This window comes from Prionailurus viverrinus, chromosome A2 (genome assembly GCF_022837055.1).
Source record: "Prionailurus viverrinus isolate Anna chromosome A2, UM_Priviv_1.0, whole genome shotgun sequence".
Taxonomy (NCBI): Eukaryota; Metazoa; Chordata; class Mammalia; order Carnivora; family Felidae; genus Prionailurus; species Prionailurus viverrinus.
The window spans coordinates 152,179,309-152,251,397 of record NC_062562.1 but is presented as its reverse complement, the minus strand read 5'-3'; positions in this window follow the sequence as shown (position 1 = coordinate 152,251,397).

Sequence of the window (72,089 nt, the reverse complement as noted above, 5' to 3'; positions counted from 1 at the left end):
ATTTATTTTTGAGAGACAGAGACAGAGTGTGAGTGGAGGAGGGGCAGAGAAAGAGGGAGACACAGAATCTGAAGCAGGCTCCAGGCTCTGAGCTGTCAGCACAGAGCCCGACACGGGGCTCGAACCCACAAACCGTGAGATCATGACCTGAGCCGGAGTCGGACGCTTACCCGACCGAGCCACCCAGGCACCTCTGCTTGTCATACTTTTTAAAAATACAGATGCAGGTCAGCTCTGCCATGATGAAAGATCAGCTTGTGGGACGTGCCTGTCACACCTAACTCAGAAAGGAGGTGTGGGTACCTTCTGAACAGCCACGGTAGTGTTTCAATGTACTGTTTCTGAATTGAGACCACCTGGACATCTACCACTTAGGAACACATAAAGGGCAATCATTAAGTCACCAGGGCCACATAAACCTGTGCAGAAAGATCCTTCTGGGCATTTTATGCTGCCAACACCCTCTCAGCAATGGAAAACAGATGAAACATACCCAGGCATTGGAGAAAAGAATGGATTTGCAAGGGAAAGTAATTGTGGCAAAATCCTGTCTTTTCTAACCACCTGCAGAAGCCAACAGTAATTGCACATTCCGTCCCTGGTCTCAAATTCACGGGTGCTGCCACTGTGTAGAAATACTGTATATGGAACCAAGCCTTTAAATAGAGAGTTGGGATAGTGAAGTTGGTCTTGTACATGCGGATTGGATCAGAACATGGACTCCAAACCAGAGTCTGCCACTAGCCACAGGCAAATCTCCTAATCCCCTAAACTTTGGTCCGTCCATACATAGAATGGGTATATTATAAACTTCCTTGACTAGCTTCCAGAGCTGCTATAAGGACTAAAGCAGTGATTCTCAATTTAGGCATGCCTTCGAATCACCTGGAGGGCTTGTTAAAACTGGGCCTCAGTGTTTCTGCCTTAGTAGGTTTCTGTTGGGGAGGCTGAGAATTAGCATTCCTAAGAAATTTCTAGATGCAGTTGATGCTACTGGTCGAAAAACCATGGGCGGGGAACCAACGAATTAAAGGAAAAGAAACAGACCTCCTTCTGCATAAGAGAAACCCTAGCGTCTGTGGTTCAAGCCCCACTTTGCCTTGTCTTCCCAAATTTCAATTATCCTAAAAAAAAAAATCCTGTTTCTTTTCCAGCTAGGCCCCCATCTTGATGAATGTGTGATTCATTTCTGTATCCTCAGAGCCCAGGGTAAGACCACCCTACCTTAGGCATTCAATTAAAAACAAAATCAGTAGAATGAAGTTATACATGTAAAGGTGTTTAGAAACAGTAAAACTATAAATATAAATATATGTATGTATGTATATATGGGATATATATATGGGATATATATATATATATATGTGATATATATATATATATATATGGGATATATATATATACTACATATATGGGATATATATATATACTATATATATGAGATATATATATATATATATATACTACATATATGGGATATATATATGGGATATATGGGATATATATATATACACACACTATATACATGGGATATATATATATATATATATGGGATATATATATATATATATATATGGGTATATATATGGGATATATATCCATATATATATATGGGTATATATATGGATATATATCCCATATATATATATGGATATATATCCATATATATATGGGATATATATATGGGATATATATATAGCATATATAGGATACATCCATCTATATGGGACTTACGTTAATCATGGAATAGATTACTATGTACAAAGATACCCCAAAATAGAGTGAGCCACCCAAGGCTAGCATGACAACTGTGTTCCATGCTCTCATTCAAGAATCCACATGTCTTTCAATGTGTTGCTTCACCGTCTTCTGGGGTGTTGTCCTCATCTACATGGTTAAAAACAGTTTACCACCACGCCCATAAAAACCACGTTTGCAACCATGACTATATTCCAGGCCCGCTGGCAGGGGAAGAGGAAATTCAGGATCAGGGAGGGGCTCCATCCTCTCAAGCATCTATTGGCCTACATTTTGATACAGTACTACGACCAATAGCTGCAGGGGAGGCTGGGAAATGTAGTCTCCAAATGGTCATGTATGTGTCCAGCTAAAATTTAAGGGTTCTAATACTAAAAGATACAAAAGGAAATGCATGCTAGTGTACAAACGGAAGCATCTGCCACGGGAGGTATTTTTTGTCCACCCAAGTATCTAGGTGAACCCTCTTCCCCAGAATTTATACTCCAGAGACCCACCCATCCTGTTCTTGCCTCCAGCTCAAAGGTCAGGATCTCTGACTTGTGCACAGAAGATGAAAAAGGAATTTGAAAGAGAGTAGTTGATATTTAAGTTCACACCTTGAAGTTGCACATATTGCTTTTCATACCCCATTGGCCTGTATTCAGTCAAGCTTGTGGCAAAAAAAAAAAAAAAAAGGCTGAAAATACAGTTTCCAGCTTGGGGGTCATGTCTTCAACGAACTCTTAGGCTTTTGACTAAGTTCTTATAAAGCAATTTGGAGAACACTTACTTCCCTAAGGAAAACTGAATTGCCATTAATTGCTATTCAGATATGTGACATTCATCTTTTTCTCCCCCAGATTGCCTCACTCCTTATAGATTTTCAATGACTGCTGAATTGTTATTTTCTAAACACAAAAATTAATAGCAGTACAAACAACTGGAAGCTAGATGTACAGACCAGATGTACTATGAAACAACTCAGCAATTAGTTTCATATACCCATATGCCATAGTTCTTGAGCATTACATAGATAAAACTAGCTGAGTTAGATTTATGGAACGTGATTAGATTTTAGCGACCAGTATTGTGAACAAAGGCTTTTTTTAAGTTTATTTATTTATTTTAAGGGGGTAGGGGGAGCGTAGAGAGAGAGGGAGAGCGAGAATCCCAAGCAGACTCCACCCTTCAGCACAGAGCCCAACACGGTTCAATCCCACAAACCGTGAGATTGTGACGTGAGGCAAAGTCAACTGTCAGATGCTTAACCGACTGAGCCACCCAGGTGCTCCTGGGAACAAAGCCCTTTATGATATATTGCAAAGTGGGGGGTAAAATCTATTGTAATACCATTAAAGCCTCTTTTTCTAAATCAAATTCAAAAACAGAAGGACCGGAATTTATTGTCCTTCTGATGGTCTGCAACATAAATACACACAAACCCTACTTACCAAGAGGCAGGAGTAGTAATCATTTGCTAAGCATCCACAAAACATATACTAGCTGATTTACATGTGTTATTTCCTATGTCCTCCAACAGCTCCCCAAGGGAGGGACCTTTGTTTTTACTCTTAAAATGACACATTAAAATTCAGAGAGGTTGGGTAACTTATTTTTTTGACACTGAAGTCCCAGGTGTTTGGTAATATCAAGAATTTCTTTGCTGAGTCTTTAAGGAAAGAATGGCTAGTATATAGGTACAGACTGACTTAATCAAATGTTTGGAGCAATGAAGACTTGATGTATAAAATACGTCCTTTTCCCTTATTAAAGTGTATGATGCACAGGCCTGACAACTTAGATTATTTTTGAAAAACGGTTCTGTCACGGTATTATGCTTTCCAGACTGCTTCGAGTTTTGGTTTTTTTTTTTTATAATTCAGGGCATTTACATGAAAACAAGACTTTGTTTCCAAAGAATGTGGCTGTTTATGCACTGCCTGAAGTCACGATTCTCCCTTTGGGTGTGACAATTACTTCCATCATAACCAATTGAGAAATAAAATATAGAAGCAAAATTGTTTCCAAATTAATGGCTTTTAAAAGTTTCCCAGGGAGCTGTCTAAACATTTTTATGTTCCATATCAATCTCCAGCATGAGAAAGCGGCAAAACTGTACTAAAAGGAAAGCAAAGGTAACCGTTGTAGGTAAGTTTCACCATCTGGACGTGCAACAGATTTCTAGATTACAGAAGTTCCAGTTGGGTGCATGCCAATAGATGTAGTAGCTACTGTTATACACAATCACAGGTTTTATCCAACGTGGCAAGCATCCCCATTTGAGATGTCCTTTCGCGTAATGTCATCAGAAGAACCAGAGGCCGGGTCACTCAGCTGACGGGAGATGCAGATTTCGATACACAGCCTTCCCATCAGAGGAGACTAATGTGCACGTTCATGCAGCTTGTGCACCTTTCGCCTTGCAATGCCTTGCAACGTCTTCCACCTTGCAACTGCAGAGGACTGACTGTTCTCTGCCTTTCGTAAAGCCCCTAATGCTCAGAGTGGGTGGTGTTTAAGAGTTCTCAATTGATATCATTTAGAGAACGGAATTGCTCTCGAACCATTTGCACTTGTTATGGTTGAATGCATACGTATGCACGCATTGTGCCCAAGCCCACATGCCAGACATCGCTTTGTCACTCATGACTGGCCCGCCCCCAAAGTCTATGTAGGTGTGCACCTTTAAATTTTGTTGTGGTGGTGGTGGTGGTTGTTGTTGTTGCTGAAAATAATAATCTTATGCATTTTTAATTCAGCGGGGTTGTGAATGTTCATGCTATCAAGGGCCAGGTAGTAACTAAAGAAAACAAACGAATCTGCAGGGTATAATTACAAGGTGGGTGTTGGGCAAAAGAAACTAGAAGGGACCTGGGTCAATCAAGATTCGATGCATGATCGTGGGACTGCAGATAATGCACTTTCCTAGACTCACAGGTCAGAAGACCCTCAGTATGAAGGCACATGGCCTAAAACAGCCAATGTGAGGAGGCACGGAGTTAATGATAATTATTAAATCAATGGAGGTATAGGTGATTAATATTTTATGTTTAATAATTACACTAGCAATTATAATCTTTATGAGTTAGTGATTAGTAGTAACAAGTTAATGAATGACTTATGGTGATAAATGAATTATACAAAAATCGGAACCGAATTCTGAAAAACGACTGGCGTGTATAAAACTATAAAAGAGGGAGTAAACTTCAAGCTCTGAGCCTCAGCTATAAACTATGACTGAGGAAGGATTTTGCATCCTCAGTGCTTGGCACAGCCTCTGACACATAATAAATACCAAATATTCTTGACGAAATACATACTAGCAGGATGAGTATGTGGTCCTTTGGATGACTGATGAGAGAGAGGGTCACTTAGAGTTGAGACACCAGACTAACATGTCATGTTCTTTTTTTTTTTTTGAGCATTAAAAAAAATTGTTTAATGTTTATTTATTTTTGAGAGAGAGAGAGAGTGTGTGTGTGTGTGTGTGTGTGTGTGTGTGACAGAGAGAGAGAGAGAGAGAGGAGGGGAGGGGAGGGGAGGGGAGGGGAGGGGAGGGGAGGGGAGGGAAAGAGACAGAGGGAGACAAAGAATCTGAAGCTCCAGACTCAGAACTGTCAGCACAGAGCCCGACGCCAGGCTCGAACTCACAAACCGTGAGGTCATGACCTGAGCTGAAGTCAGACATGTAACCGACTGAGCCACCCAGGTGCCCCAAAGGCATGTTTTTAATGTGTATTTATTTTTGAGAGAAAGAGCGAGCGAGTCTGGGAGGTGGGTGCAGAGAGAGAGGGGAACAGAGGATATGAAGCAGGCTCCACGCTGACAGCAGAGAGCCCGATGCCAGACTTGAACTCATAAACTGTGAGATCATGACCTGAGCCAAAGCCTGACACTTAACCGAGCCACCCAGCTGCCCCGAACACCTCACATTCTTAAAAGTAGAGGCAGACAGACCAGGGATGACAATGGGAAAGCACTGAAAACAACCCTAAGGTTTTTAACTCCCCCCCTCTAGACGGTAGTGGACACCCAGGGCTAAACATGCTACAATGCACAGGACAGGCCCCCACAACAAAAACAATTATGCAGCCCGAAATATCAGCAGTGCTCAATTTGGGAAATCGTTGCCTCGCCGAATGGATTCCTCCGTTCTTTCTGGCAAAGTACTGCCCATCCTTCAAAGTCCAGCCTAACTGCTGCCTAGAGCGTCACTGAAGGACGCTGAAGAACCTGAAGAAATCTCAGATTCATTTCAGGGAAAATGTAACAACCCAGAGTAGTACGCTGCATGCACAGCGGATGCAATAAGGGCCTGTTAACTAAAATTCCAACACAATACCTCCTCCAGACCTCAAGAGAGTCGTACCTTTTCACTGAGAACTTCTGTTCCCAAAGCGTATTTTACCCATCACTAGCGCTGAACTTCTCACACATCACTGTTGTTTGGAATTGTATTTATGGTTGTGCATCGCTTCGGCTAAGCTGCAACAATAAAAATAGCTCCCACAAATTGAGCATTTACTATTTACAGGACACTTTGCTAAAGGCTTCGGATCATCTCATTTAGCCCGTGCGCAAGAAACTATGAGGCGGCGATCATGATCCCCATTGTACACGTGAGGAAAATGGATTGTAAGACAGAGTTAAGGAATAGATACCAGGCCACATAGCTAGAAAGTAGCAGAGCTAAGATCCAAACCAGACGTCAATCCTGCTGTCTCACGGGTCCCACAAGTACAGAGATAATACATCCTTGGTGGAGAATAACCGTTGTGGTACTTTTGAATCAGAGAAGATACAAAGATTCATGGCCCACCCACAAAGTGAGCAGGGATAAGGGAACCCATCCTATATGCTGGTGCTGACAGTGGATGCCTTGGATATATATTCACGTAGAGTGTCCAGATGGTATAGAAATCATGGGTCAAAATGCAACCACATCAGAATAGGTGAGTTTAAATGCTGTAGTCATTAAATACACGGGTGAAATGAAAGGATAAAGAAACACAAACTATGGCCCAGTGTTCTAGCATGTAATGAAAACCTAACAACAGGCCATCTAGGCCTGAGGTCTAAAGTACGGAGAGATCAGATATGTAGGACTGGAAATCCTGTCCACAGCCTGTGATTCAGGAACAGGCTCGAGGAGAGGGTCTGGCAAGAAAGACGCAAAGCCCTGGACCAGGAGGAGGCAGAGTGCACAGGCTCACCAGAGCAGACCCTATTACGTGAGCCAAAGGTAGGGACAGGAGGGATGGGCAGGCGTGGGGCCTGGGAAACGATGGGAGCCCTAGTGCCAAACTTTGAGTGACATGTCCAGGAGGGATGGTAGTCAGGAATGGCCTGATAATGAAGCCGACTGGATTCAGGTGAGGCCATGCAGTGGGAACCAGGGGCAGGACTGAGCTCTCGCTGTACAAGACAGAAGGATGGCAAGTCTGGAGCCAGGTTGGGCTGATAAGGATCTTGCCTCTCAAGATAAGATCAGTCTTGGGCTCCAAGTCAGAGTTCTCTAAATGTAAATATAATCTTAATGTTTTTTTACTACTTGGGAAACTTTTCTCCAAATCTGAAATGACTTCACAAACAAGGGAAAGTCATCTCTAGCTCTCCCCATGCGGGGCAGAGCACCCCTCTATGAATAGGAAAGACGCTGTCCTTTGTAGTTTTCAACTAGGTTGAGCACTTCCTGAGCACATCACCCAGGGGGTTCACCAGGTCGGTGGCAGGGGCTCAGAGTTGGTCCCACCACCAGAGAGAACCCCAAATTCTCTCCCTGTCTGCCATCTACCCAGAACCATGCAGGACCTCTTAGAACAACATAGTTGGGCCCACTGAATTGAGTGATGGGACGCTGCATTAACCAGAAGGCTAGTTGCCCAAGAAAAAACAAAACCCTCCAGTGGTCCCCACCAAATAATCCCTTCCATAATCTCTCAGCAGCAATCTCCCTCAAAATCTTTTTAAAAATTTTCTTACCGTGAATGAACTCTGAGTGCTTGAAAATACGGAAGAGTATACTCAAATCCCATTCCACGTGCATTAAGGGGCACTTCTCAAGTTAACAGCCTCCCTCTGTCCACGCATTTGTAGCAGCCAAAAAGCTGGCCTCCTCCACAGAGGACTGAATCTGACTACTTTTCAGGTGGCCTGGAAACCCCACTTGTATTTTGACATTGGAAGCAGTTATGGATGCTCCTAACTTTCCAAGTAGAAAGGAGGAAAAAGCTGATTACACATGGCCAGTAGCTAGAATCAGTTAAGCTAAATTAATAGGGTCTATAAATAACTTTGTCCTTCCTTTAAAAAAAAAAAAAAAAGATTGTGAGGTTAGCGAACAATCAGAGGAGAGGAATGGCCTATTTCCGCCTTCAGGTTGTCAGAACCTGAAGAAATCTCAGATTCGTTTTAGGGAAAATGTAACAACCCAGGGTAGTACGCTCCATGCGCAGCGGATGCAATAAAGGCCTGTTAACTAAAATTGCAACACAGCTTTAGCAACACATTTGTCCATCCTTCCTTCCGTAGCCCCTCATTTGCATTCTATTTAGTTTTAATGTGATTTCTTTACCAGTGGATTAGATCTTAGGCTTTGCGTGTTGAAGTCACCGGTTGTTTGTTTTACTTTGAATAATTTGTAAACCCCCAAATAAGGAGGATTTGTCATGGAACTTTTAAAAGAATATAGCATATGTCCTTGACTTTGACACCATAGATTGATTTTAAGAAGCCCTATTATTTTACGTACCAACCAGAAAGAAAAACACTACCAACTAAACAGTGACATAATGCGTTCCTATCAGATTGAATTTTATCATATGGAAACTGAGAAGTTCTCTTAGATGTGTAGCACACAGATTTTTATCATATATTACTGTTGTACATACATATGGATAAAGGACACCTAAAATACATTGGTTAATGCATCTTCTTAAAATGTCTTCACGTTCGGAGTCTGACTCTTGAGATTACTTTTGCACCCCGAGTTGTTAATGTACAGATTTTTCCATAAAGTGCTGCTGATGCAGTATATCTTACAAAGAATCTACAACAAAAAATCCTTTGGTGCTGAACCTTAAGCAATCAAGAAGAACCTACAGCATCTCCTTTCCCTGTAACTATTTGGTTCCTAGGGGTTAAAAGACTGCTCTCCTATTGTCTTTGGAATTCTCTTCCAAGCAGCTGTCACAGTCATTGTGCAATTTTTGTGGGGGGGGGGGGGGGGGGCAGGGGTGAGTGTTTTGCTGTTTTCATACTTCAGGCAATGACAAATAATCAAACTGATGGCCTGGCCATCAGCAATTTTTCAGCACTATCAAAGGCAAAATACAACCTAACACAGGGACATTCAGATTTGCACCTGAGAACCCATCAAATACAGTATATAGTTACTGAACTATCTGAGCTGGAAATTTATTCCCTGAACTGAGAATACTCTCTCTTTTCAATTTTCACTTCAACTGAGAATTGAAACCCAGAGTTTTGCTATCTTGATTTCTTGGCAGACATCTTGAGTTGTTTCTGGGTTCTTCTCAGGAAGCTTCCACCCCCAAATTTTTCACCCTAAATGTGAAGAAGATTCATTCAGTTGGGTGAATCCTGAGCTACAGCGGTGGCTAATTTATAGAATAGGCTATAATGTAATAAGATAGCCCACAGAGTTTGATAAGGTGCAGAAAGGGAAGTAGGTTTCATAGCATGAGTGGATGCCTAGAATAACTATGGATCCTGACCTTTGGCCCGCCCACCCCCTACAGATCAGACACCTGTGCCAAGTGCTCTCTGGCAATGCAGTGAACAACAAACACCATTGTAGTAGGTACAGAGGAAGGAGACGGGACAAATGAGCACACAAAACAAAGTCTACTTCATTTTTTCCTTCAGCCAATCAGACAACAAATATTTACAGAACCTCTGAAAAATGCAAGATGCAAGCATTTTTGCTTCTCCCACTTTTACCCACGTCCATCCTCCATCAAAGACACGGATGGCCGCCCTGTAATCCCTTAACTGTTCTTTCTTCCAGATCTTACTCTCTGATGTTTCAAGGGTAGAAGGCTAATACAATAGCACACGATCAAATATTTCTCCCCATTCCTTACCTCCATTAACAAAACACCTCTAAGGGAAAAATCATTCTATCAGAATGCACAGTGTACTCCTGTTTATTCAGCTCCAGCTTTAAAATTCTGTAAAATCAGGATCCTGAGACTTGTAGTGACATCTCAGGCTTTCCACCAAATTAAATTCGCACGACACCGTGTTTCAGATCCTCCACCACTGGACAAATGCTACTTATATTAATGGGAATTAAGGTTATTCATCCAAACAGCTGAAAATTGCCTTGGTTTAACTCTGAAAGACTTTGATGGGGATCCTTTTATTTACTTATTTCTTCTAGAAATGACCCAGCACTGAAACAAATTAGGCACTTTGTTATTTTTTCCTTTGCCAGCTCAGAAACTAGGTTATTGCTTCCCATACTACCAATCAGAAATACCCACTGATTTTTTTTTTTAAAGAAATGCTTCTTGCTTCCCCTCACTGTAGTTGTATAAATCACTGGTGCTGTGCTGGATATAGGCCACCTCTATAGCCTGCTGAACAAATGATTAGACACAGCATAGGGTATGTTGGTTTCGCTGTGAAGTGAGCCCCCTGCTCCCAGTGCCAGTTAAGAGTGTGATTTGTCCGCTCTGTTTTCCTGATTTCCGGCCACTTGATATTAACTTGTTAAAGCCTGTGTTCATATCATGCATTGTTTCTGGTCCTGGCCAGACTCTCCGGCTCCCTCCCTGGTTGGCCCGCTGCTGGTTGACAAACAAGCACTTCTCAGCCCCCAGTGACCTCTTTGAAGTTGTGTCCATATAACTTCCCGTGAAATCATTTTTTTTTTTTCCTTGAAGTTTTCTTTGTTTTGTCCTCTGATGTTGAAGCAGCCTAAAATAGTTAAATTGGCTCCTGGTCTGTTTATTTATCTTTGAAGCAGTCTTAAAATGCTCTATCTGCCCTTTCAACTCGAACCTTTAAACACCCATGAGCAGTCATGGCTTTTATTTACTCAGGTTATTTATTTTGACCATGTCAGTCGATCTAGAAACTAGAGGGTGAGATCTCCAATGGGCTGAGGAGGCTAAGATTGGAACAGGGACATGGATGGTACCATTAAGAGGCAGTCACTGGATATGCAGTTGGTGATTTACACACTCAGAGCACGTGCCGGCTTGGAGGGGATTTAAATGCCCACTTGCACTGACCTTGGAAAGCTAGGGTTGCACTCTCCGTGAGTGAGTGGAAACCCAAGGCAATTCATTGATGCACAAGTAGTCAATCATTCCAAACCATTTTCATGGCCAAGAGAAAGACAGGATGTAGTTCCCAAGCTGTTTAAAAACTAGCAAAATCAACAAAGACCTGTTCACTTTTGACCAATATCCGCATATACAAAGAAGTCTTAAGGTACATTAATTATGATCCCATCAACCTAGGATCATCTGTTAAATAAGATCATAAAGTTCTTGACAAGCCTTGTTACCCAGCAGCTTTCTGCAGCAATCATCCTGTTCACTTGCTATCAGAGAGATGTCTGGACAAAGGTACTTGAGACCGCATCCTAAGGATTATTTGCCAACTGCTGGGTTCTGTGTGCAAAGGCTTATAGTGAAGAAATTAAATTCCTTTGACAAAAGAGAAGAAATCAAAATGCTCCTAGAGTAAATACACTGAGAACTCCTATCTAAAGCCTGCAAGGCTCACCAAGATCTAATTTTATCCTCTTCTATTACCTATACTTTTTAAAGGTGGGGAGACATTTATTATTTTAGTTTATGGGAAAACTGTAATTCCAATATGAAATCAGTGAAGCCATTTAAAAATCAAAGTTAACGTTAACAAGATGATCTATTTCATCCCCCCAATAGAAGCTAATGAATCATTGTGAATTTATTGTGGTAGAAAGACAGTGGCTGCTGGAAATTATACTGATGAGCAGAAATCCTCACAAGTGGGTACTTTAAAGCAATTATTTTCCATTTTGTTCTAAAAAAGCCTCTGAGTACAACTAAGCTCTGATTACCTGGCATCTGAAAATATACGTTCTCAGAGGGATATTTGCGATGATTATTTCAGTGGAAAGAAAGTAAACAGCTACTGTTTGTGAAAGCTCAGTTGTGAGCCTCTTTAAAGTTTGAAATACGAATTGTGCAAAAGACAGAGCTCTGACTTAACTGACTAGCACAAGCACTGTGTTACTACGTTGCCAGTTGCAAAGAGTCAAACTTCCCCGGTTCCTGAGGACCAAAAAGGACTTCGAACTGCATTCTCTCCAACACAAACCTCTTCAAAGTCAAAAGCCAGTATCATTTTTGCCAACACACGCTCCAGCCTCACGCCTAATATTCCTCCATTTTTTTCTGCTTGGCCCTTTCAGGGTCATGAAGAATGCTGAATCCAACAAGGGCAGATAGTACAGAGCTCAACCATTCAAGTTGATTACTTCAAGAGAGGGAAGCCAAAGGTCATCCAAAGAGGGAATCAGGTGGAGAGAACATTTGATTTGTTTTCCAAGTAGAGAAGGTTGGGGGTTATTATAAAGAGGTCTTGTGCCCCTTTCTGTCTAATTCAAGTTTATTGGTGCATAGTGGAAGTCGAAAGGCCATATTTAAAAAGGAGTGAGGAATGTGGGCCAATCTAAGGTTAAAGGCTGTAAGAAACAAGTGTTTAAATTTGTAAACTCAGCTTATAACTCCAGGGCTGGAGATGGTGAGCACAAGTACAGAGAGATATAATCAACTTTTTCATTGGCCTCGGGCATAATTTTTCCCTGAATGGGGGAAATATTAAAAATATATATATAGTTGATACACTTCAGTAACTGAGATGAAGACAAGAAAAGAGGATGTGTACCAGATTCTACCAGATTTGATTGTACCAAAACCAAAATCATCATTTTCATGACCATTTTCAATTGCCAGGCCCTTTACGGTTGACTAGATTGCCACCCAACTGTGTGGACTGCGATGTCGCCCCACATATGGAGTCACTTGCCCAATTTTCCTACAACTAACAGATTGTGAATCTTGGATTAGCTGCTGAGTGTTTGTCTGTGTTTTGTCCTCAATATGAAAATAATCCATGTTCATTTTGAAGAAAGTAGAAAATATATTCTATTTCAAAATCATGACCCCAATTCCCTGAGAAGTTGTTAAAATGTTACTCATTTCATGATTGTTTAATAGACTGCTGTGCCTACTCAATATCATTGTATTCTGCTTTAAAATGGTACCATAAACATTTTCCATATCCTTAAAACCTGCATGTGAATATCATATTTAATGTCTGTACATTACCCCAAATGTTCTCTTTCTTCCTTTCTTCCAGTCCATAATGGGTGAACATTTAGAAAGTCTTAGTTTACTCACTATTATAAATTATCCCACAAAAACATCAATAATTGAATTTCGGGCCCTAAAGTCATGAACATCTTTAAAACTCTTTACTCATATTTACAAATTACCTTATTTAAAGTTCAAAATACTTTCCACTTTTAGCAGTGTATAGACTCCCTGCTTCATGATACACCCCAACACTAAAACATCTTTGTGGCAGGTGCCTGGGTGGCTCAGTCAGGAAAGTGTTCGACTTTGGCTCAGATCATGATCTCACGGCTCAAGAGTTTGAGCCCCGTGTTGGCCTCTGTGCTGACAGCTCAGAGCCTGGAGCCTGCTTCGGATTCTGTGTCTCCCTCTCTCTCTCTCTGCCCCCCACCCCTGCTCACACTCTGTATGTGTCTCTCTTTCAAAAATAAATAAACATTAAGAAATCTTTTTTAATCTTTGGGTATTTAATTAGTGCGATTCATATCTCATTTTTATTTGTAAGTTTTGGTCACAAAATAAGGCAAATACTTTTCGAATGTTTACTAATTATTTCCACTGTGTCTTCAGTAAAGTAAGCATGCATGGTTTTTGCCCATTTATTTATTGGAGTCTCACGGCTTTTCTCATTGATTTTTAAGACCATGTCTGTCATGCCGAGTGCTGGAACCCCACCAATGTATAGGACAAAATAAAAATTAATTGAATGACTTCCTTATAAATCAATATTATCAGACATTTTCATATTTTTTGGAATGATTTTTCTTTGCCATCTTTTAATCTAATGTGCACAATCTAAACTCTTCAAAATAATTTGAATCTTTGCCTTTTCTTTTGCAAATTATTCCATTTGGTTCAAGTAGAGAAGTTCCTGCCCAATGTAGAGCTCAGATAAATAAACTCATTTTCCTTCCAGGCATTTTTTTTGGCTTAACATTTGCTAGGTAAGAATGATCCAGAATTTATTTTAATATGGGATAAGAGTTGAAGACAACATTTTTTTAAAGCAAATAACCTAAACCTATTACATAACTCTTTCCTTCCCCAAAGATTTTTTTAAGAGATCATTTTCACTTATTTAATTCATTTATGTACTAAAAGATATTGTTTGGTGTTATTCTGTTTCTTTGATCTCTCTGAAGATGCTTATGGTTGTATCACATTAAGTAATATGTTATATAGCTTTAAACTGATTTCATATCCTGCAGCAATAATTTAACTCATTAATAATCTTTTTATATTAATTGATATGAAATTTGTAATTATAAAATATATATTTAAAAAATATATTTTTAAAAATAAAAAGTTAAGAAATCTTACTAGAAAAACATATGCACTATTTAAAAAAAAAAAGATGAAGCTGGAATACACACAATCAACCCCAATTCAGCCTTCCCTCCTCTTATCTGGGTCCCCCCCCCCAGAAACTAGGTTCCAATCTTCTAACAGTTTATGTTTTTAATTCATGTGGTAATTACCCCTAACGCTCAACATAATACACCCATGCTAATAGATTTTGCAATTTATCTACTCAAACATTATCTACTTCCAATGAAACAAAATAGGTTCCAACTCTAAACCTCTCCCTGACAACTCATCTCTCTATTACCTTTGTAACTTTAAATCATGTATTTTAATATTTATTTCTTGTTCAAACAAGCAGAGATTTTCTCTGGAGTTCTTTCTTTGCACAATAAAGGGTTTAGTGTCCCTATCCATTTCCGTACCTATAGTCCCTCCCTCTACTTCCAGACTTCCCTCATCTGCACATTTATGTTCTATTGTCTGGTTTGTTAAAATCTGTGTTTTTGCTGATACAAAGGGTCTAAGGAGGAATCAAGTATCCAACAGATAGACAGCTGCATTTGCCATCGTCAGAGAATTTGAGACGAGTAACCTCCCAGTGATAGAGACTCTGAAACACCCATGCAAGCATCCCCAGGAGGAAAAGTAGACTCTCGCCACCTGCCAAGTCTAGGGAGCATGGAAGCCACAGGAGGACCCACCAGAAGGAAGCACGCTCTCCTCCCTCCCCTTTTCTGCTCTTTGAGAGGTGGAAACCAGTCATCAAAGGAGAAAAACTACATTATGACAAGAAAAAGAAGAAGCCTTAAGATTAAAGCAAAAGGAAAGTTTGAATATTATAGGAAATTAGACTTTTAAATACTGTGACCCTGTCTTGTGATTTCTAGTGACAGAAAATCTTTCTGCATTCCATAAAAATTACAACTTTTTATCCAGGAAGGGGACAGAGCCAGCACTAAAAGATCGATTTCAATGGAAAGACAAAGAGGAAAACTAAGCTATTTTATGATTATTTTCTATAAGTTTGTTTACAATGATTATTTAAGGGTTATAACTCAGATGAGAGTTGGGAGTACATGACTTTTTAACCCCATTTCAATTTAGAGTTCTGTTTCTCATTTTTAAATTTATCCTTGATTGGTATCCATGGTACTTCAAGTGTAAAGATACAACTGTATATAAGAAATAATTATAATTTTGGAAGGATGTATGATTTTAATTGAATCACAGGATTCATAGGATTTTAATTGAATCCTATGATTCATAGGATTTTAATTGAATCATAATTTCTTCCTAAGTTCCCATTAAAATTACTTCAGCTTCATGTCTAATATTTTTCAGATGACCAAGGAGTCTAAGTTTCCATGTCTTTTGGAAAGATTTTGAATCATATAAAAACCAATAATGGGAATTTACCAGAGAAGCTAATTTTTTTTTCAAATCTTCATTGCATTTCCATTTTGGTGTAAATACTTAGCCCTGCTTCCTCCCTTCATCATCTTTTAAATCCATACATTGTCCATGTGCGTTATTTCTCTCAAACAATAGAACTTACAGGAGAGTATATTATGTGGTGTGACCACAACTTGCTAAGTATCACTAGTGATAGTCCATTTGTTGGCTGGAGTCACCATGGCAGTAGAATGACCATCAAAAATACCATTTCCCTTTTAGGTTTCTGTATTTTATAGAATCGCTATCCTCTGGCCTTCTGAACAGCCCTTTCCTAGCCTACCCCTAAGAGTCTGCTTACACTTTCTGCTTTTCAAAAGGGATTTAAGGCACCTCCAAACAATTTGATGTATACAACAAGGTTCTGGAAAAAAATTATCAAAAATACAAGAAAGCCTAGGAGAAAGCAAAAAAGCTAAGTATGAGGTTTCACATAATTATTGTGGTTGCCTATTCAGTTTTGCTATGAGTTTCCTCAGAGGCCAAAACCCAGTGTGTTGAATGCTTCTAGTTCTTTGTTTAATGAAAGCAAACCAATTTTGAGAGACAGAAAGAGACAGAGAGAGATACCGAGAAAATGGTACATGCGTTTCTTTCCCAGTTGTTAAGTTCAAATGAAACTGTGTACAGAGAAGGTAGGCAATGTGTCTTTGACTGAGACTATCTACCAAATACAAACAGAACCAAAGATATAATATTTAGAATTTTAATTTAGTAAAGGTGGTTGTCCAAGGGATAAGGTAATATGCAACAAGTATGTAATTTTCTAGTGTTTTGCCCTGATTCAAGGATAGGGGTGTGGATTACCTGGAGAAGCGAGTGGAAACCATGTGTTTAAATCTGGTTTACTTCTAAGGCACTGATCTTACAGGGTTTTAAGCAGCAGTTGGTTGGCAGATGGCCTGGGATCAAGCGCTCCAGCAAGAGTCTAGGGAAGCAGCATTATTTGTTACATGCAAGACGTATGTTCAATACCACATTGGTGGGTGACAATTCTAATGCCACTGGTTTGCAAGACATGTCTTCTAGGCAGTAAGTGTCCACGCTATTCGTAAGTGGAAGTTCTACCATCTTCCACCTGTCTCCGAAAATATATTGATTTCTAAGCTTTACGTCAATAAAGTTGCATTAGTCTGACAAGCATATATGTTTCCAACACTATCCTATGAAAAGCCTTATAATTCAAATCACTCAAAATGAAAAGCATTCTTTCCAGAAGAAAGTTTATGTCTATTCAAACTTTGGAAGAAGAAGCATAAGTTATAAATATTTTTTAAGTGTGCTGTTCCTTCTCTAAGTTAAAAAAGAAATCTCCTCAGCTCCTTGGTATTTCGATATTTCAAAGCTTTTAAAGTCAAACCCCCAATGCAACCTGCCTTATTTAGAAAAGGTTCATTTGTTTTACAGTGTCGTGATCATGCTAATGTATTTTAAAAATCAATTAAACTTAATCTAAACATCTCAAGAGAGAGGAAGGTTTACTCCTTTTTCATCTAAACTCAGACACAAAGCCCTTCAGTAAATGCATTTTCATGCTGTGCTGGGAATATGTAACGTCCAGACAAACTGCTTAAATGTCACCCAGCAAAGTACAAATCCAGCAGATAGTTTGGAGGAACAAATGTTTGAAAGCCTAATACACCCAGATTAATGGTGAGCCATAGTTACATATAATAATGTCATTATGCCAAGAAAGGATGCCAGCCAGATGAACTTACAAAATAACTTGGAAAACTCGACTGTAGTTTCTTGGGTCAGAATAGAACATAAAACCCACCGGGGCTCTCTTTAAGATAATTAACCAAATTCCCAAAAAGTGTTTTACACTAAACTCTGAAAGGAGGTCACAATCTTGTTTTGACAGCTGAATAAGAATCAGATAAAACCAAATTGTTTACTACCCCTAATATGCCCTCAGCTGTCTAAATAGTCCCAATAGGGGCGGGAAGGCAGAAAATGCATCGTCCTAACAGATGAAGACAATTGGACCAATTATATCTGTGAAGCACTTCATTCTACTCAAGTCGATCTCCCCACAAGTGAAGAGTCATTTCCCCCAATAAACCTCTTCGCTGACCATCTTTGCTTCTGTAACCTGATTTAAATATCTGAGTCTCTTTTGCAAATCTACCTCCCACTTAATGAATTCCCAAGCCGATGCTGAATCCTTATCCAATGCACTGTTACATATGCTAAGGAAGAATCAAAATCCATTACAAGATACATTTGTACAACAAATAGCAGGCTGGGTGAAAAGCTGCAAACATTAGGAATATCCTATAAAACAAGATACATAAGCACGTGGGAAAAATTAACAGGTTGAAAATAAATCCACAAAAATAGGTGTTCTAACGTAGAACAGTAGATTATCTTTCTTTTCCAAGGAAAAAGAGAATTTACTAATTTTGCACAAAGGAGAGTATCTGCAAGACTGTCTTACGATATAATTGGGGGAAGAAAAACAAAAATGCACGAAATGAGTCGGAACCATTCAAAGGCAGCATATCGATATGTAAAAAAGAACATGCTACAAATCCATTCACAACTGTTAAGTAAGAACCAAACAAGGGGCAGCAGTTGGTTCCGGGTGGCTGCCCGAAGGAAGCGACTTTCTAGGCTCTGGGAGACAAAGCTATCCGGTGGTAGAGCATGATAAATTCGTGAGGACACCAGAAAAGCTGGAGCAGGTATAAACAGGAGTTTGCAAGAATGCTGACTCTGCAAGACCAAAGACAATCGCCTACACATTGCCAGAGTAGGTAGGGGAAAAAAAAAGACGTTTTTTTGAAAGCAGTTGGGTGGCAGGACAAGCTTTGTGCCAGGAATTAAATGACCTACATTTTTGGTTGGTCCTGTCATTTTCATGACTTTGGGTAACTCACATGAATTTTCAGTCTCAATTTCCTCAATTTGAAAAATGATAACAGTAATTATCCATAATCTCTCATCTTCCTCTGTTATTGTAAAGGTCAAATGATATGATGTTACTGGACTATGGAAATGTAAAGTGTTACTCATATGAAAAGGGTTTTTAGGAAGAGCACGTTTATATGCATCCTCCAGGATTTCCACATGGCCCAGGTCTTACCTCCAGACTTTCCATATGCTGTTCTAAATTAACCTTATTCATACCCGTGGCTTCAACCACCATCCACCTATATGCTGATGGCTTTCAGATCACAGTCTCTAACTCAGATCTGACTACTTATTAGATATTTCCACATCACGATCCAAGTGCACTTAAAATCAACATGTCCCAAACTGCTTACTGTCCTTCCGCTAAAGTACTTGAGATAATCTATCTGGATACAATGCAAGGTCAACATGATCCCAGTCTTGGGTCAGGTTCCGCAAAAGCAGACCCTGAGATGAATGTTCACGTGCAGTTGCAGAGTCAGGAAGTGCTCCCAGGAGAAAACTGGAAGGGGAAAGAGGATTGGAAAAACAGGAAGCCAGGCAGCTGTGTCACTTCAGCAAAAGACGTAGCCCCAGCCTGATCCCACAGGGAGAGTATATTACGTCTCTCGGTTTGTGCCACCTCGAGGCAACGGAGTTGAGCTTTCGTATTCCTGTACAGTCTTTGTTTCTAAAGCTATATTGGGGGTCGGGCTGGGGAGACATAAATTCCCAGGCACTTCCAGCTCCCTATACATGTGAGTAAAAGCGCTCCGGAAGCTGTTGCATAGTCTTTCAAGAGGCAAAAAGAAACCCACAGAAACCCGGGAAGGGACGTAGAGATCCGTGAGGATGTGAGTAGGGTTAGCGTGGTTAACATCTTTTGAAAGATCCAACCCAGAAGCCTATGAGTCACCCTGGAGTCTTGGCTCTCCTTCATCCTGCACCAGTCACCAAGTCCTGTAGAAATCCAGTATTTCTCTCAAGTCTATTCTGACTGCTCTTTTGCTATCCTTTGAGCCCTCATCACTTCCAGCTCGAACTCCTAGAGCAGCCTCCCATCTGATCACTATGCCCCATCTCAAAGCCGCCACGGAACTAAACCATTAAACTATCCTCCGAAGGACAGGGAGAACCGATACTCCAAAACACGTAAGTGGATTTGATTTGTCACCCCCCCTACGCAAAACCCTTAAAGACCTCCTCGTAATTTTTTGGCTGTTTCAAAATGATTTCTAAAATATATTCTTATTTTTTTAATGTATTTATTTAAATTCAAGTTAGTTAACATACAGCATGGTACCGGTTTCAGGACTAGAACCCAGTGATTCATCACTTACATATAACACCCAGTGCTCATCCCAACAAGTGCCCTCCTAAAACCTCTTAGCTTTGCACACCTGGCCTCTAACTATCTTGCCAGCTCAGCATTCTCAAAAAATTTTGTTCTCAGGACCACTCACACTCTAAACATTTACTGGAGATTCCAAAGAGCTTTGGATTGTTGTGTGGGTTACAACGACTGATAAGTACCGTATTCAAAATTAAAACAGAAAAAAACAAAAACACGCGCTTATTTAATTTTAGATTACTGTCGAGGCAGAGGCCTCCCTTGGTACAAAACCTACCAACACTCTGCCCACAAGATGCAGGGACGGGTGCTCCTGAGCCCATCTCCACTAGAATTGCGCCCCTCATCCCCCATGCCTCCATGGAGGTCGGATTATGTATCCCTCCTCCCTTCCTCTCCTTCTTTCTGGAGCAGGAACATGCGCAGATCTGGGAGGCCGACCTACCCCCGCACAAGCTGGTATCCAGGCCTCTCACAGCAGTTATAATCCCGTGGGCCTCTTCCAATTCATGACTCCTAAACAAGCACCTTACACTCTTCAGTGTAATTATACCTCTACTCCTAGTCAAATCACTCCATCATCCCTAATCCTCTAGATTTCCAACCTGACTTATGTCCAAGTTCGCCTCTGCCACCCCATCCCAGAGACTGTTAGCACCCCGAGTGTGCTTCTTCCAAAGCAATTCCAAAAAAAAAAAAATCAATTATCTTGTCTATTCTTCCCCCTCCATCCTTCAGTCCTTTAAGGCCAGACGCCATGGCTGAGTTGAGTGTTTATCCTATCTGCCAACTCACCCCTATCTATGGCAAATAGGAGGCAGTTGGCCAACATCTGTTGAAAAATGCTTGCTAAATTTTTGTAAGTGTCACGTGGTATAGTATGTTAGACTGGAATCGGCACTGGGGGACAAGGGTTAAGTTGTAAAACAAGAAGTTGAGAAGGGAAAGGGAAGCACTCTGACAAAGAGTGCGTGCTTGTCTGTGGGAAACCAGAAGAATGGAAACCAATTAAAAGGCTAATGAACTACGTACACAAGAAATACCAGAGAGAGGCCTGTCTACAGCCGTAACACCCTGAACATGCCCGATCCCGTCTGATCTCGGAAGCTAAGCAGCGTCGGGCCTGGTTAGTGCCTGGGTGGGAGAAACACCAGAGGCCTAAAGAAAGTTAGTGAAAATGGAGAAGGGGAGAAATCATTGAGATGAACCCAGCAGGTGGATTAGATGGGACAATGTTCTCAAGTGTGGCGGTGAAGAGATAGAATGAAGACGTACACATCTTTTCAATATAAGAAAAATGAGGGAGTACCTTATACGTGTTTTCGTTATTAGAACACAAGCATGTGAGAGTTTGATGTGAAATTTTGTTCTCCCATTTAAAAACTGTGTAATAGAGGAGAAATTTCTTAAACTAAGTTACTTTTTTGTACAAAAATGTGAAAGTTACAACTAAACCTTGTAAATTGTGGTGAAACTAGATATTATGCAAATAACAGCTCTCACAGTGCCTGACACCTAATAAATACTACTACTTCTTTGTCCACTATTTGTTCTTTTGCCCTCTGTCACTTTTGCCCCTGTGACTGATTTAGAGTTGGTCAACCTTCTCACACCTCGACAACAGGAAATAACGCCACGGGTACTGTGACCATGCTACCTGTCCTTTCCCAACCCTCATTCTCTCTCCCTAATCCCATCTTGTCTAATTCATTCAGTCTCTACACACGAGCAAAGCAGCTACCCCCCCCCCCAATCCATGCTCAAGAAATTAAAATTCTGATACATACGAATGTACACATATCCTCATGTATTCCTGTATCTGGGAGCAAGGATCAGTAACGTAAGAAGTGATTCCATTTTTAAAGCCTTTATATCAATAATAAACATGGAGATAGGTGCCCTTCCTTGACCACATTTTGAACGGCCCTTTTTCTCATTACCAATTCGTTTCTGAAGTTCTGACTTTCTCAAACACCATTCGGATTTCAAGATCTAAAGAGAGGAAACACATCATTTTTTCCAATGTGAAACACAATAGATCCCCTTTGTATCCCCAGAAGGAGTGCAAAGAGAACGGCCTTTGCCTGGAATTATTTTTACCAAATATATTTAATTTAATGGTGTCAACAGTTTAGATTTGAAGTCAGTCATCTTTTTTCTAGATTGCTGGATGCTTAGCCAGATGAGTTGTACAACCAATGCTGGAGTGTCCTTAAAAAAGACATGACTTTGAACATCAGAACACTATATACATGCCATAGCTATAAGCAATGAATAGCTATTACCGAATTCAAGAACAATCTTGTTTGTCAAAGGTAATGATATATGAAGGTAAGTAACTCCCCAAGCTTTACTTAAAGAATATTCATTTTCTGAATTGTATCATGCTTGAAAGGCTCTCACTTATGAAATTCAAGTGCCAATATCTATTACTGACTGAAAGAAATAAAGGTTGTAACAGCTAAGAAGACTTGAATTTAGTAAATTATTTTAGCTTCTAGTATAAGTTTAATTATGATTTTAATAATCTGACCATTGTTCATTTACTTTTATTTAGGTGTTTGTAGCACATAATTACATACAAGATTCAAGCACTCACCATTTTTTAAGTAATACGAATCTATAAGAAAGGACAGAGAAAACATTTTGCATTTACTATGCAAAAAAACAGAATAGAAGAAGCAAGGACATCTTAGAACAGTACGTTAGCATCATTGTTCCTTCAGGTATATAGATCTTTCCTTATGACACTCAACGAGTCTTTGCATTTGAGAATGAAAAGTAGGAAACCTCCTATATTCCTGCATTTATCTGACTTCAAATCAGAATCAACTGTGCCTCAAATTTCTTCCAGGCTGATTATACAAAATCTAATTTGAAAACATTCCTGAGAAGGGGTTGGGGGGCGCCTTGGTGGCTGAGTCAGTTAAGCATCCAACTTCAGCTCAGGTCAAGCCCTGTGTCTAGCTTACTGCTATCAGCACAGAGCCCGCTTCAGATCCTCTGTCCCCCCTCTCTCTCTGCACCCCCCCCCCACACACAAATAAACATTTAACATAAAAATTAACAGGATGACTTAAATTTTAAATGCTCTAAGTTTAATCTAATTACCTCATTGAAAGAACCGGATAGGAAAGTTTTCTTCCCGTAGAAGGAAAGCGTGTGTAAGGTTCTGCATTTTGGATCCTCCTTACCACTCTCCCTGAATGATTAAATAAACAAAAGATGAAGGCACGGTTTTCCACATTTAGAAAATGAATTAGAGGGCTTTAGTGGCATCAGTGTAATGATCTAAAAGCTCCCCTGAGAACTGGATAGCTAAACAAAACGAAACACTTGTTAGCATGAAAAGGAAGGCAACCAGTGGTAGCAAATGTCAGAGGCTCTAAGAACACAATGACTGTTTCAAATATCTAAAGAACCAACGCATGGATGGAAAATCATAATTGTTTAGGGAATTACCGGGCACTAAGCGAGGCCCAGTGAAACTAAGGGGAAGTTAAGAATTACTGCCACTTACTATGAAGAAGATAAATGCTTTAAAATATTTTTCTTCATTTAAGAAGAAATATCTTTAAAACCACCCATACTCCTACTCTTCAGACATAACCACGGTTAATGCTGCTTCCTCTCCTTTCAGGGATCTCACCGCATATATTGTTCTGGAACCAGAATGTTTCCTTAAAACCGTAGTGAACATCTTTACTTGTAAATGAATATAGGTGCGTATCTATTACACCTTCCAGAATGGCTGCAGAGCATTTCTTGGTATAGCACAACCACTGTTTACTCATCAATATTTTGGAGCATCTCGATTTTTTTCCCAGGTTAATACTATTCAAAACAAGAATGCAAATAAAAAACATTTACACATGCACTTGTGTGCTTCTACCCACTTCCATCATGAGGACAAATTTCTAACAATCCCATTTCTGCTTGATCAGAGGTTCTGCATATCATTTAATTTTGTCACACTGCTAATTTGCCAACCAGAAATGTCCCATCACCTATATTTCCACTGCGAGATGGCTCATTTTTCCCCCTCATTACTAACATTAGGTATTAGCATTCTTTTATTCTTTATCAATTCGACAGATTAAAAACATGGCATCTCATTGTTGTAAGTGTGGATCTTTGAGTATCGGCAAGAATATACATATGTATAATTTGCACTATGTATATTTTTCCTTTTAATTTTACATGCAATGCTTTTTATCAAAAGATTGTTTGCTCATTTCCTTTCATCACAAAATTTTCTCCTTCTCCCTCTTCCTCTCTCTCTCTCTTCCTCTCTTTTAATTTATGGATTTTGCATTTGGGGTCATACTTATAAAGCTGAGATAATACCACTTACGAAAAAGGCTAAAGAAGAATTTACCTTAAAAAATGGTAAATCAGGGGGCGCCTGGGTGGCTCGGTCGGTTGAGCGTCCGACTTCGGCTCAGGTCATGATCTCACAGTCTGTGACTTCGAGCCCTGTGTCGGGCTCTGTGCTGGCAGCTCAGAGCCTGGAGCCTGCTTCAGATTCTGTGTCCCCCTCTCTCTCCACCCCACCCCTGCTTGTGCTTGTCTCTCTATGTCTTTCAAAAATAAATAAACATAAAAAATATTTTTTTAATAAAAAAAAAAAACGGTAAATCAGTCATCAAGGTAGTTGCTTAAGAGGAGGCTGCGTGATTTCCAGCTGGTATTTTCTTGCTGTTGCAGAGGCCTATATGAGACCTTTGAGATTTTATAATGATGTGTATAAAAATATTAAAAGTGGTTTGTGAATGTAATTAATAGAAAAAATAAACAGAAGGATCAAAATCAGAACTGAGGCAGAATAACACTGTAGGACAGGAGCTGGGTAGCCTTTCACTATTCACTTTAAAGCCTGTGTCTGCTGCAGCTTTTCAAACATGTTCGAGTGAGCTTTTTAAATATTATTTTAACTTTATTTTTATTTATTTTGAGAGAGCTAGAGAGCAAGTGGGGGAGGGGCAGAGAGACAGGGAGACAGAGAGAGAATCCCAAGCAGGCTCTGCACTGTCAGCTCAGAGCCCGATGCGGAGCTGGAACTCACAGACTAGGAGATCATACCCTGAGCCAAAGTCAAGAGCTGGACGCTTAACCAACTGAGCCACCCAGGAGCCCCTGTTCAAGTGAGGGTTTTAAAAAAAAAAAAAAAAGTAAATAATCATAACAAAATCTATTATTATTTTTCTAAAGATTTTATTTTTAAGTCATAAGTAAACAACATGGGACTCAAATTTACAACCTCAAGATCCAGAGTCTCATGCTCTACTGGCTAAGCCAGCCGGGTACTCCATAATCCTAACAAAATTTAGCGATAAAACAATAAATAGAGAAGACCCACATAAAAAGAGAAGAATACATTATGAGGCAGAGATGCACGTGAGCTACCAGTCTCCTAGGCTGGCTTAGTCATCTACCAGGTGACCACAACTTCTCTACTTCCTTGTCCACGAGCCCTAACCATCTCAGCAATTTTTAGGCTCAGTTTTGCTGCTTATCTCGACAATTCCTATTCTGAAGAAAGGAAGTCTGGGCTAGACCTAAGCAGGCTAGTGTCTGATTGCTTCTCTTGGCTGAACGCTGTCAGCACTAAGCATGCATGTCACTGAAGCCTATTTTTCCTGCTCAAGTACCTTCTAATTTATCTCATTTCTACCTTGCTTGAACCAGAGTATTCCTTGACATGACAGTTACTCTTGATTTTGCTCATCACTTCCTTCTCTCTGAAATATTATCTTAGGGATCAGGGCAACTGGGACTTACTTATCATCCCTCTGGGGGCACCACCGGTGCTTGAGTGATTATGCAAGTGTCTGGACAAATTCAAAGCCCCTGTTTGGAAACAATTCTAACAAGGAGAGACTGAGTCTATGACCCTAACCCAGAGTTTCTATAGATCTAAAGGACTGGAATGCTCTGAATCAGAGAGGACGCCTGAGAACCCAGTCAAGAGCAGACCGAAATCCTGAGTCATGGCACTGGAATAGAGCCCAACTCTCTCACCTCCCTCATTCAGCAGTGGGAGAGCTTTCTTGGATCCAGACAACCTCTTTCAACTTCAAATTCTAGCTGGGAAGCCTGGAGAAACTGGAGCAGTTGGTTGACTTCATGCATCACTGAGAGATCTGTAGTCCTCTCACCTATTTGGCAAGGCTATAAAGCAAACAGGACAAATCCTACTTCACCTACAGACTCCTTTACAACATATTACATTGCTGTATGGGTCAATGCATCGGTATACAGACAAAAAGTGTGTAGAAACAAGAGGGAACCAGGTCATCAGACATTTTCTGTAAATGGTCAGTAAGCAGTAGCTTAGGCTTTTCAGGACACAGACACTCTCCTTTGCATATTTTTCTGTTGGCATGCCTGTTTACAACTTTTTAAATATGTAATAACCATTCTTAGCTAATGGGCAATATGAAAACAGACCCCAGGCCACAGGCCACAGTTCACCAACCCTTGGTCTAAGTGCATCAGTTAAAAGACAAAGGTCATCAGATTGGATGGAAAAAAAAAAAAAAAACATGACACAGCTATCATGACTACAAGAAATCCACTTTATTTATTTTTTTTAATTTTTTTTTCAATGTTTATTTATTTTTGGGACAGAGAGACAGAGCATGAACGGGGGAGGGGCAGAGAGAGAGGGAGACACAGAATCAGAAACAGGCTCCAGGCTCTGAGCCATCAGCCCAGAGCCTGACGCGGGGCTCAAACTCACGGACCGCGAGATCGTGACCTGGCTGAAGTCGGATGCTTAACCGACTGCGCCACCCAGGCGCCCCAAGAAATCCACTTTAAATGCAATGATATAGATAGGCTAAAAGAAAGATGGTTTGAAAGATATGCCGTGTAAATACAAAGCAGAAGAAAGCTGGAGGGTCTATATAATATCAGAAAAACTAGATTTAAAAACCATGAACATTAGCAAGGTTAAAATGGATGTTATAAAGTTATCAAAGGATCCATTCAACAAGAATGCACAACAATTCTAAGTGTGAGTGAACCGAACAACAGAGCAGTTAAATATACGAAGCAGAAACTGATAGTACTGAGAGAAGAAAATGGTATTTCCAAGATTACAGCTGGAGACTTTTCCACCACTCTCTCGGTAATCAGGAGAGTGAGCAGGGAGAAAATCATCAAGGATGAAAAAGACGCAAACAGCAGCAAAAACAACTTCACCTAACTGACATTTACAGAAAATTCTCCTCTCTCTCCCCCCAATGGAAGGAGAATACTCATTCTGCCCAAGTGCGAATGAAATATTCACCAAAAGAGACCACGTCCCAGGTCATAAAAGAAACTTAAATGTAAAAGAATTGAAATCATATGAAGTATCTCTTTGACCACAATGGAATTAAACTGGAAATTAATCACAGAAAAATATCAAGAAAGCCTTCAAATACTTGGAAATGAAACACTATACTTTTAAATAGGTCAGAGAGGAATTCTTAAGAAATGTATTAATCTTCCCAGGTTGCTCTAACGAAATACCATAGACTGGATGGTTTAAATGATAGACTTTCATTTCTCACAGTTCTAAAGGCTGAGAAGTTCAAGATCAATGTGCCAGCAGATTTGATTCCTGGTAACAGCCCTGTCCCTGGCCTGCAGGTGGCTGCCTTCTCACTGTATCCACACATGGTGGAGAGAGAGAGAGTGAGCGAGACAGAGAGAGAGAGAGAGAGAGCGCTCTTTCTCCCTTTATAAAAACACCAATCCCATCTTGGAGGTCGCATTCTCATGACTTCATTTAATCCTTCCCAAAGGCCCCATCTCCAAATATCATCACATTGGGGGTTAGGGTTTCAACATGTGAATTTGAGGGAGCTCCATTCAGTTCATAAGAGGAAGTTAGAAAATATAGGACTAAATGAAATGGAAATGCACCATCTCAAAATTTGTGGAAATAACTAAAACAATGTCTGTCAAGGGTGTTTATAAAATTAAGTGTATATATTATTAGTTAAGAAAAAATTTCTGGAATTGATAAAAGCAGCTTCTATATTAAGAAACTAGAAAAATGAGAAAAAGTAACACCAAAGCAACCAGAAGAAAAGGAATCTAAAGATAAGACCAGAAATAAATAAAGTTGAAAAGAGAAAAACAATAGAGAAACCAACAAACCCAAAGTAGGTTATGTGAAAGGATCCATAAATCTGATAAACCTTTCAGGTTAATCATGCAAATGTCAATTCCTCCAATTTTCTGACTATGGGAAGGATCGTGAGGTCTTCAGACTTTGTGACCTTAGATCGTGGACTTTATGTCTATAACTCTCTACTTCCACCTAATGTTAGAGTACAGACAATGCAGAAAGCTTCTTTTAAAAAGAGAAATTTATGCCCAGAATGCTCAGATTTCAATACAGCTTTATGGCTGCGTATAACGAACAAGCAACAAAGTCACGTTTTCAGTCATGTTCCTTTATAAGACAAGGAGCTGAATTACAAGTTAATCATGTGCACACGAAGGGCAAGCTATTCATAAGCCCCATCTTAATTCTAGTTGGTGTCTCCAGCGAAGCGTTCTCCAGCTTCTGATTCCCTCTGGCCTCCTTCCAGAATCCACAGCTTCGCTTCCCAAAACATGATCTCAACAACTGCCCTGTAAAAAGGACGACCTGAAAAACAGAAGTTATTTGGCCAAGACTCCCTTACTTGAGAAGAAGCTTTCCAACTTCCCCGGATATGATTTCAAACTTGTCCCCTTCTTACAGCCATTGCAAACCGAAGACATTTCTATCTCATGTAACATCTTCAGTCATTCAGCAGCTATGTAGACCTACGCCCTCAAGGCATTTGTAATTAAGCGAGAGGGACACAAAATAAACACATCTAAAGAGCAGGCAACCTGACCATATGTGATGCTAAAACTCCTGTGATTCCGGTGGGGACTACAGAATGTTAGAGAATGAGGAGATCCGTGAGAAGCAGAATGGTCCTCATGTGTCAAGTTGAACCTAGAGGAAAATACAAGGTGCCAGGAATATGGGAGCCACGTGAATAGAGGCACGGAAATAAAAATACCCACGGAGCAGAAAAGAGACTAGCACAACAAGAGTACAGAAGGCATATTAGGAAACAAAATGTGGTTTGAGAGATATGAAACCAAGCAGAGGAACTCAGACAGAAAGGTGTGGGAAACGGGTTCAGTGAAATGGTAGGTAGTCACAAGGAAAGTGGTCTTTGGGGAAGATACATGGAGCATAATGGGGGAGGAGGAGGAAGTCTGCTGCCACGCAGCACCCGGGGAATTATCTCTGATGGCCACAGTGGAAAGAGAAAGTAAAAGACACACATAAAATATTTTCAGAGACAGAACTGACTGTACTTGGCAAGTGGGGGCAGAAGATAAAGAAGCATTGAGTCTCTGGGAGGATGTGACAAGATATAAGTTAAGAAAACAGAAAGACAGAGAGAAAATAGAGAAATGAGGGGCTCCTGGGTGGCTCAGTTGGTTGGGCTCTCACTCTTGATTTTGGCTTAGGTTGTGATCTCACGATTTGCGGGATCAAGCCTCTCCTTGGGCTCCATGCTGTCAGCGTGGAGCCTGCTTGATATTCATTCTCTCTCTCTCTCTCTCTCTCTCTCTCTCTCTCTCTCTCTCTCTCCCCTTCCCCTACATGGATACTCCCCTCAAAATACATACATACAGGGGCGCCTGGGTGGCTCAGTCGGTTAAGCGTCTGACTTCGGCTCAGGTCACGATCTCACGGTCCGTGAGTTCAAGCCCCGCGTCGGGCTCTGGGTTGATGGCTCAGAGCCTGGAGCCTGCTTCCGATTCTGTGTCTCCCTCTCTCTCTGCCCCTCCCCCGTTCATGCTCTGTCTCTCTCTGTCTCAAAAATAAATAAACGTTGGGGCGCCTGGGTGGCTCAGTCGGTTGGGCGGCCGACTTCGGCTCAGGTCATGATCTTGCGGTCCGTGAGTTCGAGCCCCACGTCGGGCTCTGTGCTGACAGCTCGGAGCCTGGAGCCTGTTTCAGATTCTGTGTCTCCCTCTCTCTGACCCTCCCCTGTTCATGCTCTGTCTCTCTCTGTCTCAAAAATAAATAAACGTTAAAAAATTTTTTTTAAATAAATAAACGTTAAAAAAAATTAAAAAAAAATACATACATACATACATACATACATACATAAAAATAGATAAATGAGTTACGGAAGAGATAACAGGATAAAATCCTTGAAAACCCTAAGAATGAGGTGAGGGTGACAGTCTTGAGTTGGGATGTGTTCACCCTCGAGATTAGAGTGCCAACACAGAACCAGAAACAAATTTCTGAATTGACTAAATAGACATGATAAAGTCACATACACACAGCCAATGTCTTGGGGACAAGTGCTAATGGGAGAAGTAGGCTAAAGATCATGACTGAAGTTTCCTGAATTTCCACTTAACCACGCCATCCAGGAAGCAGAAGAGCTGTTGAAGGAAAGGGAGAGAGATGCTAAGAAACAAAACAAAACCAGAAACAAAACAAAACAAACTTTCAAAAAGCTGAAGTTGTACCATGGTGTCCACCGCAACAAAGTGGTAAAGGGAATGGGGATGGAATTAAGGTAACTGAACTCGAGATTTAGAAGTTTTCGCCAGTGGTTGCCAGGGACCGCAGGGTGGGAGAGTGGGGAGCTATTGTAGGATGAATACAGAGTTTCAGTTTTGCAAGCTGAGAAAGGCTGGAGACGACTGGCGGTGCACAATGATATGAATGAACTGAATGTCGATTGACTGTACACATAAAAATTCTCTTCGTCAGGGGCGCCTGGGTGGCTCGGTTGGTTAAGCGTCCGACTTCAGCTCAGGTCATGATCTCACGTTTTGTGGGTTCGAGCCCCATGTCGGGCTGTGTGCTGACAGCTCAGAGCCCGGAGCCTGCTTCGGATTCTGTGTTTCCCTCTCTCTCTGCCCCACCCCTGCTTGCTCTCTGTCTCTCTCTCTCAAAAATGAATAAATGTTAAAAAAATTTTTAAGAAATACTCTTCATCCTACTCTTCCAATGCACAGTTTTCCTCACGAATATTCGGGTAAATTTGTGCAGGAATCACATGTAGGACTTAAGTTGGTAAAAAACCCTTTAGGGAAGAAAACTTCTTGTTCCAGAAAGAGGACACAGGCTACGGTATTTGAAATTAATTGTTGGATCAGAGTGCTATTCATTCCAATTAGTCTATCAGCCTGGAAATGACTGTGAGGCACAGTTAGAATGCAGTGCTCAGAAGATCATCATAAATAGAACCAATCCCTTAATTAGATATTTTTAATAGACTTACTGTACTATGTCACCTAACAGTATTCCGAAACCTGGAAAAATACGTGATTTATAATCCATTAACTGGTTTCGTCCAGCAATCATTAGTTAGACTGGAGAAGGAAAAATAAGTGAAAAATACAACCAGTGAGGGTCACACTAGACATTATTCATCTTTTTGTACCCGTTGCTCTCTCACTAACCTGTTTCTTGGTAATCATAAAATTAATTTTTTAGGGGCTCCTGGGTGGCTCAGTCCGTTTAGCGTCTGACTCTGGATTTCAGCTCGGGTCATGATCTCACGGTTTGCAATATTGAGCCCGCGTCGGGCTCTGCTTGGGATTCATCTCTCCCTCTCTCTCTCTGTCCCTCCCCTGCTTGTGCTCGCTTTCTCTCTCAAAAACAAAAATAAACATATAAAATAAAATAAGGCTACTTATTTACTGAAAGCTATCCAGCACGGTCAACTGCTGTTTTCCCCTGTGGATGCACAAATTACTACATCCTTTATAAAGAGAAAAGGTACTTGTGTTTTTCTTCCATCTCTTGGGTATAACCAAAACACATAAATGCTTGAGAAATGCAGAGTGACATTTCTCTGAGCAGAGTCCACCCAGGGCCTGAATATGGACCAAACGTTGTCCTCATAAGCAGAGGCTTTACGTCCATTCACACAGCACACGTATCTGAGGTTACTATAGCAAACGAATGGCTTGTAGCCACAATGGAACGAAGGGTCCTTTGAGAAGTCCAGCTTAATCTCTTAGCCAAATCATTCCTGGCCACTTTTGTAGTTTGTCTTAAATAAAACAATTGTACTTGGCAGTCTAGGGAGGAGGAGAGGAGAATTCGTAAATTATAGGATGAGAAAAATCAACTTAAATCATGAACAACGTACATATCAAATTAAGAGTGGGTACCGAGAAGGCTCTCCTTGCACTCCAAAGCGGATCTATTTTCATCAAGGAGAAGAAAATGTCCTTTGAATTATATAAGAAAAAAATGGATTTATGAATCCATGGCAGGAAACACCAATTACTAGTTTATGTAAGTTACAGAATCTCATTCAGCATTGATGGCATGGAAATGTATAATTTAGCTGTACGGAGTCCCCATTGTTATTGGTGGGGTTGCTGTACACATTTCCTAAATCCCAGTAATTTCCTTGTGAGGTTGTGTAATTCTGATAGCTGGTAATAACAGGGCCAGGTTCAGGGTATGGTAATGACAGATTTCTTCAGGCACCGCCAGGTGAGACTCAGTATAGAAGGCTACTTGCACATGAGACGTGCTTATCTTTTCCTAAAAAACTGTCATTGTTAAAATAATACTGTGAATTAGCCTAAAAATAGGTCACACTGTATTTTAATAGCCAATGCATGATGAAAAGACTATATCCTTAAAGGATAAAAAAAAAAAAAAACCTTTTAAAAGTATTTTTTGAAGAAAGAATCAAAACTGAAATTTTAGAATATTTTAGAAATTATTGACAATGAGGCTACAATAAAAAAAAGATCTTTTGTAAAAGAAATCAGAGGCAAATTCATAGTCATAAATGCCTTTTTTCTTGAAGAAGAAAAATGAGATAAACATTTAACTCAATAAGCTAATAGAGCAAAACAAAACCCCCAATATGAAGACATCCCAGTTACATCCGTAGAACAGTCATAGGCATGTCCATAAAATAGATATTCTGAAACATTTTGTTCAGTGAGGTATTTCTGTATGGACTGAAATGGTACATGTCCAAAAAGATGTTAAATGAAGAAACCAAGGTTTTAAATCACTAGTGTAGTATTGCAACCATTCATCTTTCTTTTTTCTTTTTGAGTTAAAAACCCATGTCTATTCCTCGATCACCTCTAAATAGAAACCCGAAATGGATAGGCGAGGTGGGGGATCGAAGATCAAAGAATGGGGAAGGGAGCGTGATTTACACTTTATACTGTCTGCCTTTCAGGTACCTTTCAATACTTTTTTTTGCCGTGAGAATGTATTATTTATTCAAATAAATAAATTTAAAATAAAAGTGGTCAGAGGAATAGCTTCACCCAGCAGCTCATTCTTTATTCTCTTTGAAGACAGAAAAGTGTCCCAGTGGTCCGCTCTCCCTTTGTACCTCTCTTGATTCCACTCTGCCTTGAGAAGAGCTTGTTTGCCCCTTAACTATGCAAAGTACGAAGGTCCCCCAGGCCAGATACTTGGGCTGACACCATTTTTTCTCACAATCTCACTTTACCATCCAGAAGTCACGCCCTGGTTAAGTTAGCCTCTATGTCTGTAATTTCTATTCTTTTTCCTTTGACTTTCATCCCCCACTCTTTACATTTAAAATCAGTATTGCTTATCTATACAAGAATGTTCTTCAGTGAAATGGGTATCACGGAGTTCTCAGAGATGCTGACTTTTTCTCATCAATATTGACATCTTTCCCCTTCTGAAGCATTTAAACATTTTCTATATGAAAGAGCTTTATAGATGACTGTTTAAATTCACAAATTTCCAAAAACTCTCTGCTAATTATTTAATTATTTAATGCGTATGAAAGTAATGCATTAACAATCTATGTCTCTGTGAAATTATTTTTTGAAAAGGTATTTTGGAATTTATTTATGGTGGGTACGTATAACCCGTTAAGACGGCTAAAAATCAAGTCTACTGAAAGAGACATATTCAGCTGCAAACTGGTGCAGCCACTCTGGAAAACAGTGTGGAGGTTCCACAAAAAATTAAAAGTAGATCTACCCTATGACCCAGCAATAGCACAGCTAGGAATTTACCCAAGGGATACAGGAGTGCTGATGCATAGGGGCACTTGTACCCCAAGTGTTGAAAGCAGCACTTTCAACAATAGCCAAATTATGGAAAGAGCTTAAACGTCCACCAACTGATGAATGGATAAAGAAATTGTGGTTTAAATACACAATGGAATACTACTTGGCAATGAGAAAGAATGAAAACTGGCTTTTTGTAGCAACGTGGATGGAACTGGAGAGTGTGATGCTAAGTGAAATTAGTCCTACAGAGAAAGACAGATACCATATGGTTTCACTCTTATGTGGATCCTGAGAAACTTAACAGAAGACCATGGAGGAGGGGAAGGAAAAAAAAAAACCAAAAAGTTACAGAGGGAGGGAGCCAAACCATAAGAGACTCTTAAAAACTGAGAATAAACTGAGCATTGATGGGGAGTGGGAGGGAGGGGAAAGTGGGTGATGGGCATTGAGGAAGGCACCTGTTGGGATGAGCACTGGGTGTTGTATGGAAACCAATTTGACAATAAATTTCATATTAAAAAAAGAGAGAGAGAGAGATTCAGCAACATTGCAACTTCGGAAAAGCAACATTTCCTAGGGTTTGAGTTTCAAGTATTCTTGCCTACTTCTTCAGTTCACACTATCTATTCACACTTCCCATTTCACATGGGAGAAATGAAAAAGCTCAGAAGCCGAGCTTCTGTCAGCTTCAGGAGAGACCATTTCCCGGAGCTCTTGGTTCCCCACACTCCCACCCAGCTTTACTCCCAACGGGAGATGGTTCGGACGTTGACATGTTGAAACCACTGCTAGGTTTCTAAGAGTAGTTGCCCTACGAAGTGAGACAGCATAACCATTAAAAAATGGAGAGGCAATCTCTTCTCCCTGCACGAATGTTGACAGAGAACTGCGTCTCTGTGCAAAGTTGAGCTGAGTTCCCACTTGCTGGATAAAGAATTCACTTCTTTTCTGTTTGGAGTTAAAATAATTATGGCTCACCTTTCCCATAAGACCATAAGGTCTTCAAATAAATCCATTCTAAAGTAGCTTTTCTCTGCCTAGTAATTTTCCTTTGCATTTCTGGATACCAGCTGAACCAAAACATTGCCGGTTTATGTAGAGCATTTTACAGGAATCCATAATCCTGAGGATAACAGGAGGTAAAAACCAGAGTTTCCCAAGTTAGCTGCCCCAAAACAAATTGGACCTCCTAAGAAATAGGGAATGAACGGCCCTGGGATAAAACCTACTCCTATCTGACATAACTCTCTGCTCCCTGCAATGGCTGAACAGAATTCTTTCCTGGACCTCGTGGTTCCAGAGCCCCACAGAGTGGCTCCTCTACCCCCTCATCATTGACTGTGATTACTCCCAGTCAACCACCCTTGACGTTGCCTTCCTTTCACAACGCTATGCCTACCCTTTCGATTCTAGCTCATATCAGGTGCAACTGTTAATCAACTTTGAATCAAAGATATCCAACTTGAGCCCAATAAAAATAAGTAAATAATAATAATTTGTGCATGAATCACAAAAATGCTAAAATACTTTTCTTGAGTGAAGTCCAAACTCAATGATTCTTGAAAGAATGGATGAAGTGCATTTTTCTTCAGCATCACTGCTTATATATATATATGTAATTTATTGTCAAATTGGTTTCCATACAACACCCAGTGTTAATCCCAACAGGTGCCCTCCTCAATGCCCATCACCTACTTTCCCCTCCCTCCACCCCCCCATCAACCCTCAGTTTATTCTCAGTTTTTAACAGTCTCTTATGGTTTGGCTCCCTCTCTCTCTAACCTTTTTTTTCCTTCCCCTCCCCCATGGTCTTCTGTTAAGTTTCTGTTAAGATCCACATAAGAGTGAAAACATATGGTATCTGTCTTTCTCTGTAGGACTTATTTCACTTAGCATCACACTCTCCAGTTCCATCCACGTTGCTACCAATGGTCAGATTTCATTCTTCCTCATTGCCAAGTAGTATTCCATTGTATATATAAACCACATGTTTATCCATTCATCAGTTGGTGGACGTTTAAGCTCTTTCCATAATTTGGCTATTGTTGAAAGTGCTGTGATAAACATTGGGGTATGAGTGCCCCTATGCATCAGCACTCCTGTATCCCTTGGGTAAATTCCTAGCAGTGCTATTGCTAGGGTCACAGGGTAGATCTACTTTTAATTTTTTTGTGGAACCTCCCCTATGTTTTCCAGAGCGGCTGCACCAGTTGTCATTCCCACCAACAGTGCAAGAGGGTTCCCGTTTCTCCACATCCTCGCCAGAATCTAGAGTCTCCTGATTTGTTCATTTTAGCCGGCGTGAGATGCTATCTCTGTGTGGTTTTGATTTGTGTTTCCCTGATGAGGAGTGACATTGAGCATCTTTCCATGTGCCTGTTGGCAATCTTCAGCATCCCTCTTAATATCTTAATACAATGCTGGGTAGAGAATCAGCATATCTTTAAATACTGGATGCTTACTTGATAAATAATTTAATTGACTTCTCATTTAAATATATTTACCATATTAGTTTGCTAAGGCTGCCATAACAAAATACCACAGACTGGGTGGCTTCAACAGCATATTTATTATCTCAAAGTGCTAGAGACTGGAAAGTCCAAGATCAAGGTGTCAGTACATTGGCTTCTTCTGAGGTTTCTCTGCTTGGCTTACAGACGGTGACCTTCACCCCAAATCTTCACGTGGTCTTTCCTCTATGCAAACTCATGTCTGTGTCCTAATCTCCCCCTTTTTATAAAGGGCACCAATTATATTGGATTATGGACCACCCATATGACCTCATTTTACCTTCATTACCTCTTTAAAGGCCCTGTTTATAAATACCAGGGTGCTGGGAACTTGTTTTCAGATACTGGAAACTAGGACTTCAACAAATGAGTTTGAGAAGACACAATTCAGTCCATAAAGTTTACTAAAACAAATTGACCAAACAAATCCACGATAACAGATTCTCACTGTAATTTGGTCTCTAGAATCAGGTCTCTTGGTAAGAAGATTTTTACCATAAAGTTCCTGCCACACTTTTGCAACTAAACCTCCTCTGGTTTAATGACCAACTAAAAAATAAAATAAAATAAAAAACTGAATTCTATTATAAAGTATAATTATGGCAACGTTTCAGTGTATAATCTTTTGATAAATTCTTTGGGGGAAAAAAAAGCCACAGTAATGCTGCTGTCTGTATCCAAAGCCCTTCCGTGTGTGCTCTCAAGCTGAGTCTGATCTTAGCCATATGTGTCTTCCTTTGGCCAAATAGACATGAGTAGATATGACATAAGCAGCGGCTTGGAAATCGCTTGTGCGCGTTGGGCATGCCCTTTTGATGTTCTTGGAACCCTTTCAGCCATGCAAGTGAGACCAGAGGAGCCTGCTGGTGACAAGAGACATGGGGCCCATGTTCCCCTCACTCCAGCCAACAGCAAACCACGCCTCAGATTCAGAACCAACCCATGTGAGCGCACTTACCTCAGGGAGCCCAGCCAGAGCCACACAAGAACCTTCCAGCTGAACTCACACCAAACTACCAACCCACTGGATCATGAGGCAAACTCAAGGTTACCGTTTTAAGCAATTAAGTGTGGAGGTAGTTTGTGAAGCGAGTCACATCATGAAAAGCTTTGCACCTTAGAACGTACTTACTTAAACGCAGATGAATGGAATTAACATTTGCCTGTTAAAGCACGCAAACCAGAGTGGATACAAATGTCCAGAGACTAAAAAAGCCCCCCAAAGTGAACTGATACCCTGTTAAAGAGGCCACATGATGACAAAGACATACTGGTGGGAGCCACAGGCAGGGGATGTTATCAACATCATATCAGAATAACTCAAAAGATAGTATCGAGGCAAACGGGGTCAAATCACAGCTGCAGCAGTGAAACATCAGCCACATTGTAGGGTCCCCTTGGGAAATGAGGTAACCTGAACCCAATTTGGGTGAAGAACAGTGTAGTTCGGTGGTAGAAACGTGAATGAATAAACTACTCAAGAGGAGGACACCGAAGCATTTTCAGTGCTACAAATCAATAGCTAAGAAATTGTGGCTAACGTAAGATTTTGCTACACCAAATACAAACAACAAGTAAAATTATTTGCTGATTTGTGAAGGTTACGCCCGTGAGACACATGCAGGCTAAAAAAAAAAAAAAAAAAGAATGAAAGAAAAAGAGAAAGAAATTTCAATTCATTCTTGACTAGCAGGCCTGTTCACGAACAGCAAGGCATTCATTTGGCCGAAGAGGAAGAAGAGGAGATGAGAAGTTTGCAAATATTGAAGGCTGTGGGCTCTTGGCTGATGACTCAGCGTTCTGAGGCAGGCAGTTCCCTGGGCAAAGCCCGGCTCAGCAGCTCTGGGGAGGCGAATTGTTAATTGCTAATTCATCTCACCTAGATAAATTAGTCCGTCTGCCCTGGCACGAGAAGGCGGTGGCTGCAAAGCCCGCACCGGAGCCCCACGGCCAGATGTGACAGTTGGTGATGAGGGCTCCCTGGGGACCAACGGAGAATGCAATGCCACCTGAGACCCCCTCACCAGGAGGGATAAAAGCCGGGGGAACAGAGGCTCACGACAAAAGAGTAGGAATAACTCAGACGACTTGGAGGAGCAAAGGGAGGGTCGTTCATAATTATGCTGAGACCACCGTGTGAAACCGGAACTGGCCCATTTGGAGTCAAGAGGTCACAGACTCTTTATCATACACGTACGTATGTATCACGATCGTAGAAAATCCAAAAGGAAAACATTCTGAAAAAGTACAAGGGGATCAAGAGGAAGTTGGCAGAAGACTGTGGCTTCACAGGAAAAGGACAGTCTAGAGCGGCCCTCTTGGGATGAGGCAGCCCTAATGCTCAGGATCCAGTAGCCTGATCCTGAAAAGATCAGCCTGGAACAGCCTGGAAAGATCCAGAAACGAATCAACTGCCACAGGAAGACGAATGCATTGTGGGAGTTGGTGACTCACTGAGCAGAGATCTGACTGCTTGTGAAACAATGTTCCTGGTGTAAATGTTTAAGAAAGAGAAGAAGCTCTTTGGGGTGCACCTGCCATTCATTTTTTAACCAGTGTTTACAGAGAAGCAACTCTTGGCTAAGCCCTGCACCCAGTGATACAGAGGGAAACTCCTGGGAGCCTAGTTTCCAATGGGAGATACACAATAACCACAGAAACATACTCCCTTATAATCATGTGAGGGTCATGAGGAAAATAAGGACAGTGGTGTCATTGCCAGCATCTCTGGGTAGTGAGTGAAGTGATAAACGGTTCAGTTCATAAGGAGAGACCTGAGAAGCTGACTTTTGAACTGAGGCATTAAATGGAGCTGGTCGTGCAAAGATCTTGGGGGGAAGAACATTTCAGACAGAAGAAACAGCTTCTACAGTAAGTGCTACAACCAGAACAAGGCTGTGTGGCTGGAACAAAGAGAGGGTGAGATTGGAGCATCTGGGAGGGGCCAGATACTGTAAGAACTGTGGGTTTTCTCTCAGTGTGCCAAGAAATCGTGAAAGGTTCTCTGCAGACAGAGTCATAATCCAGTTTACCATTTTTAAAAATTTATCATCAAGTTAGTTAACATACAGTGTTGTCTTGGCTTCAGGAGTGGAACCCAGTGATTCATCTCTTACATAAGATACCCAGTGCTCATCCCAAAAAGTGCCCTCCTTAATGCCTGTCACCCATTTAACAACCCCCCCTCTTAAACATGGCTTCCTGTCTGCTCCCAGATTGTAAGCAGGAAAGAGGAGAATTTGGAGGAGTCCAGCAGAGAGAGGATTTGCATTGGCAGAGATGGACAGAAGCTGTTTGCTTTGGGCTCTGTTTTGCTTCTGGTTCAGAAGTGGAGCCTGTGAGAAAGAAAAATGAAGAATGAGGCGGGTTCTTACTTGGAAGGATAATGCCATACGACAGACATAATGAAAATTGGGGGAAATGCAGGTGTACTTCCGCCTCATAAATCTTAAACTTGAGATAATGATCAAACATCCAAATATAAACATCAAAAAAAGCAATTGCATATAAGACCCGAATCCTGAAAGAGGATGCCAGAGGTACAGTTAAAATTTTGGAATCACTGAGTATAAATGTCATTTAAACCAAAGCACTTAATGAGATTAGCGATGGAGGAAGAGCAAATAGAGAAAAGCATGTGCCCAACACCCAGCCGCGTGGCATTCTGACATTTAGGTGATGCACTCAAGGAGCCAACACAGACAACTGGGGAAGAGCGGCCAACGAAGCAGAACAAAAATGCAGAAAATGCAGTGTCACAGAAGTCAAGAGAAGACAGTGTCTTAAGAGAGACAGAGTGGTCAGCTACGCACACACTGCATAGTGACTGAATCAGGAGACTACAGAGAAGCGATCTTTGAATTTTGTAACATGAAAACTAATAATCTTGACAGAAACAGCTTCCAAAGCCTGACAGAGATAGTTGGTTTACCAGAGTTGAGAAGATGAATTGGAGGCTGTGGCCATTCAGACGAATCTTTCTAGAGATTTTGCTGTGACTCCTATCCATTCCTGTAGATTTGTGTGAAATAAATCGTAGTGCTCACAGGGGTCAGTGCTGGAGGTGCATCCCATGTCCCTTTGGGTAGCTTAGCAGAGCGCTGACTCAGCAGGTGTGAGTTGCGTCCAGAGAACATGCCGGCAAGGTAGGTACTGAGTTCCAAAAGCTCTCCCTTTCTATCAAGACCACTTTTGAATAGGAAGTGCTCACTCTTATGTCACTATCTAGATACAGGGTTGGTAAGCTGGCCCCATGAGTCAAATCTGGCCCACCACTTGCTTTCTAAACAAAGCTTCATTAATATACAGCCATTCTCATTAATGCGCATATTGCATATGGCTGCTTTCACATTACAATGGCAGAGTTGAGCGCTTGTGACAGAACCGGTGGCCCACAGAGCTAAAAACGTTTACTCGTGAGCCCTTCACAGAACAGATTTTGCCAGTCGTGTTCTAAGTAACAATTCCTTTTCGGTATGCCTTTCCCCTTATTACATCCTATTGTAGATCTTTCTCTAACTATGGTGGCCTATGTCTAGGACCACTTTGCCACATGACAGGTCATGATTGAATCATGTCTTCCACATCGTATTGGGGTTTCAAAAAGGAAAGAATATGGGCAGTAATTTGTATTATTGTATAATTATATTATAATATACAAATAATACATTTTGGTTCTCTAGACCAAAACGCCATTGTTCCAAAAAGAACAGGGTTGTAGCTAGGGATGTTGATTATAGTTGATGGAAAGAGATACTCCACCAGGGATCCTAAGTCCTTGGATCTGTGGCTAGCTGACACTGTAATAGGTCACACTGTGTGATGAGGGATCCATGTGCACAGAATACATCCCAGGAAAATCTAAAGCTCTATGCTTAGGGAAATCTTTGATATCTAAACCTCAGTGGGACCTACTATCCTGCTGAGCTGGGTGAAAGTTCAGGGTGGGACTTGGTATCCAGATCCCCACTTTTCCCTTGTCCCCTCCAGGATACAAACACAGTGAACTAGCCGCATAGGCATCAAACTATCAGCCTAATTGGCAATAAATCCGGATCAGAGGCCACTGCAAAGCTTCCTTTACCACTTCCCAAACCTAGAGTTTGGTTACGTATGCAACCCTTAGGTACCTATGCAGTTACGGCCTTGAAGAAGCTGAAATTAAGAGCAGAGAACTGCAAATCCCTGCCAACCCTGAAAGCTGCACAGAGGAGATGTCCCATGTCACCTGAGTCACAGGGCAGTGGCCACGTCCCCATCAAGAAGACTCAAAGGCTTCCAAGGGCTCCATACCGCCTCACCAGCTGAATTTGTCTCACTCTCCTCTTGAAAAAAAAAGTTGGGTGAAAGGGCCAGAAGTATTTCTCTAACACTGTTCCTTCCTTAAGAATGGAACAGAAACCCCCGTATGTAAATATAAGGATAGGTTTGTAATTTTTTTCCTTCACAGTGGTCTGGATGAGCTATGGCCATTATTCTACCTTTTAGGTTTGGGCTTTAACTAAAATGAGGCTGAAGGGTTTTCTTCTTGGCTTTCTAGGTCTTACTATTCTCCTAGTGACAGCATTGACAAAGAAAGCCCACTTGCCAGAGTTCCAGAGCCAAATGTATCTTACCAGGCTGTCCTTGCCAGGCTTCCTCTTCTTTTTTAAAAAAATTGTATGGGGGCGCCTGGGTGGCTCAGTCGGTTAAGCGGCCGACTTCGGCTCAGGTCATGATCTCGCGGTCCGTGAGTTCGAGCCCCGCGTCGGGCTCTGTGCTGACAGCTCAGAGCCTGGAGCCTGTTTCCGATTCTGTGTCTCCCTCTCTCTGACCCTCCCCCGTTCATGCTCTGTCTCTCTCTGTCTCAAAAATAAATAAACGTTAAAAAAAATTAAAAAATGTATGTATGTATGTAGATAGGTATGTATGTATGTATGTATGTAGATAGGTATGTATGTATGTATGTATGTATGTATGTATTTAGAAAGAGAGAGAGACTGATTGGGGTAGGGGCAGGGAGAGCGGGAGAGGGAAAATCCCAACCAGGCTCCATGCTGTCAGCACAGAGCCTGAGGTAGGGCTGGAACGCACAAATCATGAGATCATGACCTGAGCTGAAATCAAGAGTCAGAGGCTTAACTGACTGAACCACAAAGGCACCCTGTCCTCTTCTGTCTTCCATGATCAAGGACTCCTTCCAAATAGAAGTATTCCCAGCTCATTTGGCAAGGAAGAAAAAGTAAGGAGAAAAGAGGCTCTAGTGATGTTATCCAGGCTTGAGAGAGAGATTTTCCTGTCCCTGCTAAAAGCCACTAATTCTATAGTGAAGATACACACACACACACACGTACACACACACACACACACACACACACACACACACACACACACACTTCTTCCCTGACTTTGGAAAGAGGGAGCAGTACAGTACGTATCCTTGAGTTCCACCTAGAGGTTATAGAATATCTCTGACAAAAAGTATATCATGATGACTGGGAAGAAAATAATTTGTTATTCTGATTTAGGGGACTTTCACTTGCAATTGGAAGGAAAGATGAAATATTCTCAGTTAAAATGGGAAAAATATTAAGACAGTCAACATCACTTCTGACATTAAAAAAAAAAAGATTAACAGTGGATAAGGTGCCTGGTAATTCAAAGGAGAACACAGGGGAAAGTACAAGAATCTACATATGTTTCAGCAGACATACTGATGCATTTAATATAGGTTGGGGTAAAAAGTCAAGGTGAACTGGAGGCTCAGCAAAAAAGATCAATTTTACCTCATAAATATCACTGAGACTTGGTAGTATAGAATTCATCATGAAGACGGCGATCAAAGGTGTATCTTGTTCAAATGAAATCAATCAGGTAGGAATGGAAGCAAAATGAAATTACAGCTTAAAAGAATCTGTAACCGAGTGTAAATCTACAAATGTGAATATGTCAGTGCCTAGAAACCATAGTGGGTGAAGAAAAAAGAGAGAGGCTCGCAGGCAGACAGTCTAGTGGGAGCATTCTATGAAGGATATAATGTCTTTTTGAAGTAGTCAACAAAATTGGACCTGAGTTATGGTAGAGATATAAAGGTTGTTAGAAGGGACCCTACCCCCTGCCTGCACGTATCCATGAAATAGCTCTCACTCCAGCAAGGGATGGCACGCCAGTAAAACTTCTATCTGTTCTCCCCACGCTTTATTTACTCCCCAACAGTGGACTCCCCAACATGGGAACAGCTATCCAACAGGTATACGTAGGCAGATTCTGACATCAGTTGATTTCCTTTTTGGATGTGAACAAGATAATGACCTAAAAGTCAGGTGTCATATGTTGTCTTTATCTCTTTGGCCCCTCTCTCGGGGCTTGATACAGATGAGGCAGTGACTCTTCTAGATGGATAATTGTCTGTCTGGATAGGAGTTCCACCTAGAAGTTATAGAGCACCCAGGATAACAAGAATATCATGCTGACTACCTTAAAGACTCCTCTCCCCAAGATCCAACCAGGGAGGTTTTAGAAGGCACAGTTGTGGTCACAGGTCCAAGCCACCTGCTCCCGTCCAGATCTAGTAATAATAGGAATAGAGATAGATCTAGATATACAGATCTCATGTCTGTCTTTTTTGTCTATTTCTCACGTGGGCCCCTAAACTTCTAATAACGGGTACCTGACTTGTTTCCATTTTAGAAATATTTAGGAATCCAAAAAACAGTTCCTTTAAAAAATGTCTTCAGAGATCAAGGCACAGAGCTCACCTTTGGCCTCACGTCTCCTTGTGTCTTTCTGGGGATCTGAATCCTACGTTCTTTACGATCCAGCTGGGATGCCATTTCTGTGCTTCTCTCCCGTAGCCACAAAAGGTCAGGTTTTCTCTAGATTGTAAATGCCATGGAGCAGAAACCCACAAACCACAAACTTCTTCCTACATCATCATCCTCACCATCAATAAACGTTTTTGAACGTTTATTAATTTTTGAGAGAAAGAGACAGGGCGCAAGTGGGGAGGGGCAGAGAGAGAGGGAGACAGAATCAGAAGCAGGCTCTGAGCTGTCAGTGCACAGCCCAATGCGGGGCTCAAACCCACAAACCGTGAGATCAGGATCTGAACCAAAGTCGGACGCCCAACTGACTGAGCCACCCAGGCACCCCTCATCATCTTCACTTTTAAACCTGTTCCTATCTCTGTCAACTGAGTCAGGAGACTCAGAGTCATGCCAGGCTCCTGACTCGAAATCATGCCCCTTCATCTCTCATAGGGGAATGTACTCCATTTGCCCTGGACTGTTTCAGCTAAAGGCCCTCACCCTTGGCATAACTATCCAATGCCAACTTTCACTTTCAAATCACCCTTTACAATGATCAGCTATACTGACACCTTGAACCCATATCTGACCTTGCCTTCTCCCTAGGTCTTAAACGGAGTCCCCTTGTCTGCCTCATCAAGTCTCCATACAACACCCAGTGCTCAACCCAACAGGTGCCCTCCTCAATACCCATCACCCACCCTCCGCTCCCTCCCACCCCCCATCAACCCTCAGTTTGTTCTCAGATTTTAAGAGTCTCTTATGGTTTGGCTCCCTCTCTCTCTAACCCTTTTTTGTTGTTGTTCCTTCCCCTCCCCCATGGTCTTCTGTTAATTTTTTCAGGATCCACATAAGAGTGAACAAGTCTCATTACTGTAACTGTCCAACTACTCCTCTGGATGCCATACTTTGATTCTACCCCCCACAGCTGCCAGAGAAGACTGTTGGAAACTCAAATGTACTCATGATGTTTCCTTATTTATAATCATTCTATACGCCCCCCCCCCCAAACAAGCCCAAACTGACATGTCTGACCTTTGATTATATCTAGCATCCCACCAGTTTCTTCTTGTAAATTGAACTTTAGTCACACCAAAATGCAGGTGCTTACACACCTCATGCTGTCTTTCTTCTTTATCTTGGCCCGTGACGCCTCCTTTACCTGGAGACAATGCTCCCTCTGCCCTCCTTCCCCACATTACGTGGCAAACTGCTCTTCCCTTAGGATTCACCTAATATCAGGCACCTTCCTTTACCACCTCTGACCTCCCCAGGTTTGGATTATGGGTTCCTTTCTCTGTGTTGCTGTAATAACTTGTTTTCATGTCTATTGAATTTATAGTACAGTGTCTTTATTGTTTATATGTTTGTTCTCTCCTTAGACTGGGAGATCCTTGAGAATAAAGAACTACCTTTTCCTGATTTGGGGGACCATGGTGAGAAATACAAGTCCACAGTGGGCAGTCCATAAATATTTTTTACAATATTTATCACAACACACTTGAAACATACAGAGAAATATACCGAAGAAATATACAGAGAAATATAATACTATTAGCACCTGTGTCCCTACCACTTGAAATCATGATGACAATTTTGCTAATCTGCTTTGTCACATTTTTGCTCATTCCTCTATCCATGCATCAATGCATCTTGTTTTTAATGTATTTCAAAGTAAATCGAAGACAGTGTTCCATCCTGCCCCAAATCTGTCAATATACATATCATTAACTGAAGTTCATTATTGTGTGTGTGTTTTCCCTTTTAAGATGAACATACACTGAAACGCGTAAATCTTAAGTGTACGTTTGTTGAGTTTTGACACATACATATATTTGGGTAACTTCTGCTTTCTCCACTAAATTGTGTTTACATCTTTGTCAAAAATCAGTTGACTATATTTGTGTGGCTGTATTTCTGAGCTCTCTATTCTATCACATTGATTTATGTGTCTCCTCTTTCGCCAATACCATGCTGTCTTGACTACTCTATCTTTCTGGTAACTCTTGAACTTGATCATTTCTATTTGCTGTCATTTCCTCTCAGACTGAAGAACTTCTTTCAACACTGCCTCCAGTTCAGGTCTGTTGGTAAGAGAGTCTCTTGATTTTACTGAAAACTGTCTTCATTTTGCATTCACTCTTGAAGGATATTTTTCCTGGATAGAGAATTCTGGGTTAACAGTTTGCCATTTAAAGCCTCTTTAAAGATTTTGCTCGGGGCGCCTGGGTGGCGCAGTCGGTTAAGCGCCCGACTTCAGCCAGGTCACGATCTCGCGGTCCGTGAGTTCGAGCCCCGCGTCAGGCTCTGGGCCTGTTCCGATTCTGTGTCTCCCTCTCTCTCTGCCCCTCCCCCGTTCATGCTCTGTCTCTCTCTGTCCCAAAAATAAATTAAAAAACGTTGAAAAAAAAAAAAGAATGAATCAAACTTTCCTGATTCTTTGTATGTTAAATAATTTTAGATTATGGATTGCTAGATTCTGCTTTATTCCTCTAAAGAGAGTTTTGTTGTTAAGATCGTTTATGTTAGCAGGCAATTAGCATGAGAGGTCTTGAACTTCAAACTCTTTCTTGGATGACAGTTTCAATCTAATCCTTAACTAGGATGCTTGGAACTTGCTCTAAACATTCTCATTTCAGGATTCAGTCAGATGGTTGGAATGTGTGTATAGACAAACTTTCAGTCTCCTTCTCTCTGGTTCCATCACTTTCCAGGGGCTGTGTTGTCCAGAACTTTGTCCTCTGATTCCATCAACCAAGAATTCAGATTTTCTATCACAGTTTTAGAGCTCCATATGTATAGGGCAAACTGAGTCTTCACTCAGTTCATGAGCCATGAAAATGGGAACTCAGCCCATGTCTTCTGCTTCATCAAAGTGTTGATTCCCCTACAGAAACTACCTACATTTGGTTGTTCTCGAGCATCTTCTGGCCATTGGTTTTGCTTTTTTGTTCTGTTTTATTTTTGTTTTGTCTAGGGTTTATACTTGTTAACTGAAGAAGGGTCAGTCAGAGAGGCGCTTACTCAGACATTATTAGAAGCGAGTCTCAATAATTCATAAATATTTATTGAGTTAAACCTTAGTCTGGCACCTCAAGGACAGAGATCTTTATCTATTTATTTAGATAAAGTGCCAGGAATCATGGATGGTATATTTTAAGTACTCCAAAAACATTTCTTGAATAAATGAACACATGAATATACAATTAACATCTACATTTTCCATGTGCCTTAACTGACTTTCTCAGAAACTGAACACATAATTAAAAGGAGCATAACCCATAATCTCTTTTCAAAACTAACAATTGCTAGCACTGTCATATTTGCTTTTTGTATATTGTTAAAGAGTCATGAAATTATATATAAAGTAGAAGACCCCTAAATCTATTAATTTTTTGCCCTAACTTTGAATGCCAGGACACATATATTTTCATCTACATTATAGAGAATTCATTAATCTTTCTAATTTCCCAAAAGGAGAAAAGGGACATAATGAGTGGTTCTTCTAAAAGAGTTCAGTAGGCAAATAAGATAGAAAAAGTCTGTATTCAACAAAATAAACCTTTATGGAAAATCTCAGAGCTAGTGCATGTTCAAAGCCATTAAGGATAGTGCATACTACATAGAACTTCCCAAACCTATCTGACCTTGGAACACTATTTTAGAACACTTCATGGGACTACGGTTCTCTGCAACTCACTTTAGGGAAAGCTAATATGGAACAGTCCCATATTTCCGATGCAAAAATTTAGGCATGGACAGTCCTCCTTTGATAGACTGGATCCGCATCCTATATCTCTGGTTCCCCAAATGGCATATTCTCTCCTTCCCCCATTGAGCCTGGATTTCATTTCTACCTTTCCATTACATCTGCCTTAAGTAAAATCAGCCATCAACTTTGGCTATTTACATGTTGATCCAAACATAAAAGAGAATAAAACAGCAGAAGCAGACTGGAGGAACGATTAAGAACCTGGAGATATAAAAGGCAATTGCTTTCAAGAGGATTCACCTGGCACACAGGGCTTTCTTTCATGATTAAATTCTTTTTGAAAGCCTAAATCAAAGGCGCAGCCTATCAGAGAGCTAGGAAATCCATAATAAAAAAAAATGTCATTGATGAGAGCCGTTTTGTTATCATACTGAGTGCTTTTGACAGCATTCGCTGCCTAAGCACATGAGGGAAACTGCAATACTTGCTGAAGGTTTCCTTTTATACAAAACGCTACAATGAAGTGCCCAGTGAGCGAGAAAAAAAGAAATAAAACACAGTTGGCAAAGTCAAAGCAAGCAGAATTAATGCCTCCGAACCACAGCCCTGGCATCTCTAGCTCCCCAGGGGGATTGGTGGGAAACTATAGCTTTTGTTCAGTCCTTTCAGAACACTATTAATTTTTTTCTGCTTGGCTGAGTCAGGACTGTATAGGGGACAGGCAAGGGGCAGGACAAACCCATTTTTAAGTCTTCACGTCCTGAATAGGCACCAGTAATATTCAAGAAGTAACAACCATGAGTAATTAGTGTCCTTGGGGACCCAGGAATGTTTTCTCATCCAGGACCACAGAGTCCCAAACAGGGCCCCGCATGTATAAGGCATGTTCATCAGTCGGCGAGTCCCGCTGATGAATATGGCTCCTGTTGTGCAATATTTCCGTTTATCACCTTTACTTAGAAGAAACTGACGTCAAAGGAAATTTAGGAAGGGGTGGAAGGAAGGGAGAGTCAAGAGGATGTGTACTTAGATCTACCCTACTTGGGCAGACAAAAAAAAAGGAGATTGATAAAAAGCTCAGTAAGTCTTTTAATGTGGGGACCCAGAAATCCACCTCATGTGATCGGGGATCGCAGGTGAAAAGGAGTACATACACTGGCCACAGGGTATATGGCGGCCCGAGCATTTATCTTTACTTCCCTTTTTAAAAACTGGAAATAATCATTCTCTGATTGCCACGCTAATGTTTTCCCATTTATTTAATCAGACCATACAGAGAGGTATAATGAAGAAAGGAAAATCACCCCAAGTTCCACTTTGCAGGTATTAGCACTGTTAAAACCTTGATTCATGTTCATAAGGTTTCCATGATACATAAATCACAGACTTTGAATATGCTATAAAGATAGATTCATCCTTCGCTTGCCATTTTATAACTTTATTCCACTTAACTATAAATCATGATCATCTTTCTGTATCAATACTTACATCATCATTTTGAATAAATGTAAAGTATGTCCTTAGTTGGATATATAATTATTCATTTGCCTAAGCTCACTGCTGAATAATTTCCCACTGTCATAAACAATGCATTGTAAATATCCTTGCTTATATATCCTTGCATACTTCTGTATTTACTTAGGAAAAAAGCCTAGATGTAGAACCACTGGGTCAAAGAGCACACGTATTTGAGTTTTATATACATTTTGCCAGATTGAGTTATGTTGGGGGAAAATAGTGTATCGATTTACACTGGCACCAACAGTATATGAGAGTCAGCACTTAGCTTCAGCACTTGGGATATGAGAAGCTTCTCACCCATATTGGGGCTGTACCCATACTACAGAGTCAGAACTCACTGATGACAGTGATTCATCTTTGCACCCTCCAAAGCACTGAAAATGGCATTGGTTCTAACAGTGGATGCCCCATAAAGGTTCTGATAAGTAGGTGACATTCTCATCATGACCTCCAGACCCTATAGTCTCTGTCCACCCCCATCACCTCCCCGGCTCCCTCCCTAGTGATTCTTCCACTTTGCCTGCTCCAGGCACACTGATATCCTTACTGTTCCTCCACACTCCTACACACTTAGCATACTCTCTCCAGGGTGCTGGCACCTGCTATTTCTTCTTTCTGGAACTTTCTTCCCCTGATATCCACAGGACTCATCCCCTCAGGATGCTGCTCAAAGGCCACATTATCAGTGAGTCTTCCAATTTTCAACCGCAATTCCCTCAACATCCACTGTCCTCCTTCCATATTAATTTTCTCCAATGTCTGTATTGCCATGTGACACTACATATGTTACTTGTTTATGGTGTTTACTTTCTGCCTCCACCCACCAGGGTGGGAGTTTTTGTATATTTTGTTTACTGCTGGATTCCCAGCACCTAGAAGAGGTGCTGAGTGATACACAGTAAATGAGGATATTGAATTATTAAACTAAAAAATGAATGAAGACATTTGCAAGCAGAAATTTCACTGCTGGAGACATAAATGAGGGCACAGTGAGAGAAAGGGTACGCATGGCTGAACAGAATAAGGCTGCAACATAGGCTCGAGTCATATGATCAGAATGGTCATTCCATATCTAGTCATTCCATATCTAGTTGAAGTTGGAAGTGAAAGAATCCAGGTCATCTTGAAAAGTGTGCCATTTGGGAATACAAAACTCACATGACATTTCTATAAAATGCGTATCACAAAGTAAAAATGGATTAGCAAGTAGAAATCAATATGGTGTCAATATGGACAAGGCACTATTGGAGATACCATTTATGAAAAGAGATTGTGTTCCAGAAAAGAAGAGAAAGTGCTCCCAAAGGATGTGAAACTGGGAACATGTGACTGGTGGGTTCAGGGTATGGAAGAGCAGAGAAGACAGTGCTTTCATTTACTCGTGAACTTCAGGAAGGCAGTTTGATAACCCAGGCATTAAAGCGAGAACTGAAAAAAGAAACACAGACCTGCCCTCAAGGAATCTACAACCCAGCGGGGAAGAAATATGGGTAAGCTACCACTGTGGCACCATGTCGTGGGTGCTATTTGTGGCAAAACTGAGGGGTCCTTAACCCAGATGAGTAGGTGCGGGAGGAGGGCATTGTCAGGAATGGTAGTCTCTGGCCTGAGTTGAGAAAGATGTGTCAGATAGGAATTGGCCAGAAGGCACAAAGGACACACTCCCAAGGAGGGGAAAGTCACCTGTGCAAAAGCTCTAAGGCAAAGAGAAGGTGTGGTGCTCAAGGAACTATGAGGAGAAGAGCACAGCCTTCTCTGCTGAAGGCAGAGGCTGCAACAGTCCTGAGACATGTGGCTGGAGAGGTGAGCAAGCCCAGGGAGGAGTCTCCTCTCTGGGATGCATCCCTATTGGGAGACACTGGGCTCCATGGAAGGAATTGAGAAGGGAGATCAACCCTAATCCTTAATAAACTCATTTCACAAAATTCCAGGCATATTGAACAGACTAAAAGAGAACAAGAGCCCGTTTAATATGACCTGAAGCCTGCCAGGATCAAAGGAAAAAGCATCAAAGGTGAAACTCAGACATCAGCCTTCCACAGGCCTGCAGCAGAGGACATCATGGGTAACAGAGGGGAATGGCAGCCAAGGGCACTGGATTTGGGAGGTGGTCCTGGCTGCTGCTTCCTGAAAAACAGAAGCATTGTGGACAGGAATCAAGGTGAGACTTGGCTTACTTTCCGGTTACTTCCATTACCTCTTGAAATTCCGCCCATTCCCCCATCACTAGTGATTCATAGGATGTTTCTCTGATAAAAGTTGACTTTCATTGAATAAAGAACCGAATCTATGACAAGCTACAAAAGCCTTCCTACATTGTGTCATGTGTCATCATTTTTTCTCCACTGTGACAAACAGTTGTGGATATGAGAAGCAACTGGCCTCCAGCCTGAGCATAGGTACTAGAAGAATGTTCCATTACAGTAGCATTTCCGCATACCAAAATCACCTGGAATTTTTTTTTTTTTACAATACCAACGCCTGAGTCTCACCCCAGAGATTCTCATTCAATGGGTTTAGGGTGCCTGGGAATCAGTGATTACAGTGTTCCCATTAAAAGTTCTAACGAGGGGCGCCTGGGTGGCGCAGTCGGTTAAGCATCCGACTTCAGCCAGGTCACGATCTCGCGGTCCGTGAGTTCGAGCCCCGCGTCAGGCTCTGGGCTGATGGCTCAGAGCCTGGAGCCTGTTTCTGATTCTGTGTCTCCCTCTCTCTCTGCCCCTCCCCCGTTCATGCTCTGTCTCTCTCTGTCCCAAAAATAAATAAAAAATGTTGAAAAAAAAAAAGTTCTAACGAAACCAATTATAAACAGGAAGTTTGACCGTGTATCCTCTAGAATTTCCTACGTTTATTTCATGGTGGGACCAGCAATTTTTGGCAGAGTACTGATTAACATCCAACAAGACGCTAATCTTCAGCAAAATATAGTTTAAGAAGTTCTCATCTTTCTTTTTAAAGAAATAAAAATGCCTGGGACTACTTGTGTACATTTATTGTTTTCTATTTACCATCAATCACAGCATCAATCAGTGAAAGAAGCCAGGATTTTCATGAATCCTTCTCATTTAGGTTTAATTATTTTGAGACAAATGATAAGGAAACAAGCAAGTATGAATATTTCCCTCTTCTACTGGAGACTACCTTCTAAACAGAGTAAGAAGTCCACTACCCCATGACTCTGTCCTCTTCTCAGCCAGCTGAACTTCACTAAACCCTGCCCCAGGATAGCGAATACTATTCCCTCGAAGCACATGTCTTCATCATTTACAGCTCTCCCTCACTTTTCTCCTCATCTCCTGAGGACATCTCCCTCACTGATCTCCTGATCACAGCTTGGTGATCCACAAAATATCTAGCCCATGTAAGTATAAATATTAAATAAACTCCTGGGAGGCAGGCGGCACATGGCAGTGACAATGGCATGCTCTCTTGAAACAGCCAGGCCAGACCTGTTTAAATCCCGTCTCCACTACTTACTAGTTTTGTGTCCTAGGGCAAGCTTATCTCTCTAATCCCAAGTTTGACCAATAAAGTGAAGAAGCCTGACGCATCTAATTTCTGGAACTCAGAGATTAAGGGTTAAAAAGTGAACTGCCTGACTTAAGTATGGTGCCCGATAAATATTTGTGGATTGATTGAAAGGATTTCTAAGGTAATGATGTAGCTATTTTTTTTTTTATCAGAAATTGCTTTAAAATTTTTTCAGGGTATAATGTGAGACAAGGTTTAAAATGAAGGTATTTCCTCTGTTCACAGGTCATTTTCGAAAGAGTGTGCATTCTGGGAATTGAAATATCCCTAGCCCTCTGCTATAGTTAAGGTCAGGGCCATACTCATAAATCCTCGACTTTCTGTTCCTGAGCAGATATTAGCAATGAGCTCCTTTATATTTCTGTCCACATGAACATATTAATGTCAAAGGACAAGTATAAATGAAGAGGCTTGGGCAGCCAAACTTGAAGTTATTCATGAAAACACACATTTTTTGGCTGCTTTCGGAGCACATTTTCAAGCAAGAATATCGAAAGACCAAAGAAATCCAGGGGTTGGGTTATCTACACATACCTGCTCCAATTCAGAACTAATACTCAAAACTGTCCAATCGCAGACGCACTTCCTTGGGTAGATGGCAATGTCGTTTTATTTACGTTCTTAGAGACCAAATGTAAAGTAACCTGAGGTGTAAATCCAATGGATAAGGAGTTCTATCTCACACACTAATTTACTATTTATTAAATATTTAATACTACTTATTTGCTCCTTATTGAAGGTTTCTTCAACAGTGACCACCCATATCTTTCAAAATGGATTCCCACCCTAGACCACTCTGGAAAGGAGTTGATAAGAAATGATTTCTTCTCGTATTCAAACCTCCCAAACATTGGAGAATCCTTCAATGGCTTCCCTTTGGGTTAGAGGTTAAAGCTGAAAAAAATTTTTTGTAATTCTTTTTTGTAACCTCTTTGTTGAGCTATAATTAACACATATGATGCTGTAGATATTTAATGTATACAACTTAATGACTTTGGAGATAAGTATATGCCATGAAACCATAATAATTATCAATGCCATAGCCACTTATACATCACCTCCAAAAGTTTCCACCTGTCCCCTGCTTTGTGTTTCTGTTTTGGGGGGGGTCTTTTCTTTTACAGTAAGACCATTTAACGTAAGATCTACCCTCTTAGCGAATTTTGTAAGTATGCAGTACAGAATTGTTCAACATAAACCTATGTTGTATAGCAGATCTCCAGAAATTATTTATTTTGCAAAACAGAAATTTTATATGCTTTGATCAGTATTTCCCCCCCAATGCCTCACCAATCCTTAGCAACCATCATTCTACTCTGCTTCTATGTGTTTGACTATTGTACATTCCACGTATAAGTGAAATCGTGCCATATTTGTCTTTCTGTGTCTGGCTTCTTTCACTTAGCATAACATCCTCCGGGTCCATCCATGTTGTTGCAAAGTGGAGGATTTCTTTTTTCAAGGCTGAATAAGAGTCCACTCTGTGTCTATACTACGTTTTCTTTATCCATTTATCTGGGCGCTCGTGTGGCTTCCCTGTGTTGGCTATCGTCACTAATGCCACAATCAACATGGGAGTGAAGGTATCTCTTTGATATTCAGATTTCAATTCCTTTGGCTACATACCAGGAAGTGGGATTGCTGAAAATCCTTCATGGGATGCCTTAGAGGGCCACCTTGCCTATGGTCCCCCTGAGGCTCTGTGCTTCAGTCATATGACATAAGAATGTAACGGTTTCTCACATTCTGCTGCTCACCTTAGGCCCTGACAAAGGCCAGGAATATTCTACCTACCACTCCCTACATCTAGCCAGCACTTCCTCAGCCTCCCTTGATCTTCTCTGTCCCACATCTGGCTGGGTTTTGTCCCCTGTTATTCCCGTAATACCCTGTATGACACTCATGATCATGTACTCCAAATCTACTCTCCTTTATAAATTGTACACTTGCCGGAGGGCTGGGATGTTTTCTGTCTTGTTCACCACTCTCACCAGCACTAAGACACTATATTTTTAACAATTAAATGGACATGGTGAATGAAGAATAAGTTAGGGGAAAAGCTGAGCTTTTAACCTGCTTTCAGTGTTTTGTTTTGTTTTTTCTGATCTTGTTACTTACCTCACAGAAGGTATAAGAAAGAATGTGCTGTCACATTTTTTACATGAGCTGTGTCTTAATGTATGAGTAATTTCACAGACGTCAATCAGAGCCTTTTATTCCCAGTGGCTACTTCAAGAAAGGCTTTGTTAATATTCTACCTCTTCAATTCAATTGTAATTAGCAATAAAAAGTATGTAATACATACTTATTAACCATGGTCCAGAGACTGAAAATAATTTATTAAATAAACATAGTTAAATGACTCGCTGTACACAGTTTTTCATTACAGCATCTGGTTTTATAAATCAGCTACAAGTTTTGCTAATTTCCTCCTGTAAATCTGACTTATGCATTTTAAAATTTTAAATGAGCCAAATGTACTAAATAAGATAAACTTCAGTCCATCTCTGCTCATCCTTTACTGCCGTGTAATGGTAAGAACCTGGCCCCAAGGGTGGACCTGTGCTGGCATGTCATCTTTAGTTACAGCCGTAAAAACCCACATTTCAAAACTGGCATAACAGAATGGCCTAGTTTCTCGTGAAAGGAGAGTCAACTAGTGCCATTAAACTTGCGTTTTGTGGGGGCGCCTGGGTGGCTCAGTCGGTTAAGCGGCCGACTTCAGCTCAGGTCACGATCTCGCGATCCATGACTTCGAGCCCCGCGTCGGGCTCCGGGCTGATGGCTCAGAGCCTGGAGCCTGCTTCCGATTCTGTGTCTCCCTCTCTCTCTGCCCCTCCCCCATTCATGCTCTGTCTCTCTCTGTCTCAAAAATAAATAAACATTAAAAAAAAATTTAAACTTGAGTTTTTTTTTTCTCAGTAGACATATACAATGGAAAGAAGTCCAATTTGGCTTATACTAAATCAAAAGTATCAAGTCTCACCTTGATGGTGCCAACCAACATTTAGCTAGTTTATTCAAAGAGAAAGCTACATGCATATAATGGAGACAAATTCTATCCCATTAAACTAAACCAAAACCACTTGCCCATAACCGTCTGTTATAACCTCCTTTAAGCACTGATCCTAGCATTCTCACTCTCCATGTCAGTCATGGGGTTCACCCTTTTATTAATTTCTTTTTTTCTTTTCTTTCTTCTTTCTTGTTATTGTTTTTGTTTAAAAACTTAATTACGCATGCTTTCTGTTGCCTATTTGTCTCAACAGAGAGAACTTTAATCATGTTAGACCCCAGGTTGACAGTGAAGGATAGAATGGAGTTTCACAGACTCTGCCGCACAGAAATAGCTTTAAATCTGCTAACGATGTTACATATGCAGTGTGGTGTGATGGAGAGTGCCTGGCTCATGGTCACAGGAGGACTGTGGCTTAAATCTCAGGTTTGTGATTAAGTGACTCTGGTCTGTGACCCCAAATGAATAATTTTAACCTGCAGGTCTCTTTCTCCTTTTCAGAGGGTTCCTGTGAGGGCTAAAGGAGATAACACATATCATGCGATTAATGTGATCCCCAGCAAATGGTAAACATTCAAGGTATTTTAATTATAACTTATTATCTATAAAGTAACTAAGTTATCTGCTGTGATATTTAAGACCCCTAGTTTTCAAATACGTAAATCTATAAGTACTATTTATAAACATATAATCAAAGCTATTGATATACTCAATATATATTTTAAGTGGTGGCCATAGTCATTAACAGTGAATGAGTATGAATTTTCAATTTTTATATTAAAAATTTGACAGCTAAGGGATTCCTGGGTGGCTCGGTCGGTTAAGCATCCAACTCTTGACTTCAGCTCAGGTCATGTTCTTGCAGTTTGTGGGTTCGAGCCCCGTATGGGCTCTGCACTGTCAGCTCTCTCTGCCTCTCTGTCTCTCTCAAAATCAATAAATAAACAGTTTAAAAAATAAATAACAATTTAATACCTAATGTGTGATATTTTGTTATCTAGTAAGTATTTATAACTGGTTTTTATCTTAAAGTTGATAATTTAATCCTGGATATTTTAAGGACCATCAGAATCCTGATTTCAATTTAACAGTCTAGGTGAACTTACAGAAGGAATGTAGTCTTGTAGTTCAATTCTATATCCATTTATTTGAGACTCACTCAGAATTTTAAAAATTTATCTAACAAACATTCATTGAGCTATAAGCACTATTCTAGGTGGAAGTAAACAATGTTAATTGTGTTTGCCATAGTTTTGATAATTAGATTGTCAGAGGTGCCCACAAAACCCTATGTGTGGAAATGGAAATTTGTAATGAAAACATCACAAAATGTAATACTTTCATAATGCTAGGAACGAAGCAAAGATGAAAAATACAATTGATGCAAGACTGTTTTTCTCTTAAAGGTTGCTTGACGAAAAACAGGTTTAATAGAGAGGGTAAATAATATTAGACAGAGAATATCTAGAACACATGATCTTAAGGGTTGATGGTACTTTTTCATGTCTTATTTCATCTCAAAACTTAAGATTTACTTTTTCCTTGATGAGTGGATGCCATCAAAACATGCTTACGGTCATCAAATAGAAGTGTCATTTATTAGCTCATCAGTGGAATAAGGATAAGGCAGTAACAGAGTAAAAGATGAGAGAAATTTCTGAGAAGAAACTATGAAGAAAGAGGTTGCAGGTAAGTTAGTGCATGCGTGCGTGTGTGTGCGCGCGTGTATGTTAGGAATTACCCAATTGGGAAACAACTGAGCTGTAAAAGTGACCACCAAGAGGATAAACAAAACCACACGTGTACAACCTCTCTGCAGAATAAAGAGAAGACGGCAAAGATCAGATATTTCATCCATAAGCTCTCACCCCCATCCACTAAGTAGACTTATTGACTCAGGACAGGCTGGTTGCTCTCTGGGAAAAAACAAAACCGTTTTCATAGAGGTGACTGAGCGACCGTTGCATATGCTTTCTTCCTCTTCATTTCAGCCCAGACAGAATTTGGGATTGGCTGATGCATTATGTTTTCAGAAAAAAGAAAGATCCTCCAAATCAAAAAGAAATCTCCCCCTGGCCCACCTCTTTCTTAGGACTTGAATCTTAATGCAAAACATTGGCAAATTATCTCTTTTGCCGTGGCCGGCCCTTTAGCTAAGGTTTTTCTCAGAATTTGCATTTTTTAAATTACAGTTTATTTTTAAGCTGAATTTGACATAAAGACCAACTGCTCCATGAACTGTGGAAAAATCTCCTACTCTGTGGCATGAGGTATCATTTATCTTAAGCAATGGGGTGTAACACTATTGTTTCAGATACCGATTAGTTCTCATTCTGAACCCATTTAAGCTAGTTCGGCTTGAGAGCTGTTCATTACTCCGCCGAAAGAAAGAAAGGAAGGAAGGAAGGCAGGATACAAGGGAGGGAGGAGGGCAGAAAGGAATGGCTGAACTCCACTTCGGGCAATCCTACTGAAAACTGGAGTGTTCCTGTGTATACACAGGTCAGACATCTATTCCCATGACATACCCATTTTTTCCTTTCCCCAGAGTTAACAGAACAATCACGCTTTAGTCCAAATTCTCAACACGACCACAGGAAAACCGAGTATTTCTGAGGAGACTCTGCATAGGCTGTGTACTCAGAAGTCAGTAACTTCAGAGAACATGTCTCTTCCTGCATTTTCTCAGTGTGTGGCTAGAATCAAGAATCTCGAACGTGCTTACCAGTGGCTAACAAGTTCTGTAATCAACACTTCTTAAGAAAGCATATCACTAAAAAAACAGGGAAGTTTATTCCAGCAGGAAACTGGCTACTTGGTGAGCTACAAGCTCATGACTCCTTAGGGAAAATTTAAAGAGCAGCCACTTGGTCTCATGCATCCACAACTAGGAATAAGGGCATATAAAGGTTCACATAGCATAGCAACTAAATCTCTCTCAAGAGAAAAGTCTTTGAAGTTGGAGCTGTTGGTGTATCTCTCTGTTAATTATGCTGGTATGTTAAGCAGAGGTTGGGCTAAGAAAAGAAAAATCATTATTATTTCCGGCGTGGACACCACTGAGTATCAACTACAAACTTACAGAATTAACTTCTATGTGGACATGAATCCCATTACATCAGAGTCCACAAACCAAGGCTCTTATAAGAACTGGTAAATCATTCCAAACACTAAAAAAAAGATGATGGGTTTCATTTCCTTTGATCTAAAGCTACACTAATTTATGTACAAGACAGAGTACACAATGTAGTAGTCTCCTAAACACATGACTCAAAATGTCAGAATACAGAGGAATTAATGCAAAGCATATCCAAAAGAAAATAAAACACTAGGAAAGGCCACCTCGTCTTTTTACTGAATCTTACTGGCATTTAGAACCACCCCTATAATGACCACTTGTTGGGTTTACCCAGAATCCCTTCCTCTTCTTTTGCTAAGAGTACCCTACTTTTCCTTATTGTAGGATAATAACACATCAAGACATACACATCAAGGAACATCAATAATAACATATTCAAGGATAACCCGACATCACACTGTGCTTTGAGGCTTTAAGATTTAGCACAATGACAATTGTAACACAAGTTAGCAAACAGCGAGTTCCATGTCCTAATGACCACAATGACATCCTCTAGAGATAGTTTTGTTTTGCTTTCTCGTAGCTACAGATGACATCCCTGGCCCTACATAGCCTTCTCCCCAAAAAGAAGCTTAATGTCTTTTGTAACTCGGACTTGAGAAATATCACGGAGACAAGGATTTCCAAGCATGAGCGTGCTTACGTTAGGTCAACAGATAGGTCAATGGAGCCTCTCTCCTACAGGAAGAACACAGCCCATGTAAGAACTGCAGGAAATGTAATGCCTGTTTTTTTTTCCTTTGGTTATTATAGGAAACAAATATTTCAATCGCTTTAGTTACTGACTTTCTCAGTGCCATGAGGAGAATATGATAGAAGCCCAGACATAAACTAAAGTATTATGAAAAAACTTCCAAAATGGCACACAGCCCAGTGAGGGCATGTTTCTATCCTGAAGTCTGCTCCATGATTTTCATATATAGCCTTCGAGTGCCCTTAACTTTTAGCTGCAGTCTAAATTTGGTGGTTGTAGCTGTTGTTTTTATAACTTGGGACTATACACGTGATCTTGAATCCAACACAACAAACTTCAGTATTCTGACCCTCTGAATTAAAGAAATTCCATAAAGTAATCATGCAAATTCCATTGTAACCAACCCAGCCCTCTTTTTTTAAAATTTTTTAAGTTTATTTATTGATTTTTGAGAGAGAGCGAGCAAGCGAGCAAGTGGGGAGGGGCAGAGAGGGAGAGAGAATCCCAAGCAAGCCCCAGGTAGAGCCAAAGTGGGTCTTGAACTCAAGAACTGCAAGATCATGACCTGAGCCAAAACCTAGAGTCAGATGCTCAGCTGACTGAGCCACCCATGTGCCCCACCAAGCCAGCCTTCTTAAACAAAGTTTCCCTTTTCCCATCCAGTTCTGAAAGATTCAAAAGGAATCTTGCTCTGTGCATTACCTAATAGTTACTTAACTCAGAACCCAGTAGAGCTCTCTATCCAGTTGCAGAGGGCCGAGAAAGTTGGAAAAGCAGAGGCAAGAGCTGAACTATAGCTTCCTGGCTGTAAGAAAGTTGGGGAATCCTGTGGTGACTAAGCCATAGCAATGTATATCATCCATTTTTCCCTCTCTTCTTAAGCCATGATTCCAATGACATATACATCCCAGAAAATGGAGAAGACAAGTATTATAAAGTGGCTAAAACAGTCCCCTGTCCTACAGAAGCTTCAAGGAGAAATTGCCACTGAAATTTTATTACAACATTTCTTATAGCAATTTATACCGAGGCTATAAAAATGTATCATTCCCTTCGACCAAAAACTCCACTCCTGGGAATGTTTCCTCAGGAAATAACTCAACAGAAGGAAAAACCAACTGCACAATAATGTTATTTGCAGCTCAATCTAAAATTGCAAAGTACCAAAATCAATCTAACTGTATAGCATTAAGGAATTTTTAAATAAATTATTGTGCATAATTTAATGGAATATTACACAGCGATAAAATGATAATTATACTGTCTTGATAGAACATTCAGGGGAAATGTATAAAATGTTACATTCTTTATTATAATTACAAGTATTAAAACTAAGAAGGTACATATATAAACATCAGGATAGAATAAAAAAATAAAAGTAATCATATTGAAAGTATGAGCTCATTGGTGATATTTCTTTGGCCACACTTAATTTATGTCATGTTATAAATCCACAGCAGCAATGACAACACTCTGCCTTCTCCTTCGGGGGAGAAAAATCAACCTTAGTTACCCATTTGTTTCTTAAAAAGGCTCTCACTGAGCAGCTGCGATGAGTCAGTGTTCATTCAGAATTAGAGATATATTCACCTAAAGTCAAATATGCTCGGGCCAAGATTTCTTCAGCTTCATTCCATGTGATTAGAAAATATTTGCAGGACTTTGTCACCCCATATATCTGTAACTACCACAGTTCATCTAAAACTGGATGCCTGTTTCCCCTCACATACTCAATGTCTCTGAAACTGAGATGCATTTTCTAACTGATGTCATCATCAACGAGATATAGTCCCTGTCACTGTCACCTGTTATGATGAAGTTGTAACTATCTGCATGTGTGCAAACTTGGTCATGGATCTTCATATGCTCGTCACCTTAGCTAAGCAATTTGCACTGCTGGTAGCACAAATCATCATTTGTGCTTGTTTTTCACAGGCATTTAAAATTTGGACACGCGGCGCCTGGGTGGCTCAGTCGGTTAAGCGTTCGACGTCAGCTCAGGCCATGATTCCACAGTTCGCGAGCCCTGCATCAGGCTCTGTGCTGACAGCTCGGAGCCTGGAGCCTGCTTCAGATTCTGTGTCTCTGTGTCTCCCTCTCTCTCTGCCTCTCCCCTGCTTGTGTTCTCTCTCTCTCTCTCTCTCTCTCTCTCTCTCTCTCTCTCTCTCTCCCCCTCAAAAATAAGTAAAATTTGTGTGATTATTCGACATTAAGCAAAAAGTGTACATGCTGGAAGGCACAGATACTGAGTAGCGGTATAAATCTAATAGCAGGGGAGCAAATATCTTTGTTAGAGAAACGACTGCATTTCGTCTTCTTCCTGCACCAACAACCAGATTATTTTACCTGCATTTTCTCCTTTCTCTGGCTGATAGAAGCCCTTCCATAATTTGCTATCCTTGTGACCCAAGTACTGGAGAACTCATGTGCTAAAGCAAAAGACCAACCCACTTAATATTCTCCAGCCTGGACATCAGCCCTCTAGATGGGAACTTGTCCGGGCAATTCTATGGGAAACAACAATTTCTGGGAAAAATGTTTTAGAAGCAACACATTTTTCCCATTGGTGATTTCATAAAATTGGGTAATAATGCTCTAATCTCCTAACAGAGAGTATCTCCTAATCGGTCATATCTAGCACTGCAACAATCACTTAGAGAACATGACTGTGTTTGCTAATGGACAATCTGGCCTGCTTCAAGCAGGAAGGTGGTTTCACAGCACTAACTGGAACCTCGGGAGAGCAAGGTTTGAATACATACCATTGCATCCCCAAAAGTGTTCTCCTAAAATTATTCCTTGAACCTGGAATTTCATTCATTTCTCTCCTTATTCTTTTTTATATTCTTTTCAAATTTTTATTTGAATTCTAGTTAGTTAACATCCACTGAAATACTGGTTTCAGTATTCATCACTGAATAGTGATGAAATAGTGATTCATCACTGACAGTATAACACCCCATGTTTATCACAACAAGTACCCTCCTTAGTACCCATCGCCCACCGAGTCCTCCCCCCTCAACCCCCTCCATCAACCCTCAGTTTGTACTCTATTGGTAAGAATCTCTCATGGTGTGTTTCCCTCCCACTTTCCCCCACCTCCCATATATTCATCTGTTTTGTTTCTTAAATTCCACATATGAGTGAGATCATTTGGCATTTTTCTTTCTCTGATTGTCTTATTTCGCTTAGCATAAGACAGTCTAGCTCCACCCACGTTGTTGCAAATGGCAAGTTTTCATTCTTTTTGACGGCTGAGTAATATTCCACTGTATATATCTATACACCATGTATCTCTCATCAGTCGATGGACATCTCGGATCTCTCTATCATTTGGCTATTGTTGATAATGCTGCAATGAACATCAGAGTGCATGTACCCCTTCGATCTATATTTTTCCCCTCCATATTCTTAATTCTGGCTAGAAACCTTTGTCAAAATCTTCACCAGAGCATAGAGCACAGGTATTATTTACTACCTTTTTTCCTTCTTTCTTCACCTCTCTTCCCATCCCTTTCTTTCCACGGCAGAAACGGAGGTTCAGAAGCCTTGTGTCCCAGCACCAGCCAGGCCAAACCAGGAGAGACTCTTCCTTCATGCAAAAAAAAAAAAAAAAAAAAAAAAAAAAGACATTAAGGAAAATTGGGGATGGGGAAAGTGAATTGGAATTATGACTGATGGTACCCAAGCAAGCATATACTGCACCTCACACTGTGGCTGTTTGAGGATGATGAGGCTCAGATACACACTGGAAGGAAACTGGCTTATTCCTCTATAATAGTTTGTCTTAACTCATGACTTTTAAGGAAATCCAAATGAGAAGCTTAGCAGGTACCAGGACGCAGGGACACATGCATATTATATGCAGCGATGCTAGAGCACTGATTACCTCTGCCTTTGCCTGGAACGTGGCCCACACTATACATCCTCATGATCAGAGCCTTGGTCAACTTCTCTCTCTTCTCTCCCTTTTCTCTTCCCACTACACAAGCACCCTAGCTTTTCTCCAAAGAGCTTAGGCGGATGTTCAGAGTATGATTGTGTTTGCATTTTGGGGAGGTATTTCTGGCAGCAGTGAGGAAGATACACTGGAATAAAAATACTTAAGGCAGAAGTTGCAGTTAGGAAGATAAGAGATGGTTTTCATGCAAAGCCGGGCTGCAATGGATCAATGGGAGCAGAAGGAGCTGGGTTCGGTGGTAAGAAGGGGTCGCAGAATAGACTGCCTCCAGTTAAAAGCTCCGTGGTGACTGGTCAGCAGCACGGCTGTCTAATGGCCTTCATTCCTAACCTTGACACTGTTGGGAGTGGATGCCCTCTCTTGTTTATCACACTTCCGTGTTACCCCTCCCCCCACTGCCTTTCATTCTCAGAAATGTTGGTTGACTCTTACTCAACTCAGCTCTCTCCTCCCAGTAAATCACCTTCATACCTGGCTTCATGCCTTTATGGGCCATCGTGAGCACAGCAGGGACAAATGTCTAAGATTTCTCTGAGGGTCTATAATCCACAGCAGAGATGAATCAAAAAGATCATCATTTTGAGTACTGAGTTGCTTGAATTAATTTAAACCTTGTTCCGAATAAGATCTACCAACAAATCTACATAAATGTTTGTCATCGCAGACTCATGAATAATCGTGATTTGATTAGGAACAGGTTTCTAATGAAAACTGTATTGTCATTGAACACGATAGGCTTCTTCTATGTGCTTAGGCTTATTCTTAGTTGGTTCAAGCAGGATTGCCAGACTCAACTCCTCACCTGGTGGTGGCTGATGGAAAAGTGGAAACACAACAGTGAATTTTTCCACACGGTCCAGAGACCCTATGGGTTAAAAAAAAAAGAAAGGTTCTTGATCAAATAAATTTAGGAAATGCTGCATACCCTAATCCCTTCTTGCAGCAACTCTGATGTTATATTAACATCTCAAAGGCTCTGGGAAGTCCTACATTAAATAACTACTGAACAGAGCATTCCCTAAACACTGCAGCCGGTAAAGCCCATATAAACTTGGAAAACCTATTTAACCTAACTGTGCTTCACTGCCTCTCTGTGGTGGGAGTATTGGACCTTGCCTCCTACAGAAAATGCTAGAAAGAGCTGACAAGCACAATTAAGAGTCACTTCACAAACGGGAACTCACTGGCCCTTAAAACCATGGAAGGGCCAAGTTTGTGCCACATTTAGACGATTGTTCCATTATCCCATGGCCTTCCTTTCCCAAAATAAGCCACGGTCATCTCTCACATTGAAAGGATGAAATCACACCATGGCCATTGCAGAGTGAGCTTAAGAGAGAAAAAGGAAAGAGAGAGACAGATCTGCCCCCAGAATGAAGTGCCCTGTGAGGTTAATGGGGGTTGCACCTTACAGGCCCCTTAGAGAAGACCTGGCCACGTACGATATGATCACGTATTCTTGTCAAATTTGCAAATAAGAAATATTTAAACTGCAATCGTTTAGATACTATTTCTTCCCACCCTGATTTGCCATCTGTTACATCTTTTCCCGTGCCGGGTAATGTTGGTGTAATCGTGAATCATTTTGTTTTTTGGCCAAGAAGTTGAGTTGGGGACACACCAAGTTTGGGTTTCATAGGATATGTTTAGGCAGCTTCCAGTCATTTCTGTTAAGTTGTGACCAGCCATCCCAGTGAAGGAATGGCTTCCAAAACTCTTCCTCCAGCCCACTGTGCCAACCTACCTGGCGTCATGATCTAAAGCACGGTGAGAAGGAAACATGTCCTACGATTGACGCAGCAACAGAATGGTGTTGTTTGTGAATGGAAAGCAGCACGTGAACTGTAGGGAGTCAGACACTAATTTGTATATTTCACACAGAAGATTCCACTGTCATTAATGCACAATCAGAATTGAAGTTTTCTCCTGTCAAAAATGTACTTGATTGTGCCACATACATAAATGTACATGGACCATACATTTTCCTTTTTTGAGGAGAATCCTTTTTTTAAATTACATTTACGAGAATTTCCATGTTCGTAGGGCACAAGCCTACGAACTGTTCTACAGTAGAACTGTTCTACTGTAGAACTGTTCTACAAGCCAACTGTTCCATTGTTGTATACATCCCCAGATGTTAGATGATGTCTTAGAATATCCCTCACAGGGGCACCTGGGTGGCTCAGTCAGTTGAGCGTCCGACTTCGGCTGAGGTCATGATCTCGCTGCTCACAGGTTCGAGCCATGTTGGGCTCCATGCTGACAGCTCAGAGCCTGGAGCCTTCTTCGGATTCTGTGTCTCCCTCTCTCTCTTCCCCTCCCCCTGCTCGCACTCTGTCTGTCTGTCTGTCTCTCTCTCTGTCTCACTCTGTCTTTCAAAAATAAACATTAAAAAAAATTTTTTTAAGTTCAAAAAAAAGAATATCCCTCACATACTGTCTGGATAAAGTCTAGCAGCTCTAGATGAAATAGTGCACAATATTGTCACTGACCTAGTGATACAGATAAAGAAATAAGTGAAATGTTTATTAATAAGTGACTGCATGAGACCTAAGATTCATTTCATTAGAACACTTTCAGCTCCATACAATACAGCACCAACTTAAAATGACTTGAACTACTCTCGTTCATTCTCTAATTTCAGATTTATTTTATATTATTTCAGAATTAGAGATAATACCAAAATTCAAATATGATCAAAAGAAGCCAAAATGTAAATTGAAAGACAATACTGGCGAAGTTTCAATATTACCAAAATTCTTATTATATCATGATGGAAACTAAAACGTGCGGATCAGTATCATGACCATGAGGACAAGAATCATATTCAAACAGTCCCAAATCAGAAGTAAAAAAGCAAGAGGCAAATGAATGTTGCAGGAAACACAATTTGCAGTATTTAAAAAATGTCAGATTAAAAAGATGCTCAACATCACTCATCATCGGGGAAATACAAATCAAAACCACAGTGAGATACCACCTCACACCTGTCAGAATGGCTAAAATTAACAACTCAGAAAACAACAGATGCTGGTGAGGATATGGAGATACGGGAACCCTCTTGCACTGTTGGTGGGAAGGCACACTGGTACAGCCACTTTGGAAAACAATGTGGAGGCTCCTCAAAAAATTAAAAATAGAACTACCCTACGACCCAGAAATAGCACCACTAGGAATTTATCCAAAGGATACAGGAGTGCTGATTCATAGGGGCACATGCACCCCAATGTTTATAGCAGTGGTTTCAACAATAGCCAAATTATCAAAAGAGCTCAAATGTCCATCAACAGATGAATGGATAAAGAACATGTGGTTTATATATACAATGGAATACTACTTGGCAATGAGAAAGAATGAAATCCTGCTGTTTGCAACAACATGGATGGAACTGGAAGGTATAATGATAAGTGAAATAAGTCAATCAGAGAAAGACAGATATCATATGTTTTCACTCATAGGTGGAACTTGAGAAACTTAACAGAAGACCATGGGGGAAGGGAAGGGGAAAAAGTCATTTCAAACAGAGAGGGAAGCAAACCCACAAGAGACTCTTAAACACAGAGAACAAACTGAGGGTTGATTGGGGGGAGGGGGGAGAGGGGAAAATGGATGATGGGCATTGAGGAGGGCACTTGTTGGGTTGAGCACTGGGTGGTGTATATAAGCGATGAATCACGGGAATCTACCCCTGAAACCAAGAGCACGCTGTATACACTGTATGTTGGCTAAATTACAATAAATTATATTTTAAAAAATAATAAATAAATAAATAAATAAATGAATAAATGAATAAATAAATACATAAATAAATAAAGTCCCAATTAGACTGCCTAAGAAAACTTCAAATGTCTAACATTGTAAAGTTTACATACAAAGCCCATTTTAAAGAGGTTTTTCCTAATTTCACAAAAATCCTAAACACTTGCATAGCATTACCAACAGAAGGTTGCTAAGCCGAAATAAATGTTTCTAAACTATCAGTGACACAAATCAATTTTGAGTCAATCATTCTAAGGGAAAAAAACTATTATCTCTCTACTTTCTTTATAGAAAATGATATTTAAAAATGTATTGTCGGGGCGCCTGGGTGGCGCAGTCGGTTAAGCGTCCGACTTCAGCCAGGTCACGATCTCGCGGTCCGTGAGTTCGAGCCCCGCGTCAGGCTCTGGGCTGATGGCTCGGAGACTGGAGCCTGTTTCCGATTCTGTGTCTCCCTCTCTCTCTGCCCCTCCCCCGTTCATGCTCTGTCTCTCTCTGTCCCAAAAATAAATAAACGTTGAAAAAAAAATTTTAAAAAAAAATGTATTGTCATTTGAAGAGGCAAAGAGAAGGCAACCAAAAAAATGTTGCAATTATAAAAGTGCATTGGGAAGTGAATTAATAAAATTGTGTTCTTCTTCAAGATTTTGTGACAATTTGGATATCTGTATACTTTAAAAAAATGAATAACTTGTGATTTGTCATCCTAAATAAATATTTATTTTCATACCTAATTTAAAGTTACATTTGTAACTTTGTATTCTTTTTCTTATAGAAATCTCCCCAAGTCTTCAAAGCCTCAGAGCCCACACAACCTGGACCCACTCCTGATCCATCCTTTCTTAGAATTTGGCAAGGGAATTCATTCAAACAGATTGACCAGTTGGTTATTTGATAGCATTTATATACTGACCCAACTACCAGTGAATTTAATGAAAGTGGATCCCATACCTAGACCTCCAAAGATAAGCTTCTCTGAGCTCAAATCACATCCTGATAGTGAAACAATTCTCTAAAATGAAGAAAGCTGGTAGGAGTGAATCTTGCCTTCTATTCTGGAAGTTTCAAGTTCTGTCCATTGGAAATGAGTCCACGGCCTAGAATTGAGATTTTTGAAGATACGCATAAATAGTTAAGGGCATCTAAACGTAATCCCTTGGTTTTAGAAAGCCAATTTCATGAAGAAATGCTTCATGAAAGAAATTTCATGAGTAAATGCTAGGAAGCATTTACTCATGACAGTGTTCATAAGCAAGGTGATATAAAACTAATATTTGCCTTGTGGCCTATTGCTATGATGGCACAGACAGATTAATAGAGGAAGTTGAAGACACTGCAAATGATCATTTGTCTTTCCCTGCTTAGAGCAACCCGACCCTTGGAATATACTACCCCCCCCCCCCCCGCCAACCATTGTAACAAAGATCAATAACCCAGGCTCTGTGTGGCATTAAATAAAGTGTGTGGAGGTGGGGAGATAAGGTAAATCTTTTCTAGGGACTTTCTTAAATTCTAAACAGTCTGGCCTGTGACTCTTAGGTAGGTTTAGCTGCTTGCTTCCTTTGCTATCCCCAAGATCCTCTCCACCATAACAAAAAGGCTAAAGAAAATTAAGGAAAAGGGGGAAAAAGTAAACTAAATAGCTAGTAGTTCAACAGGGACAACAGGGTAAATGGGATAAAATATATTAAACCAAGATTAAGATTCTTATGTTTTTAGGGCACCTGGGTGGCTCAGGTCAGCTTCAGACTCTTGATTTCAGGTCAGGTCATGATCTCACAGTTCATGGGTTCGAGCCCCACGTTGGGCTCTGTGCTGACATTGTGGAGCCTGCTTGGGATTCTCTCTCTCTCCTTCCTCTCTCTCTCTCTCTCTCTCTCTGCTCCTCCCCAATTTGTGCGCTCTGTTTCTCTCTCTCAAAATAAATAAATAAACTTAAAAAAAAAGATTCTCATGTTTGCAACGTGGCATCCTCCTTCAGTGTTTGCAAAGCATTAAAAATAGGTGCACTGTGCATCCCGTCTACAATGCTTCGTCTTCGTAATTGGCTGGTGTATATGCTACATTCACAGAAAGCTATTAAACAAGATGACGGCTTGGCAACGTGGCAGCAACTCTTCCATTCTTCATTGTTATGCTGATGAGCAGTTGAAACGGCTGTAATCAAAATAACTGTTATTCTATTTTTAGTGATCTCTTTACTCTCCAAATTAAATACATACAGCAAGAAAAAGTAACCTGACACGGTCAGTGCTATAAAAAGAAACAAATGCCTCTCTCACGATGCCCTTCTACAGTCACACAGGAGAAGATGCACTGAAATGCGCATAATATGGTCCATTTTCCAACAACGTGGTTTGCATCTCCTACTCCATATAATATCAATTACTTTTGAACTGTTCTGAATTCCTCTGATGACAAGCGTGTCATTAACCCTGCAAGCACTCCCCCTTGACTTGGCGGTAACCTCAGGTTAGCCATGCCCTAGCAGGCTGACTTGAACATCTGTGGCAGCATGAGCTGAGGGCCCTACGACTCATGGGTAATGGGAAGCGTGGAGACTGGTGCCATTTTGAGGGTACTGAGCAGGTGAGCCACTCTCCCCAGTTACATAAAGGAAACTGACAGTCAAGCAATGCCATAGCTGCTGTCCAAATTATGCAGAAGAAATGACCCTTGACCTCTCAGTGTTTAGTAGTCATTTCAGGTAGAGATTCTGGACTTTGGGTCTCAGAATCATCATTTGTTCCAGACTCTCTCCCTCCAGGCAGGTGAACCCCTAAGCCATCCACCACCCATGACTGTCTCTTTCTTGCCTCTGTCTACAGGGAAGCCAGAGGACAGCTTGAGACAGCTGAAACCGAGTCACGTAACAAGACAGCCATCAAGAGGAAGAAAAGATTCTGCCAGCAGAAGGTAATGTTCCTGTTACAGGAAAGATTGTACAAGAACACATCCCGATCATAGCAATGATCACTATTATACTGTGCCAACTCGTGTCACAACACATATCTATCAATGTCAGCTTGGCCTTCCTATTCTGCTTCCAATACAGCAAGAGACGATCCCAGCTCCGACAGCTATCTATCATGGCTGTTATTTTCCTGTTTTCCCAAGACAGGAAGAAATGATGACCTTCAAGCCTTGGTGAAGTGGAACCTTTCTCTCCTTTATTTTCCTTCTGAAGAAGGGACACTCCATATCACTTACCACTCTTTAAATCTGTTTTGTCGAGTCCAAAGATCTATATAAATGTATCGTATTGTTTTCATCATGATCGTTAATATTGTGTAAATCCTTAGTTTTTCTTTACAGGTTCGTATTATTCCAAGAGAAAACATGGTGAAATTCTTGAGGCCTAACAACCCAATCTATCTCCGTTAACTTAATCTTAGGACATCCCAGTTTCCATTCCTTGCATCCATATTTAGTTGGACGGGAAGCAAATAACCAAGACCACATTGTGTAGAGACTCTGCCTTTAAAGGTCTCACAAGCCAGGAGATTTATTACAACCACAAACATATGCTCAAGATGCCATATGAGTTAAGAAAGGGAAGTTTCTTCCTTCCTCAGAGTCCTCATATATATTGTTCCCTTGGTCTCGGGGGGATACTTAGCCTACTCTCTGCCTGGAGAACTCCTGTATCTCCTTGGCTTAGATGGCTTTTCTCCAGAGAAGCTTTCTCACTTCCATTATTTCAAGTAGAGTCTACCTGTTGGATGCTCCCTTCCACAGTACTTACAACATGAAAACAAAATAATTTACGATTATCAGTTTGATGTATATATGCCCCACTAGACTGCAACTGCCTCACTGTTACACGCCTAGCATGTAGAAAAAGGGAGACCATGCATCTGGGATATCTTAAAGGGTAAGTGCACTTCAGCAGACAAGCATGGAAGCCAAAGAAGGAATGGCTTTCCAGAAAGCGAAAAAAATGGGGAAAGATGAAAAAATTGGAAAAACTGGCAGGAAACGGGCAGACTGACGGAGAGGTGGCACGCCAAGGAATTCACACACAGTCCTATATGTACTGGGCAGCCACTGAAGACGCAAGCAAAAAAGTGATACGCATTTTAGAAATATGGCTTTGGCGGCCGTGAGGGCAAGAAGAGCTTTCCGGCAAGGAACTCAGTGAGAAAGTTACTGAGAAATGTGGAGTGTCTGAATCAAGGTAGGACCTGAAAATGTAGAGGAAGGGATGGATTTGAAGGACATTAGGAAAGCAGAAATAATCGTTATTGGCAATAACTTAGATGCCGTTGGGAAGGGAATGGAGGGGTTACGGA